The sequence below is a fragment of the Caloenas nicobarica genome, chromosome 5 (assembly GCF_036013445.1).
Source record: "Caloenas nicobarica isolate bCalNic1 chromosome 5, bCalNic1.hap1, whole genome shotgun sequence".
Classification (NCBI taxonomy): Eukaryota; Metazoa; Chordata; class Aves; order Columbiformes; family Columbidae; genus Caloenas; species Caloenas nicobarica.
Window position 1 is genome coordinate 47,851,422 of NC_088249.1, and position 72,089 is coordinate 47,923,510.

A 72,089-nucleotide genomic window follows, 5' to 3' on the forward strand; every position below is an offset into this window, starting at 1 on the left:
GAAACATGCTGACCTACATAAAGTCAGAAAAAATCCTATGTGTACTTTAAAATCACACATCATCTTGGGACCTTTTGCCCAGGCATAAATTGCCCCTGAGGAGATATGCCTGCAAACATCAGCACACTGAACAACTTGATGAAACACATGGGAAACTGCTGGAGGGCTGTGACTGAGAAATATAATCAAAAGTCTTGTGTTTTATGTTCCAATAAAGACCAGTGCTTGCTAATGTTAGTATTCAGCCAGCTGAATACTCATCCCTCAGATTGCTTCAGATGGAGAACATAAAATAACATGCTTTAGCAGAACAGTTTCAAAGACAGGTTCTATGATCCACTTGAATAAACCTGCTGCAGGACATTCCCCATCCCACAACTGACACAGACCACTGGTTGCAATTACCTTAGATTGGTTTTACTTGCAATTTTTTAAGGCAGTCCAGTTAGAAGATGTCATTCTCCTTCAATTCCCATATGCTTTCTTAAAAATTACACAGATCATTAGTAGCAAATAATTTTCTTTCTGACAGTTCATATCAATATAATGCACAGCATCATAGCTTAATAAAACACTTTACATAACAGACACATAAGGACAAAACAAAAGCATAAAACAATGCAGCTGCAGCTACTTTACTATATGACATGGCTGGAAAAGTTTCCTTTAATTTTCTTTGATCTTTTCAGCAGAATTTGAACTTCTGGTACCAATAAGCAAGAAAAGTTTCTTTTGGTATTTTTAAAAAGCAGAGAAAAAAATGTGGATGAAATAGAATTCAGAGGAAGTGAGAGAGATCATAGAAATGTGACTTTTAAAATATCATTGAACTGGTTTAACACAATAGTTATATGGGAAAAGAGATTTACTAGGCTCAGCATCTCCTAAGTAAAATGGAGCAGAAGAAGACAGAGACCTATGCTGCAGAAATAAAATAGTCATCTCCCCTCGTGACCTCCAACTGTTTGATTTGTGCACGTGTGATAGAGCTGGGGTCATTCTGTTTTATTCATTATCCTAACTAACAGACTCATTAAAAACATGAACAAACTGTGACCAATGAAGGAGGGAGGGGGAAGAACAATGAACACGTCAAAATTCAAGAAAGCTATACAGATTTTAGGATAATAAAGTATATAAGTTTATTATGTATAGGCTCGTGTTTTCATCTCTTTATTCCACCTCTCAAGAAGACTTGCTGTATGCCTATAGATATTTAAAAATAAAGATAAATACATTTTGCATTTCTGGGTTTCCCTCATTGGAGACCAAGGCATAAACCATTATAAAATGTGACTTGTTTATACTGGCAGACTCTGAATGCACCTACGGCTCTTCCTGGATGGAAGGCATTTTCTGGAGGATTGTGGTGTTTTAGACGTTGTATAGAAGGCTTTTTTGTTTTAAATTTGATTTTTGCACTTGACATTTGTGCCTTACTTGTGTGCGACAGCAAGCTTAGTACCTTTAATGCCCGTAAGATGGAGTGGCTGGATACTTCTGTAGCTCTGGCTGGTGAAGACCCTCCCTCTGGGAACAATGACATAAGCTTGTATCCCTCCTAACACCAAGGACACAGTGAGAGTCCTCTGTGTAGAAACCGAAAACATGCAACAGTTGGGGGCATATTTCAGAAAGCAAATGCTATTTTTTTAAACTCAGACACCATTTTAAAGTTATTAAAAATGAATAAAACAAGTTTAATTATGTCCAAAAGACATCAGTAGCACAGTGCATTTGTGAATTGCTGTCCAAGTTCCATGAGATTTTGATTTCCCCAGTTCTGATCTACTTGGCAACTTCATACTATTACACTCCACTCTTCATGTCAAGCTCCTGATGATTTTGTGTTTCATCAGTGGTCAGGAATTCATCACATGCTCCTGTTTGGTCATTTGACTGTTCTTTATGAACCAAGTGCACCATTTCTTGTGATTTGCTGGCACCTCCATTTAATCCACTTGTCTTCCTGTCTTCCACTGCCCCTTTGCCGTTGTTAATCACTAGCTTTTTCTTCTGCCCGCATCTAGAAAGAAATAAAAAGGAAATAAATACTATAAATGGAGACTAACAAAAAAAAAAAAAAAAGAAAGTCAATATTTAGGAAAAGATGCTTGGAAATGAAACTTGCATGTGCCAGTGCAGAGGAAATGAAACTAGTGTCTGCCAATGCAGACTTATACAATGCAAAGTGTAAAGTTTCTCCATATTGCATATTTTATTTTTGAAAGCATCCACCGTTATATGCAAAAAAATTTGACAGGAGCTCACTAATTCAGTCTGGATCTATCATTACTACAGATAGAAATAACTTGCATTACTGAAAGCTAGAAAAGATGGATAAAGAACTGGCTGGATGGCTGGGCTCAAAGTGTGGTGAATGGAGCCAAATCCAGTAAGTGGCCGATCACAAGTGGTGTTCCCTAGTGCTCAGTATTGGGGGCAGTTCTTTATCAATGATCTGGATGAGGAGATTGAGTGCACCCTTAGTAAGTTTGCAGATGACACCAAATGGAGTGGGAGTGTTGATCTGCTGGAGGGTAGGAAGGCTATACAGAGAGATCTGGACTGACTGGATTGTTGGGCTGAGGCCAGTTGTATGAGATCTAACAAGGCCAAGTGCTAGGTCCTGCCTTTGGATCACAACAACCCCATGGAATGCTACAGGATTGAGGAAGAGTGGCTGGAAAGCTGCCTAGTGGAAAAGGATCTGGGGGTGTTGATCGACAGCCGGCTGAATATGAGCCAGCAGTGTGCCCACATGGCCAAAAAGGCCAACAGCATCCTGGCTTGTATCAGGAACAATGTGGCCAGCAGGACTAGAAAAGTCATTGTTCCACTGTACTTGGCACTGGTGAGGCCTCACCTTGAATAGTGTGTCCAGTTTCAGGCCCCTCATTTTAAGAAAGACATTGAGGTACTAGAGAGAGTTCAGTAGAAGTTGACGAAGCTGGTGAGGGGCCTGGAGCATAAGTCTTATGAGGAGCGATTGAGGGAGCTGGGACTGTTTAGCCTGGAGAAAAGGAGGCTCAGGGGAGACCTTATTGCTGTCTACAACCTGAAAGGAGGTTGTAACATGGAGGGTGTTGGTCTCTTCTCCCAAGTAGCAAGCAATAGGATGAAAGGAAATGGCCTCAAGTTGTGCCAGGGAAGATTCAGATTGGATATTAGGAAAAAATTCTTCATGAAAAGGGTTGTGAAGCAGTGGCGGAACAGGCTGCCCAGCAAAATGGTGGAGTCACCATCCCTGGAGGTGTTTAAAAGGCTCATAGACGAGGTTCTTAGGGACATGGTTCAGTGCTAGAGTTAGGTTATTGTTGGATTCGATGAAGTTAAGGGTCTCTTCCAACTGAAATGGTTCTATGATTCTAAGATTTTCTAACACTTGGATACATTCACATTTAAGAACATTTTACATGAGAGTTACTTTATCTGAGGTAGCTCAGTTCACTGTGCTAATGTTACACACACCTTTGGGAATGGCCAACAGAGGCCAGCAAGGAGCTGTGGAGCTCCACAGTCTCTTGAAAGAGCAGCCCAGCATGTCTTTCCTGACATGATGGTCAGGCTAGGCAGTATCTTCTGTTGGACCCTGGAAGGAGATCCTAACACTTTTTACAACAGGCACCAGACAGAAACAGCCTTCTTTGCAACAAGAGGAACTGAGACATTGATGAGCTGGAGCAAGTTCAAAGAACGGCAACAAAGCTGGTGCCTGGAGCACAAGTCTTATGAGAAGCAGCTGAGGGAACTGGGCTTGTTTAGCCTGGAGAAAAGGAGGCTGAGGAATATACCTTATTGCTCTCTACAACTATCTGGAAGGAGGTTTTAGCATGGAGGGTGTTGGGCTCTTCTCCCAAGTATTATAGCAAGTAATAGGACATGAGGAAACGGCCTCAAGTTGCGCCAGGGGAGGTTTAGGTGGGATATGAGGAATAATTTCTTCATGGAAAGAGCTGTCAGGCATTGGAACAGGCTGCCCAGGGAAGTGGTTGAGTCACCATCCCAGGAGATGTTTAAAACACGCCTAGATGAGGTTCTTAGGGACATGGTTTAATGACAGTGTCAGGTCAACTGTTGGACCCGACGATCTTAAAGGTCTTTTCCAACAAAAATGATTCTATGAATAACTAATTAACCAGGACCACACTGAGCCTTGGCCATTCTGGTTTTTGCTTAAGACAACTTATGACAATACCTATTTTTTTTTTTTTACAAAAAATACTGTAGCCAAGCAATTTGCTGTTTACTGAGAAGTCTCAAATGCTTGTCTGAAATGCTTGGAATCTCTGCCATACTGACCTCCTAACTAGAAAGGCTAAATCTATTGATTTCTGAATTAAATTAAGTACCTTGAAACTAAGGACTACATTCAATTAGGCTTTTTCAGACAATCTGAATGAGACTGATACTGGAGATGCTGCCGTTAGCATTCATTTTAAAATGGTACAACTGATAACATTACACAAATAAAAACACAGATCATGCTCACTTTTAAAATAATTAAACACTTGAAATGTTCCTAACTTTCTGCCTAGCTACCTCTGAAATGCTCAATTGTCCTTTCTCGGCTATCCAGTTTTCTCATAGCACTGCTGCAGTGTTAGTTTCAGCTAAGCTAGCTTTCATGTGGAGTATGCTGACTGCATGGCAACCACCTCTCTATGAATTTTCAGCCTTAGCACTTATCAGAATAGATGAAGAAAGGATTCTTGACTTATTTGTGTCATCATTTATAATGTGCTAAAGTGAAAGAAAAATTCCTCTGGTTTCAAGCATACCAGAGTATGCCTCTGCTTCAAAAAGTTTTCCTCACAGTGATTAACACACATTACTAGGGTTTAATCCATGCATTTGTACACATATATGCACTCATATGCACCTTCTCTCTTTGCAACTCGCTCCCAGCTGCATGGAAGCTCTAAGTAAAAGATAGGTTTTCCATTAACAGCACCTAGGGCATGGTTTACAGCTCTGAGCTTGTTTTGTTTTATGTCAGATGCAACCTATAATTAGCCATACTGGCCCTGTTTATCTGTTCCTATGGTAACTCTGGGTTAAGAAGAAGGAAACAATGGCAGTCTCTACTTTTAAAGGCATAGCAGAGTAACATATAAATCAATAAGCCATGCTGTTCAGGTTGTATAACTCCACAAGTACTTCACAGAAAGAAAGTTGTAGAGTTTCTGTCATCACATGCTTGATAGCTTTCTTATTTCAGCAGGTCTTTAACAATACTGTCAAAGAAGCACTGGTATCATGGGTACAGTCATATGGCAAACATACCAGGTGGTATCTCACTACTGACTTCAGCGAAACTGTATCAGTTCACTTTGTCTGACAATTCGGCATTTAGTTTGCAGTGGTTTGTCCCATAGAAGCTTTCTGCATTATGGGCAGGGACTGTCTGGGTTGCTCCCTCACCATGGTGGCAGTGATTTATTCTAGCATCCATGCCATGTTTTGGAGGGCCTTGACGCTAGTTCACAGAAGCATTAACATGTGCTTTCCTGCAAGACCAGTGGACTAGGAATAAATTTGCTCACTGCTTCCTGAACAAAAATCTCCACATATTATATGGTTACTCTGATTTTAAAAAGTTCAAATTCAGCTTTCAGGCAGAAAATAGTTACTCTGTTAAAGGGTTCAACTTTAACATTCAAGTAGCAAAAAGCTGTTTAAGATCAGTGAGAAGTAACCTCAGAACAGCCCCCAGAGAAAATAAAGTTAAGAACATTATAGCCTATCTGTCAGGCTAGATTTTTTTTTCAAATTTCCTGGCTAACTTTGCATAGATCACTGCAATTTTCTATTCCTCAGCTTCTTCATCTGTAAAGGGGAGTAAATAAAACAACTGAGTGTTCTGATAGCAATGTTAGAATATATCCCTGTGACTACCAGCTGTGATATTGCTTTTTGTTCAGAAGGAACAAATTAATCCTGTGACAGCAATTGTGTAATACCGCCCTTCACACTATACACAGACAACACTATTAATGGTGAAGGATTATACTCAGTTTATCCTGTGGTTGCTACTATGTCCATCTCACATAGTTTTCACTCTCAGTGGACATTATAACATTCCTATTAATAAGTAATAGGCAGAGAATAACTAATTCTCTGTGATCTATATACAGTTACTTTCCATCTACAAGTAAAGACCAAGTCGTTTATATAGCTACTGACTTCAGATCATTCCATATAAGTGTGAAGGCCTGTGTGTGTGACCTGTGCAGGAGACAGTGACCTGAGCCCTCAAACCCCAAGTCACAGACCTTTGCAGAGGAAGCTCTTTCCTGCGTTATGCTACCTTGCTCTTTCATGAAAATTTGGCACCTCTTGATGAAAAAAATAGGAAGGCAGTGTGTTTTGAAAAAGTAAAGGGGCTAACTTACCTTCTTCGACTGTTAACAGCAATGCACACTGCAAGAATCAATGCAAGTGCCACAAGAGCAGCAACTATGATCAGCCATTCTGTAGGGAGAGTTGAGAGAGGGGAGGAAAGCATGTTAATGTATCTATGTAGTTTTGCCATTTTGCAGAACTGCAAGAACACAAAATCTTTTACATTCTTTAAACTGTCAGACTTTTTTTCCTAGCTTGCATGAATGTTTGTTTTACAAAGGGCTTCTTTGCAAATCAAATACATTTTCATCATTCAGCCATACACAGGCCAACTCAGATGAAATACTCCATCTCTGTTGCCACCTATAAGCACTGTACTTTGGTGGAGTTGAATCACTGATTTACTCCAAGAGCAAAAGAAAAGGCTTAGCAATGATACACCTGCGATCCCAGGCACAAAAGCAGGATGACCTTCAGGTAGAGTGAAGTACTCATTTTTTCATTTAAAATCTTACTTTAAGGGGTATTTTTGTAGAAAAAAAAAAAAAAAAGTAATTACAAGACTGGAAGGGACCCTAAGAGGTCATATCAGCTACCTTTCACTCCAGTGAAACAGGATCAATAGGAAGACAGCTGAGGAATATCCGTTATTGCTCTCTACAACTATCTGGAAGGAGGTTTTAGTATGGAGGGTGTTGGTCTTTTCTCCCAAGCAACAAGTGATAGGACATGAGGAAATGGCCTCAAGTTGTGCCAGGGGAGATTCAGGTTGGATAGCAGGAAAAATTTCTTCACTGAAAGGGTTGTTAAGCATTGGAACAGGCTGCCCAGGGAAGTGGCTGAGTCACCATCCCAGCAGGTGTTTAAAAGACATGTAGATGAAGTTCTTAGGGACATGGTTTAGTGACAGTGTTAGGTTATTGGTTGGACTTGATGATCTTGAGGGTCTCTTCCAATCAAAATGATTCTATGATTTGCTCTTAACATTTTTAGGAAAGGTGATTTCACAACCTTCCCATTACCCTTATGCTCTACTACCATTATAGATAGATCCTCTCCTAAGAGCTAACTACTATATTTTGTTTGTTTGAAACAAGTCTCCTTGTTTAAAAAGTATCATATTTTTCATTTGAAACAAATTACTTCTTCTAATTAGCTAATTATTATTACTCCATTGTGGAAAACTGATAAGCATTCTTTTTGTATCGTACTCTTCTCATATTTCCATTTAGTTTTATCTGAAAATTGTGAGTTCTTCAAAGGGTGATTCAAAGGTTATCTTTCTAAAATTTTCTTTTTGCTCTTTTTTTTTTTTCTTCAATGTGATTAATGTAATGCCTTGCACTGAACACAGAGCTTCAGCTCTGGAGTTGTAGGGCTAAGTAGGGTGGGAGAGTTATTTTCTCTGTTTTAAAAAATACTTTACTACTAATACGTCCCAGCATATGTTCGCATTCTTTCACAATTGTATCATGGTGTTGGCTTTTTTTCTATTCTGTTTTAAACTGCAAGACCTATTCTGCAACACTCATCTATTATTTTCACCGAACATTCTCATGGATATGATACTTTGCATATTTCTTTATTGAATTTTGTCTGATTTCATATCAATTTATAAAGCTTATTTGGATCTTAATCTCATTCTGCAAATGCATGATTTCTCTCATCTTGATATTGCTGGAGAATTACATGAGTTACAATATGCGCAATTTTTCAGATTTTCAGACTAGCGAAAATGCTGAATATTATCTGATTCAGAAAAAAGCCTGAACAACTGTACTTGACCTACATTTTCATCTCTTATTTAAGATCATATTAATACAATTCCATGCTTAATTTGTTAAAACAAATGACTTCAAAAACTTACCTGGTACCTGGGACAACCTTGATTGTGGAACTATTTTTGTTGTGGTGGTGTCTCCAGGAAAAGTAGTGGATTCATAATGTCCCTTGTGTGGTCCTTGATTACCATATATACTGGAGGTAGATCCTAAGGAACAAAATTGACCATTAGGCCAAATATGCTTAGTGAATATGTAAAAGCAAGGTACAAACACTATGATCGTCACAATTTAAAAAAACATATTCTAGAAAGTTCATGCTCAGGTCATTGAAAAGTATTTATACTGAAAACTATTACATAGACTATAAACATCATACTCATCTGAACTATGGGTAGTTTTAGTATTTTGAATAACAAACCTCATGGTTTTCCCCTCTTGTCTCACTCATATGTTTCAGTTTTAATTACACTATACTTTCATGAAACAAAATTCAATTATAATTGCCTAAAAATTTTCTGGAGAAAATGTAAAGACGTGAATGTTAGCAACTTTCTGAAGAGGTTTTTGTCATACAAGTCAAACATCTTGTGTGTTCCATGGGGAAAAGAGAAGGAGGAAATAAGAAAGAAGAAAAAATAAACACTTTACTTTTTATTTAAACCTAAAAGGGCCCTGCAGAGGGATCTAGACAAATTGGAGAAATGGGCAATGACCAACCACAGGAAGTTTAACAAGAGCAAGTGCTGGATTTTGCACCTGGGACATGGCAACCCTGGCTGTACATACAGACTGGGGAACAAGAGGCTGGAACAGCTCTGCGAGAGGGATCTGGGGGTTCTGCTTGACAGCAAGTCAAACATGAGCCAACAGTGTGTTCTGGCAGTGAAGAGGGCCAACTGTGCCCTAGGGCGCATCAGGCACAGCATTGCCAGCCAGTCGAGGGATGTGATTGTCCCGCTCTGCTCTGCACTGGTGCGGCCTCACCTGGAGCACTGTGTGCAGTTCTGAGCACCACAGTATAAAAAGGATACGAAGGTACTGGAGAGCGTCCAGAAGAGGGCTACAAAGTTGGTGAAGGGTTTGCAGGGGAAACTGGATGAGGAGCAGCTAAAGTCACTTGGTTTATTCAGTCTGGAGAAGAGGAGACTGAAGGGAGACCTCATCATGGTCTACAGCTTCCTCACAAGGGTAGGAGGAAGGGTAGGTGCTGATCTCTTCTCTCTGGTGACCAACGACAGAACCTGAGAGAATGGCAGGAAGATACGCCAGACAGATTTAGGCTGGACGTTAGAGAAAGGATCTTCACCTAGAGGGTAGCAGAACACTGGAACAGGCTCCCTGGGGAGGTCATCATGGCCCCAAGCCTGGCGGTATTCAAGAAGAGACTGGAGAATGCCCTCAGATACATGGTGTGAACTATGGAGTTGTCATATGCAGTGACAGGAGTTGGACTTGATGATCCTTGTGGATGCCTTTCAACTCAGGACATTCTATGTAATTCTATGTAATATGTAAAATGACCAATATGAGGAAATTCCAAAACTTTAAATTTTATTCCTACACGGGATATCACTGAATTTCTAAAACTCTAATGCATTAATAAAAGAGAAAGATAGATCCCTGAATGGATTTAAATATGACAGCTATGTATAGAGTGGGACTTCAAAAATTTAAAATATATTTTTATAATAGAAAAAATGCTTTCTGTAAACTTACAGGTAGATCCTCTCATCCTTTTTAATAAGTTGTGTAATTGGTTTTAAGATGGTGTTAAATCTTAAATCAAAATTAATGCTTCCAGTCTCAAGTATTTGCTATGCTGGCCATACCTCTCGAACTTTTATGCAACTATGTTTCTGGCCCATGTTGTTGCCATGTGAGTATGCCAAGTCTAAAATTATCAGCACACCATAGATATAGTGATTTCATCTGGGACTGCTATTTCATTATCACTACAGGAAAGATATTACAAATCTCCACCTCTCTGAATTCTTTCAGAATGTAATAGAGCAAATTAAGCACTTACTCTAAGCAGATGTAAAGTTATTTTTCATTTACTTTAACACGTATTGCAACTAATTTCTAGCCAGCATTTCTGATCTCATTTCCTAACAGCAGCTGGCAAATACAAAACTGAGAGCACATTTTTTCCCTCTGTTAAGTTTAGCCAGCAAGTAGTTCATGAATCTTACAGATGTTTTCATTATTTTTATTAACAAGAAACTTATTGACTGGTGAGTTATATTGTGTGATCTCACCACAAAGGATAGATCCTAAACTAAACTAAAGGCCCCGATCTAGCCTTCAAGAAAGCTGACCAAGAGGAACATACTGAGTTGTCTACACCACGTCAGCAGATTTTTTTAGGGTACTTTATATCATCCTTGAGAAATGACTGAGCTTTTCCATCATAAAGCCCCTTAGAAAGGCATGCAGACATTTATTAAAATTTGTGCGTTTAGAGAACTGCTACATTCACAGTTCCCCTCCCTTGAGCACTGAGAAGCAGCAGCAGGATTCAGTCACATCCCCTGCAGTTTTAGCTCTGGGGAGGTGCTTGCCAGTGTCAGGGAGGGATCCTCAGAAGCTCTCAACATTTCATTTTGATTACATACTAGATTTTTTTCCTTTTGACAGTTATTTTTTGGGGTTCCTTCAGTGGCCTGGTTTGCTATTCCATGGTCAACAGATCAGTCATTAATGTGATGTCAGACCACAACTTAAACATTGCTGTAGAGAAAAAACAAGTGAAAGAAAGTAGTACAGTATATCATACTAAGCCATTCATTTTTTCAGAGAAAGCCTTTAACTATAGTCTGCCAATGCATTAATGTATTTTTTCCATTCCATTACAGCTATATAGGACAATGTTACAAGTGCACGAACCCTTCAATAAATAAACTCTTTTGTGATTATGGTAGTGTAAGTATTGTGTTTTTAAAAAGTACCAAGGGAAGATAAATGTAAAAGGAAGATATTTGTTAATATGGCTTTACGAACCTTTGCCAGTGCACTGACAATGTAGATTCAATGGACACATTCACCTTGAAAAGATCTTCAAATCAGTTCTTACATGTTTTATGTGCTCAAAACAGGAATGCAGGAAGTATTTTTTATAGTGTGGAATGTCTGCACATAGCATTAAGGAGGCAGCTTGGATTAAATAAATGAATAGGGCAGCAAAAGTGAAGAAATGAATTTGTTGTAATAGGAAACCACTATTCAAAATAAATTTATCTGTCCAATAAAATTATACCAAATACATATTTTGAATTTATATTTCTATGTCTGTGTCAAAATACTATAACTCAGGCAATTTTGATAGGGTTGCTTTTACTGATTTTATAAAAAAAATGAAAAAACAAAATAAGTAGGCCAAATTCTACCTGACAATCTATGAATCAACAATAAATAATTAATTAATAGTGGAATTATCTTTAAACTGTTTGCTGTATAATGCCATAAAAATATAGATACATAATCTTGCTTATGTACAAAGAATGTCCACAAAGCATTGGCCAAATTCTACCCTGGGATGGTTCCACTAAATTCTAAGGAAGCACATGAACACAGTATTTGGATTAGTGTGCATGAGAAGTAGCATTTGGAAAAAACCCCTACTGTTAGGATGATTATTTGTATGGAAACTGCATTTGAGATTAAGGAAAAGTCCCTTCATTTCCTCTACTATTAATATTAGCATGTGACCACAAACACACACACAAAAAAGAAAGGCTATATTTAGTGTAATAAGTAAATGCTGCTACTGTTAACTGCACTAACTTTATCGGAAGAATTACCCTTTAAAAAAAAAAAAGTCATTCACAAATGAAATGTCCATTACAGCTCAGTAATATAGTTATAATTAATCACTGTTAAGATACCAGTAGCAAATACACCTAGGAAAAAAAAAGTTTCACAGAGAATTACCTTTCTTTTGATATGTCTTCAACTAATGTAGAGGGAAGACGGGGGAAAGTGACAGACAGTTAAGTGTTACATAGCTATCACTTGTGCCCAGCAAAAAAAGAAAGACAAAACGCTCTCACGTATGTATGGGCATAAGGAGAAAGTTTACACTTGTTCACTCTAATAGTTGTGTTACCACATATAGATAACAGAATATAAGAAAAAGTTGTTTGCAAAACATTGTTTTCAGCCTTTTAGCAAATGTCCTCTGCTCTGTACAGGAAGAGACTGCCTTTAAGAACATCTCGTAAGGAGGTTATAAACAGTAATAAAACCCAAAAAGGAAATAATAATATGAAAATAATTTACAATTATGGTTAGAACACATTTTTAATCAATTGCCATTGTCCAAAATGATAACTGCATGATGGAAAAATGAAAATGCTCGCAAATTGTAGTTCTTACTAGTAGGAAGAGGGGTCTGCAGTTGGTCAAGATGATCTTCAATGTCTGGAAAAACGCCAGGTATCCAGTTGACATGGGCACCATCTGTGGTGTTTGCTTGTTCACTTTCACTTCCAGGTGGAGTGCCAGGTGCCAGTGGCTCCTTAGTTGCTTTCTCTTGGTTAACATCATCCACAGACTCTGTGACTGTCATGACGATGGCATAATCAGCTTTTAAAGTGAGTGCTCACAAAACCACCACCCACGTTACTTCCCTTTTTCTTGTACCTCAGCAAGCCAGAAAGCATGTCCATCTCCCTCATTCAAAACACGAAAGGAGAGAAGACATGAAGGCTTCCTGTCACTGTCACTGGCTTCTGAGAGACCCTTAAGCACCACATCCATGCTCACCATGTTGGAAAGCGATATTGGCTACGTATACAGATACCAGTGAGAGATGGACAGGGAAGACCTTTAGAAGAAGAGACCACAGCAGCAACAACCTGACCCTGTAATTCAGGAAAGAGCGGCCATACTGCAGCCAGATGTGTGTCTCTCTTGCCTGGCAATGCACCCATGAGGAGGAGTAAGGAATTGAAGGCAGAATTTATGGGATGTGATTCTTCTATGATTGCCCTGCCCTCACCACCAGAACAGCACACCCTGGTGATGGTGCTGCTACTGAGTCACAGGAGCAAGCCATCTGATTAACCCACCAGAGTACCTCCACCACACCAATCATGGTTCCAAAGCATATCAAGCCTGATCCTATTGATGCACAAGAAAGGAAGATGTGGTTGGGGATTCAGAATCAGCAAAGTGTGTGTGTCTTGCAGACCAGTCAGAAGGCCACCCTGAAGCATGCTTCAGCAGAGGACAGAAACCACCAAGTCGGTACCAGCAAGTAGTCTCCTACGCCTTGTCAGAAGGTAATTCTATCAACAGCATAGATCCCACCACAGGTTTTGGCACTGCAATTCCACACCAGGAATGTAGAGCCCCAGGACAAGAAAGATAGGGAAAGGAGCCCATTTCAGAAGAAATGTCTCATTTTTCACTAGGCACAAGAAATGAGTATGATCCATTATTCTTACTAGTACCCATCAGAGGAGAGCCATCACCAGCCTTGTTCATACTAGCTGTGGTCCTGTGGAGGACCTCATCCCCAAAGGCATCTGTGGGATGAGTGATGCCTTCAGTGCCCTGTCCTGGTTCGTTATCTAAACGTAGAGGTGGCTGAGTTGGGTCTTTATAGTGGGCACCATCAGGAGAGGCAACAGCTGTTACCACAATGATTTAATTAGCTGTGAATTCCATGTGTATGCTGCTGTGCCTCTCCCATTCCCATCAAATTTAAGACTTCTGTTCACTTTAAACAACTGCTACCCTTTTCTTACCACAAAAGGGGAAGAGAAGGGAGACCTACTGTCCTGTACATCATCACTGCTCTCTCAATGCATTGATCACACATTTTCATCCACTTTTTTACTTAATTCAAAAGATTCCCAAGGACAGTGGACAGAGGGAAAGGACACAGAGGCCGTAGTCAGGAGAATTCCCTGACTTGCATCCCAGGCCGACCACAGATCCTCAGCTTCAGGGACACTGTCAAGTGCTGCTACAGTGTGTGTTACACTACTGATTTCAGTACTTACAGTAAAAACCCATTGGCTCTCCTTTGCTGCTTAAGACTCTGTGAATGTTGACAAGTTACAGAAAATTATAATTCTTTGTTCTGTTCAAGGTAGTCATAAGACCAGGTTTCCTCTCAATCAGCTTTAAGTTTTGGCATTACTGAAGGATTTTATCTATTAGAATGACTTCGTGGTGTGGTGTTTACTGAGCCCGGCACCCACACTGTTCTTCTCTTCCTTATATGCAGACTAGACTTTTGGTGGTGGTGGTGGTTTTTGTTTGGTTCGTTTTCCTAATTGGATCATGAAGAAGAAAACAAACAGCTTTCTAGCTTCGTAACATAAGATGTCCTGCTTTTTCAGAATAGCTGACTCATTTTGTATAATGGCAGAAGCAATGAGACAGAAGAGATACCATCAAAGGAATACATAGCAACCATAAAAGAAATGTAACTCGTTGTCACAAAATCAAAAATAGGTCCTGAGAATTGTCTGTTTAAGAAAGGATTAAAGGTTACCTTCCCTCTTATTTCAGGAATAAGTCATATGCTTTTCATATTATGATTTTAGAACATTATCTTGCTGGTAGAAATGGTATGCATTATACAAGACTACATCATGGTTGCTGTGTGATGCCAGTTTTGTAAATTCCTTTCACCATTCTATGAACTAAAGGGACAAACGCTTTGATAAAACCTATGAAAAAAGCACTCTTTCCCCAGATAAACATTCACAAATTAAAAACATGAACCTGTTGATGTACAAATATACATGAGTTCAACTTTATGGTATAGACCGTTTGGTAAATTTTATAAGTTATGTAATGAACTGGATGCAACGCTATAGTCGTGCTTCACTAAGGAACAGAAAGCACTAAAAGTGGTGTTGGTAAGTAACAAATATTTTATACAGAGCAAAATTTGAAAACTTCTACTACCACCCAGACAGAGCACAGAGAAAAATAATCACTGTATAATTTACGTCATTGTCTTAAAGAGATCAGTAAGTTACTCTTCTCTACAAGTTCATACAATATCTTTCCAAGACAGGCCATCTGAGAGACAGAAGTGATGAAATATACATAATTGACATTATTACTAGTACCTGTATTGAAAGACTCTTTTTCATGATTATTCTCTCTGGAGGGAATAGTAATTCTATCTATTATAGCAGGTTGTGTGGCATAATAATCTTCCCTGTCCCAACCTGGATACACCAATGGGTCTTGTGCTGAGTCATACTTTTTGTCCCCATGGTTGGAGGCCATAGCTATTATGGTGATGGTGAAGCAATTATTAACTCGGTATATAAAGTTCTGTTTCTCATGTTCTTCTCCTCTTCAATTCTTGTCTCTATGACAGGCCTTACATGTCTACTACATTTAATGGCAAAGTAAAGCAGATTTACTTCTAATTCTGCTTTTTGTTTAGAAAAGCTGCCTACTGTCACCAATAGGACTGATTCCTTCCTGAAACTGAGCATACACTTTTCAGAATCAAGATAGCTCATTGTTTTTCAAAAGTATTTCCCCAAATCATGCTGTTGACTTTGTATTGGTTGAATATCAAACCAATATCCACTCATGCAGAATTAAGAACAGCAAAGGCAGAAATAACTGCAAGAATATGGCCCATCAGTAAGATTTTAATCACAGAATTTGAGTGTATTGACTATATCAGGCTTTTCCCATCAGAATTTCACTGTTTCAATAGTTGCAGCATCTCTAGGAGAATAGACAAGGAAGTCTGGCAGAAGGCAGTTGCTTAGTACAGCACATTAGTCATTAACTAGTAAAGTTAGTACACTCAGAGGAACAGAAGCTAATATATGTCAATTTTCAGTTGCTAGCTTTATAGTATAATATGATCTTTTATGTTTCAATTGCTTTGACTGGTGGAATAGACAACCTTCTCTTTTATTGTACACTATGATTTGTTTTCTTCCCTTCCTCACCAGTATCATCTTGCCTTAGTTCAAAAGTGGGATGAGTAGATATTTTAGATAAAAAGTAAAAAGGTCCAATAATGACTTGCAACAGAGGAGTAAACACAGCTCCCAAATATGTGAAAAATACAATGAACATTTTTATTTTTCCATTTTAATGTTCACTGTTTCCTACAGATAGAACCCTGGTAGATAGCCAGTTAAAACCTTGTGACTGCATGACACAGAATACAAAACACTGTGCTTGGACAGACTGTGTGAGACAGTTCACAGAATCACAGAATCACAGAATGTTAGGGATTGGAAGAGACCTTGAAAGATCATCTAGTCCAATCCCCCTGGCGGAGCAGGAACACCTAGATGAGGTTACACAGGAAGGCGTCCAGGCGGGTTACGGTTACGTCATTAACCACTATAGGTATTGACACACAATCCAAACAGGACAGAAGACAAACATCCAGGAACAGTTCTGAAGAATGGAGTAATTAAAAATATATAACATCTGAATCGCTCAGGTTTATTTACAGAATTTCTGTTATGGCCCAAGAATGTAAAATCATTTCTAAAAAAATCCTAAAACTAAACCTTTAGTAAACCCTGATAATTTAATAAAATGCGACTTGTAATATTACCCATATGAGAATATTCCTTTTCAATATCATTTTCAGCTGCAACCGTAAAGCCATGTTGTTCAGTACTCCCAGTGTTACTACCAAGATTTTGTTCTTGACTGGTCCATCCAGAATGAACACTGTGTAATATTGGATGTTGAGTTGGTCCTCGATGTTTTTCATTTTCACTTGTAACTAGTGCTGATAAGATGATTGAATCAATAATTATCAAATACCCAACACCAGTCATATTATTCTCTTCTTCAAGGTCTACACAACAAGGGTGCTTGACTTTTGTGGTTTTGCTTTTCGTTTTCATTGTTGCATTTGTTGTGAAATGAAAGATGAAAGAAAACAAAAGTCCTCTGGAAACCCTTTCACACAAAAGCATCACCAGCATTGGAAGAAGATTTAAGCATGCTTTAAAGTATCCCAATGAACAATGGCAGAGAAAAGCTGTAGGACAAACAGTGGAAGAACACATAGAAACAACAGTTTGCAGCTCTGGTTCATATTTATTAATACTAACTTAACTGTTGAGTCTGTATATTCAGGGTTTTTAAAAGTGAAAAAGATGATGAACTTTCTGGTTTGAGTTATTATCTCAATTACACAAGTATAAGGCTGGCTCCAAGGAAATAGTCATTTCTTCTGGGACTGGATGGATGAAATAAATAGGTTCACATTAATATATTTGAAGTTGAAAAGTATACTAGTTTTGAACTCAATAATAATTAAAGTTCTCACTGATAAAATAAATTTTTTGCTCACTCTTTATTTTGCTGCTGTTCACATAGAAGAAAATGCAGTCAGAAATCACCTGAAGTACCACCACCATAAGAGATTTTCTAATTAACATTAAAAGGCTTAGAAAAGATAGATGAAGAAAAAAAAAGTAACTATAACACTAAGATGAGCATTAGAACTCAGTTTGAAATGTATTTGCCTTAGGTATCAGACATATCCATGAGTGATATATTAAAGGTAAAGCAAAGGTCCTTAATCAGAGCATGCAAAGAATGAGCCGGACCTGTTACATATACCATAAGTCACCAGCTAGAGAAATCTACACTACTTCCCAAAAAGAGCAAAACTGGCAGAATATTTATCTTCACATTCAGGCAATGAAATTTCATAAAGTGGGCACTTAGGCAAATGTAATTCATTATTTTTGTAATTAAAACCAATAAATAAATTTTCTTTTTTTTAAAAAAAAGTTAAAATTAACTAATGTAGGAACACAACTGACCTAACAATACTTCAGAACTGAAAAAAAAAAAAAAAAACACAAAAAAATCACAAAAGTTATTTCTGGGTGATTACAGCACCTGTTCTAATGCCAATTGTATAAACTTTCACTGTTCAAAACAATTTTGGACCTAGAAAGAAATGTATCTAGCTATTGGAGGCAGTTTGGATAAATCTAAAGAACTACTACAGGTTGTAAAAACAAGCATTTTCTGCAGAGAGATAAGAAGGCTTTCCACAAGACCAAATGACATGTATTTCTCTTCAGTACAATTTAATTTTATGTGATTACCAGGCTGGCCCCCAATCCAACTATAAATAACTGTGCCTCCAGCTATTCAGTTTTGTATCTGTCCTTAACAGGTTAAAGCTGTGCATCACAGCCAAAACATCCTAAAAATGAAGCTCATATCCAGCTATATTTAAAACAAACAAACAAAAACCCAAACAACAAACAAAACAACCTGGAAACTACTCAGCTACACAGCAAAATAGCTAGATAATGTAATCTGTAAACCTTTGCTCTAAGAAGTTTTTAGGGTTGAAGAACATGAGCACACTTTCAGTATCTCAGTTGGCTACTGGCACTAACACTGGTAGCAAAAAGTTCACAATCACCTGGAGAGAGTATATTATCCTTTGTAGCACATTTTCATATATTTGAATCACTAGTTCCCTTTTTTTGTCTTTTGTCTTCAGACTTCACAATAGAAATTTTAAATTGTAAAAAAGGTGCGGCTTTTTCTCACCAAGGTGGGTCCCCAAGTGTTACAATCTGCTCAGTTTTATTACACTACTGGCAGTGCAAGTTTTAAAATCCCAGAGACATAAGGAAAAGTGGCAAGTAATGAAGATGCAAAATATAGACTTGGAATGACAGATGAATGCTATAGATGCCACTTTTGAGGGCTCTAGTACAAATAATATAAAGGTATTATACTGAATTGAGGCTAATGGTATGGGAATTACAACCAGCTGGTCCATAACAGTGTTATGTGGATAGATGCAAAGTTTCCCAAGAAAAAATGTGGAAAACAGGCAATAGAAGAATAATGTACAGCGGAAGTAGTGCAAAACCATTACAGCAGTTACAGACAGGTAAACTCAAATTTGAAGAACAATGATGGACCTAAAAAACATGACAGATGTCTGAATATGTGTAAAGAATGCTTGCTAAATACTCAAGAGATACTCAGATTCATGTTAGAATATCCACCACTGCACTCAAAAGCTATGGTCAACAAAGAAAAACAACAGCACCTTAACAGCCACCAGGAAGCCAATATTAGTCAAGAAAGTTATGATACAATTGAACAGATAAAATAAAACTTCCACTAGAGTCTATGATCAGAGATGGTATTAATTTTCACCCATGGAGTGTGCAGACACCACTGTGACATAGAAGGTAGTTGGAATGCAATCTTCCATGTGGAATAACTCACCAATGCAGTTTCAAAAATAAACAAACGCTAGAAAAATCCAAAACTTCGGCAAAAGAATAAAAATTCCTGAAGCAAGATGACTTGCTCATTTTGTATATTCTTCTAAAAATGAAGACCAATGCTGAAAAAAAACAAGTACTCCACTATCTTCAGGAAAAAAAAGCTTATAAACAGCGATTTATAAACACTACTGAGTAAGCACACAGACAAAAGACACATTAAGATTTCACTTAAATTAAATTACAAAAAAGAATCAGATTATTGTTGCACAAATAAGAGAGTTAGAATATAGTCATTAATGGCAACATCTATACAGAAAACCACAAATAAACAAAGAGGTCCGGGGCCATTCCATGGTCATAAGGCCAAGTAGCAGACTGTGTGTTTCAATGACACACAGCATTTGGCTTTGATCCTCATATGTGGTGGTTTTCTGATTTTGAGACAAAATTATTTCAGGTGTGGTTGGGGTGTTTTTTAGTTAAAAAAGAGCTATCCGATGATCAATGTGGGGTTAATTCATATCAGAAAAATAAGGCCATGTATTAAAATATCTGAGTTGTGGTATTGGAGCATGCCTAAACATCTGATATCACAAAACAAATAAGATGATACAAGAAGAGTGCGTGGGAAGAGTGTGGAAGGTAGATAGTATGAGATTGGTTTGCTGACACCTCCCAATGAAAAAGGCACTTGGGGTCTGGCCTCACCAAATTGTGCCTGAACATCTTCCACAGAGAGGAAATCTAGTGTTGTATGGACGTAGATTCTAAACAACATGAGCAGGAATTATTTTTAACACTGTTTTCCCAAAAAAGAAAAAAAATAGCAAAAAAAAAAAAAAAAGCTTTTTTTCTTGGAATATCATGACAAATGTACACATTCAAATAGGCAGGACACTAAGAAGTTAATTTTAAGCAGTGATGGAAGAGATATTCATTCCATCAACATGGACCTCATATGATCTTTCCAATTGTAAAAGGGACTTTTCTGAAGGAACAGTTGGTGGGAATAGCATCCAATTATCACAAAATATATATGTGGCAAAATAGGAGGAACACTGGAACAGGAAAAAGAAGAAGAAACCATCAAGTTCCTGACTAGTACTTAGATCATACTCTTCCTTAGCCACACTCTTGTCCCAGCCTGGAAATACTGTTGGGTAAATCATTTCCTCTTCAGAGTCTTCATCATCTGAACCATTGCCACTTGAGGTCACATCTTCTGTGATGATGTCAAGTCTGCCATGAAGCCCTTAACCCAAGAAGTCTACTGCTCACAGCAGTTATGCTTTCCTGTCTCCCCTACATGCAGCCTTACAATCACACAGGACAGCGTACAGCACCATGCTTTCCACGGTCCATATCTACTCCTGGTTCTTCCACCCACAAGGGACTCATTACGCTGCCATAGTCCTGCTGAAACTGCCCCAATGTGGCTCTCAGCTACATTTCAGTGTCCTGTGCGTGCCTGCAGCCGTAACCATACCCTGTCCTTTTCTGGCAGAAAAAGTATAGTGTACTGTCTTGAAAATATTTTCTGCCTTTCTAACACAAGTCTCTCTCATTGGAATAGTCTACTTCTAAATTGCCTCCAAACAGGAAAAAAGAAAAACCCACATACATCCGTTATAAAATGACTCACATACTCATCCCTTTTGGACAGGCAAAATACATCTGCAGTACATGAACAATGTGAAAAACTGTTCTATTGCTATCAAATGTACAGCCAGTGAGAGTTAGGGGGCATGTAACAGAGAGCATCTGCCATGGTTTATTGTCACCCTTCGGTAAACGGTGACATTATTATTTCTTGACAAGCACTTTTCCTCCAGCAAAGTCAAGTCCACTAGCACTGGTACCCTGAGCATGCTTATGCCACTGAGATGGATGCGAGTGCAAGGCAAATGTATGAACCCATGGTATCATTACATTCCTCCAAGAGCAAAAATAACCAATGCTTTTAGTGTAAGTGAAGTTTGAAACATTCTACTGAAGTATGAGATTGTGTTACCACCTCTGAAAGTCCAGTGAAGTAAATGAATTTTACATAGCACTTTTAGGGGTGACAAATCAAAATTTGTACTGCATGTGAAATACACCCCAATATTTTGGCAAAAAGCATTCAAAGCTAGTAGAAGCATGTACGCCTTTCCCTCTGCTAAGAAAGTTGTTAATCAATAAACTGAGAAGCAGAGTTTGCAATAAGAGCTGTGCTTCAAGTCATACAGATATTCACCAAAAGAAAGCAAAATCTACTTCAAATGTTTACTCTGGAAATATATTTATTTTCATTATTCCTCACAAGCAATATTTTTATCATCATTTAGACCATCTTACTTCTATATCTTGAAGATGAAAAAAGATACGTGCTCTTTTTCATTCAGAAAAAAACCTTTACATAATTAATTTAGAAAAATATATTGAAGGCTAGCATCAAAGACACTAGTTTTGATTTATTTCTGTGCAATATATGACAGTATTGGAAAATGCGAGACCTAGGGATCAAAGTTCTAGTGATCAAATGGGATAAGCTGATGTTCTTCAGTTCATGGACTTAAAATCAGAACTGCATTTTTTGAAGATGTAGCTATTTTGGTAGCAAAACCTAACAGATTTTGCCTTTCTGAAAAGCTGTACTTGACTGCATAAATCTTGTCTCTTCTCACAGTCACTAACAGTTCCCTAAACTTAGTACTACTACTCTGACACTGGTGTCAGAACATAGGAAACCTGGACATTCAAAATCTGATCTGAGTGACAGACCAACAAAACCCAGGTGGTCTCAGATTTGGAGCTTTGGGATGGAACTGTAAACAAAATGATAATGTAAAAAAATTTGTTAATAAGAAAATAACTGAATAATTGTCACCTGACTTGCTGTAACCATGGCAAAATTCTCACTTCAACTTTCTTTCCACAACAAGCCTTAGAAGCTCATTTTCTTAACTGATTAATATGTATTCATGACTTCCTTCCACATAAAAAATACCAATGCAGATACTTTCCTGTCAGATCAGCAGAAGTAGGGATATAAGATTTTTAATTGCTAAGATTTTTTTTCAGGGAATGCTCTAAACCAGATAAAAGGAAAATCCACCAGAGCATAAAAATACCTATTATATAACCAGTCACAGTTAATGTTTGAGCAAATATGTCTGATAACTTAGGGAAGAATCTCATCAATCAGCAACAGAATTTTATGGCATCTGATCCATGGTACATCTACAGATGAATCATAACTTGTTGATAACAATGAGAAAACCTTGTTTCAGCCAGGAGAGAAAGTCAATGGCAAAGTGCTGGCAGTATATCGATTTGGAAAATGAAAGGGAATGATCTGAAGAACAAGGAGCTGTGGCAAATGCTTACTTTAGACTCATAGCAAAGAAGTGTTCTGATCAAGCTGAACACCTTTTCACCAAACTTTAAGTTTACAAATAGTGTGTAGTATAAATGGAGAGACACCAATTTTGTTTTTCACTTTCACACACTATAGAATTAGGCAGATGTACTTTTAGCCATCTATCTGAAGATATATGTTAAATAGTTTTCTTTACTTATTTCTTAGTTTTCTGCTATCCCGTTTGTGGGATTTTTCTCTGGGAAATTAAATTGTGGCTGGAATATTCCAATGAGACTGTACTGTTGCACAGTGTAAACAGCAGACATTGGGGCATGGCTTTATATTCTTTTTTGTTTGTTCTCCACGTAACTTTCTCCCACTACTGAATATTTCATTACTTCTCATGGAGATGCATAGCTTATACTTAACTTCTGAAAGGAGTGCTAAATTACTCATTCATTTGTAATGCATTAAAATTAAATGAAACGGGTATGTTTGGCGTTAAAGTGAAGCTGCTGAAGAGTAGCTAAAGCTATTAGAAAAGCCCAGATGCAGTACGTTCATAATATTTTTTTCCAGAGAATCAATCTCTCAACTCTAAACCTATAAGCAATCATGCCAATGCTGTCACTTCTGTGATACACATATATCAGTATTGACATCACAGAATTACAGAATCACAGAATGTTAGGGATTGGAAGGGACCTCAAAAGATCATCTAGTCCAATCCCCCTGCCAGAGCAGGAACACCTAGATGAGATTACACAGGAAGGCAGCCAGGCGGGTTTTGAATGTCTCCAGAGGAGACTCCACAACCTCCCTGGGCAGCCTGTTCCAGTGTTCCGTCACCCTCACTGAGAAGTTTCTTCTCAAATTTAAATGGAACCTCCTGTGTTCAAGTTTGTACCCATTTCCCCTTGTCCTATCATTGGTTGTCACCGAGAAGAGCCTGGCTCCATCCTCGTGACACTCACTCTTTATATATTTATAAACATTAACGAGGTCGCCCTTCAGTCTCCTCTTCTCCAAGATAAAGAGACCCGGCTCCTCTAGCCTTTCCTCATAAGGGAGATGCTCCACTCCCTTCATCATCTTTGTGGCCCTGCGCTGGACTCTCTCCAGCAGTTCCCTGTCCTTCTTGAACTGAGGGGCCCAGAACTGGATACAATATTCCAGATGCAGTCTCACCAGGGCAGAGCAGAGAGGGAGGAGAACCTCTCTCAACCTACTAACCACACTCCTCCTAACACACCCCAGGATGCCATTGGCCTTCTTGGCCACAAGGGCACGGTGCTGGCTCATGGTCATCCTGCTGTCCACCAGGACTCCCAGGTCCCTTTCCCCTACACTGCTCTCTTAACAGGTCATTCCCCAACTGGAATCTGGTGTTGCTCCTGCTCAGATGTAAGACTCTATGCTTGCTCTTGTTATATTTCATTAAATTTTTCCCTGCCCAACTCTCCAGCCTGTCCAGGTCTTGCTGGATGGCAGCACAACCTTCTCATGTGTCAGCCACTCCTCCCAGTTTTGTGTCATCAGTAAACTTGCTGCCCGTGCCCTCTATTCCCTCATCCAAGTCATTGATGAATATATTGATTAGTACTGGTCCCATTACTGATCCTTGAGGGACTCCACTAGATACAGGCTTCCAACTAGACTCTGCCCCATTGACCACGACTCTCTGGCTTCTTTCCTTCAGCCAGTTCACAGTCCACCTCACTACCCGATCATCCAGACCAGACTTCCTCAGTTTAGCAGCAAGGAAGCTGTGGGAGACTGTGTCAAATGCTTTACTGAAATCAAGATAGACCACATCCACTGCTTTGCCATCATCTAGCCACCTTGGTTATGTCCTCATAAAAGTCTATGAGGTTGGTCAAGCATGACTTCCCCTTGGTGAAGCCATGTTGACTGCCCTTAACGACCCTCTTATCCTTGATATGCCTTGAGATGGCACCAAGGATAAGGTGTTCCATCACCTTCCCAGGGATGGAGATGAGGCTCATTGGTCTATAGTTACCTGGGTTCTCCTTCTTGCCCTTTTTGAAGACTGGAGTGTCATTTGTTTTCCTCCAGTCCTCGGGCACCTCTCTGGTTTCCCACGACTTAGCAATGATGATGGAGAGTGGCCTAGCAATGACTTCAGCCAGCTCCCTCAGTACCCACAGGTGCATCCCATCTGGACCCATGGATTTATGGATGTCCAGATTGCTTAATTGCTCCCTAACCCAGTCCTCATCAACTAAGGCAAACTCCTCCATTGTCCTGCCTTCCTCTGGGGCCTCAGGGGTACGGGGCTCCTCAGGACAGCCTCCAGCAGAGTAGGCAAAGAAGGCATTCAGTAACTCTGCCTTCTCTGTATCTTCTGTCACCAGGGCACCCACCCCATTCATCAGTGGGCCTACATTGCCTCTAGTGTTAGTTTTATCTGCCATGGATTTGAAGAAGCTCTTTCTGTTGTCCTTGACCCCTCTTGCAAGGTTTAATTCTAAGGAGGCCTTAGCTTTCCTAGTTGCCTCCCTACATCCTTTAACAACAGCCTTATATTCTTCCCAAGTGGCCAGCCCCTCCTTCCATAATCTGCAAACTCTCCTCTTCCACTTGAGTTTGCCCAGCAGTTCCCTGTTTAACCAAGCAGGTCTCCTGGCTCCCTTCCTTGACTTCCTACACATCAAGATGCACTGATCTTGAGCTTGGTAGAAGCAGTCCCTGAATGCTAACCAACTATCTTGGGCCTCTTTACCTTCAAGCACTCTTGCCCACAGGATTTCCCCTAGCAGTTGCTTGAAAAGGCCAAAGTTGGCCCTATTGAAGTGCAGGGTTGGGATTCTGCTTGGTATTCTGTTCCTGCCACATGAGATCCTGAACTCCACCATCTCATGGTCGCTGCAGCCAAGGCAGCCCTCAACCTTTACCACTTTAACCAGACCCTCCGTGTTAGTGAGGATGAGATCCAACAGCACTCCTCTTCTAGTTAGCTGATCCACCATTTGCATCAGGAAATTATGATCGATGCACTGGAGGAACCTCCTCGATTGTGGCTGGCTGGCTGAGTAGTCCTACCAGCAAAGATCAGGGTAGTTAAAATCCCCCACGACAACCAGGGCCTATAATTGTGAGGCTGCTCTCAGCTGCCTGTAGAAGGCCTCATCAGCTTCCTCACCCTGATCTGGTGGCCTGTAATAGACACCAACAACAGTATCTCCCCTGCCAGCCTGCCCCTTAATTCTCACTCAGAGACTCTCAACTTGCTCCTCATCCACCCCTGGACAGTACTCAATACATTGTAGTTGCTCTCTCACATAAAGAGCAACTCTACCACCTTGCCTAGCTGGCCTGTCTTTCCTGAAAAGGACATAGCCATCCATGACCACATTCCAGTCATGTGAGCTGTCCCACCATGTCTCCGTAACTGCCACGAGAACTTAATCACTTGACCGAACACAAGTTTCTAACTTGTCCTGCTTATTCCCCATGCTGTGTGCATTGGTGTACAGGCATTTCAGGGAGCGAGCTGAGCAAAAATCTCTGTAAAATAGTCATGCCCATGAGAGAGAACTGTTTGCAACAGGAAGGGACATACATACTGATGATCAATTCATTTGACAATCAAGTAGTAAAAAGAAAACCAAAATATTTCCTGCCTAGAAACAGTGCATTGGTTTTTTGCAATGGGTACCAAAACATTTGTAGAAGAAAGCAGTAACTTTCATTTCGATCAGTTCAGTCTTTACTACAACACGCCTCTGCAGATCTCCTCTGTATTTTTGATTTTTTGGGGCAGAGATAATCATTCTGAACTTGAGAACTTGAGTGAACATATGTACAGTTCCACTTTAAAATATGTAAGATGACTTAAAAGTTTATTTGTTGTAGCCACTGTGTACTACATGTTTGATAAAAACATCCAGGCAGTTTTTCCCACTGGTATTTAAGGACAAAGCAGAGAAAACAGCTACTGTTCTTTTGAGCCCTTAAAGTCACCAGAGGCCACAATTTTTTCTCATGCATATTGCCAACAACAAGGACAAAACCAGTTTTTGCAGTGCACAAATGGCTTGGCAATTGGAAATGTCACTTGAGGCACTGCTTTGGTGAATGACATCATGGTTCTGATGTGGATTACCAGCGCTCATAACCATAAATATATTAGAATCACAGATATTTTCATCACAAATTGACAAAAATATCCTTTTCTACATCAGAAATAAATTGACTTCAAGTGAAAATTGGTTGCACTGATTTGTAGTGTCTCTTAGAGTAAACAGGTGTGATTAAAAAGTAGAGGGAAACACAAACCAACAATCTTTCTGAACTCATGTGTAAACATCGAAGTAAACAGACAGTAAATGTTTTTGCTCCCCTTGTCCCAGAGCGTGAAGTTTATTTCTGACTTAAACAGTCTGTAAAGTACTGTCTTTCAATGGCTTTCCAAGAGCGGAGATGATGTATACTTCACTTACCAGAATGACCTGCTGGAAGAAGAAAGTAGTTTTAATGCAATCTATGTTTGATGTGGTTATTTTAATACATAGATCTTACTAGTACTTGCAGGATACTGTCCACTGTCTTTTTCAGGGGAATCATCAGCTGCCGTCACCAAAGAGATGTCAAGTGATACAGAGGAAACTTCATCATCTGTATGGTGATGGATGAATCATTACTATTTCATTAGGTGAGTTGCAACTCAATACTGACAACTACTTCAATTATTCTATACTGCAAGCTTCATTCCTTCATGTATTGTTCCAAGAAAGAAAAAAGACACAGGCTAGGTTGTTCATATAATTCAACCCCAAATAGCCTTACTTTACTAACACAGTAAGGATATCACCAAAACAGATTATTTCAAGAGGAGTACGTATTACAGTGATAATGAACATTCTGGCAATGATCTGTTCATGTGATTCAAGCTCTAATTGTACCTCTATACCATCTGAACAGGGATTCTAGAGTAATGATGGTTATTTGTAAGTAATGGTTATTTGTATTCCCCTCTTTACCAAGATATATTCTGAGATTTAGCCCAAAAGTCTGAACTCTGCATGTAAGCAGAGTTGATAAGGGTTGTCATGACAAGTAGTTGAAATACATGGTATACACCTTGGGGAATGGCTCTGATCATAGTTCCTTAGAAAGAGAATGTGAAGATTTACCTTTTGTGATGCTAACTACATGGACAAACAAGCACAAGAGTGAAAAATCATTTTATAATCCTAATGCTTCTGCTCATTATTTTTTTAAATTTCAATATTTATTGAGGATAATAATGTAAACTAATGGCATCCTTCACTGGTAAGTTATTGGTGATTTGATAAAAAGTAAACTTGACTGTACCTAGAGGAAGAAATATATTTGTATCCCTTTGGTTAAATGGGAGCGAGTATTTCAGACCTCTGATAATTTCAGCCACACAACGTAAAAGATGAAATAAAATATGTGCCACTTTTGCAAGAAAGCAATATACAGGTCAGGCACTCTATTTCACTAATTTGCAGAATGTCCTAGAAGAGACTATGGCATTTACATTTCGTACAGCTTCATGAAAATAGAATTTGGCTTTACAGCTTAAACAAAAAAGAAAAGTTACATTTTAAGTTGACATTTTTCTCTCTCTCTGCATTCTGTAATGTGCTGTAGCAAGAACATGTCCTAAAAAACTACTCGTATTTGTACAAAGAGAAAACACTTCTACTGTAAACTCCTCCTTGTTCTTATGTCAATGTCTAATGTCAATTCATCCTTTCAAAGAACAGCCAAGAATGTTATTGTACCCTCTATGCACTCATAGCCCCAGTCTAACTAACCTCTATGTGTTAAATGCTAGATATGTCTTTGAGCTTTTAATGAAATCAACATTTTAATATGAACAAGATCAAATTCTTAGAACCATCTTCTCAACATCCTAGGAAGGTTTATGTGGGAAACTATGCTGATGCATGGCTGCTTTGTGTTCCCATGCAATCAAAAAAAATCTTCAGAAATTCAGAATTGCTTCTGTTTTCTTTTAGAGACACACATTCCCCTTTTACTTCTCCAAGATACAAATTAGAGATTGTACTTCTTATTCTCTCATGATATCCTTTAGCTAGCTATGTAATCCTTCACTCAGTTATTTTAAAGGGGGAACCTACTGTACTTACCAGAATCTTTTCGAGGAATTTCTTTTTCGTCCCCTCCAGAAGAATGACCTGGCAGCTCTGAGACTGGAGTAGCACTTGCATAATATGAGGGGCTGGATCTCCTGATAGAGGTATCCATGGGAGTTGTGTCATGTATTGACCCACTACCTACGTTTTCATCATCCGCTCCTGAGGTTGAGGACTCTCCGGTATGACGTGTACCATCTGCATCATAACGTGAGCCATCTGCATTGTCAATGACTATTGGAAAGAAGAAATTAAACCACTGATAATAACAAGGAGCTACATAGGTGTATTTCAGTAATGTTAAACAGTTTAAGTCCTATAACAAAAAAATAAAGAGAAACAGTTGTGGATAAATATCAGTTCATCCATTTTTGCCATCTTATCTAATCTGTCTAGATCATACACCACTAAACTATGTCTAATGTATATATGCTAGTGTATAAATTTGTCAAACTCTGCACCAAATATTTTGAAATTTTGTTCAGGCAGTTTAACTTTGAGCATAAAATCTTGGCCTCTGTAAAGTCAATCAAAATTTTAGTATTAGGACAAATAATTTATTATGAGAGTTTTCTTCCATTTCCAGCTGCTTTTCTAACCAGCACCTCAAATAAGATGTAGAAAGGGTGCTGTCTTATGTGAAGTCCTATATGTAAAAGAAACATTAGCAGCTCTGAGGTGTTAAAAAATGTCAATTACTTATATAAAAAAATATTTAGTAGCACCTCGAGACAAACTGAGCTCCATAGGATTTAGGCGAAGACAAGTGACTAATTGCTTTAATTACTGTTGAATATCTCTTGACTTCTTTTTCTTATGTTTGGCTTGATTTTTAATATTAGCAATTGTTTATATAAAAAAAGATAACCAAATCGTAAAAAAATGAAACAAGTGGTAAATGTTTCTCATCAATACAGTACCTATTTCACCCTGATGATTGAGGAAAGAAATATCTAGTCTTTCAATTGGCTCACATGCTTTGTCCCTTGTTTCTGTAAAAGAAGGAAAATAGGAAATAATAATTTGAGAAAATTGATTAAAAATTCGCATGTATACCCATATTAATTGTACATAACCACAAAACATCAGTTTCAGATGTGGGAAATAGAAAACAAATTTCCAAATCAAATGTTATTCACTATTCTACCTAAGTTCCCTTTTTGCTCCATGCCAGGTGGGACACTTCAAGATTGTTCTGTCAGCTAATGACAAGATTCTCCATTTCCGTAATCGTTCCAGAAAAGGGTTGTAATCGATGTCAGTTAAAATAGCCTTACGACCCAGTTTCAATGCAGGCAGCCCCACTGTTGTGGCAGCAGTGGCAACGCTAATCCTTTCTAGCCAGACGGACCCCATCCACTCCATGGAAGGCTCAGCATAGGCAGAGTATGGCCTGGTCTAGTGAGTGCTGCTTGCTCCAGTGGGCTGCAGGGGTATGCTCAGATCCAGGGTGTGAGTCACCTGCTCATAGTGCCAGAAGGAAATAAGACTCAGAAGGAGTTACAAAGCTCTGGTGGGGTTGGACATCACTGTAGCACGAGAAGAGTCTGTGGGTGACAGAGGATGGCAGCTCACTTGATACTATGACAACACAAAGATGATTTTTAGTTACATGACTACCAAGAACAAAATCAAAAACTGTCACTGTCATTCATATGAATGAGTTTTGCATACAGCTTTCTGTAAGATCTGTCTGTTTCCACTGTGAATACAATAATTTACTGAAATTCAAAACACTTGAAGTTAGTCCAGACTTCATCTTCAAATTCTGTGTTCAGCATCTTTCACAAGATTATCTACATTTTCCTAATAATTTAGTAAAATATTTCCAACTATTAAAAACTTCAAAACTTTAGAAGAAAGCAGTCTGTTTCTGACCAGCATTGCCATTTAACTGCCTAATGTCTGAATGGAGACTTGCCCAAAAGCAAATACAGGATGAACCTGCAAACAGGAGTGCAGCAGGCATACCCTTGAGCCTTGGAGCTGCTGTAAGTGTCAGCCACTCCCAGCATCCCTTAACACAAATAACTATTGTTCGCTATATAAGCTCATGTGTGCATTAACGGAAGAACTGAGCATCATCACCTACAACAGTTATGTCTTTTAGATTCACTGCTGGGGTGGTTCACTTATAAATTAACAGTTCTAAAGCTACTAAATTAGTTCCAAGGGCAGAAAACTGTTTATTTCAAAACACACTATTGACAAAATGGGTCAAATTCATTGCTGGCATTAGAGGTACGCTTCCAGAGGCTGATGATGTATTTCTTCTCAGCTGAAAACCAGATGCTATATAATATAGAAGCTCTCATTCCAGCACCTGAAACAGATTACATACGCTATTGTTAGTTAAGCTAGATCTAAAATATATCATAAAAGCACATACATACCTGTAGCATTGTAACAGTATGCATCATACCGACCAGTTGTGTTTGCTGAAAGTTTATAAATGCCAGTATGATTTGCTGCACAAAGATGATAGGGATTGATTCGTGGAATAACAATATTCCCCACTACAAAACCATACCTGTGAAGAACAGAGGAAAATACACCATATTACATATTATAGCAGATGGCATAAATGTTCTAGGTATCTCAAACATGAAGAAGCTATAAAGAAGTCATTCTTTTCATCTTACATGATTTTTAAAATAATACACTTTTTGTATATGAAGGGTGTTCCTTTCTCACATGTAGCTACACGTGCGAGTCCCCAGACACCCAACACCATTTTGCATGTAACTTCTAGAGCTAAACTCATTTTAATTAAGTAAACATCTTACTAGGTAGGATGACCAGTTCCAGAGCAAGGCTGTGAAAGCGGAGGGACTGGGATGCAAGTGCACCTTTCATTCAGTGTGAGGTTGTACTACCTGACACTAAAGACTGGCTTCTTTTATCCTCAGAGTGACATATTCATTGCTTTGAGCATAACGTTCTACTCAGTGACATTTCACACAGGAATGTTTGGGGTTCAGTTTCGTACCTGAGCAAATTTAGAGAATGATTGTAAGACACATCACTTTCTGCAAAAGCTGATGGCTTAGTAAAATATTCAGATACAACACTCATCTATCCAGAAATTCTTACTGTATCTTTCAGTCAAACAGTGTGACTACTTTGTACTGAGCTCACATATTTCAGTGAAGACTGTTGTCAACAGTGCTAAATAATGCATAATGCGTTATTACTATTCTGCAATCCTGTAACACCTGATTAATTCCAGTGTATTTAGCTGGGATCCGTGATAGAATGGTAATGAGAACTGGGGTTTGGTTTGGGTTTTGTTTTACTTCTTGAGAGGTACAATCAGGGAGGAGTAAATTTCATAGCTTTACAGTTTTATATCTATGAGCCCCATTCCAGTTACCTGTCTAACGGGCAGATACTTGCAATTCTGAAACTCTTTTGTAGGTGGAATTATAAACCGCTTTACTCACACTTCAAAATGGGACTACGATGTTGACACTTCATAATCAATTAATCATCTACTTGCGTTATGGTCTGTTGATTCATCTTGTTCGTCCACCATTACACGTGTATTTTGGTGATTGTATGCAGTATAATTTTCTCTCCTACTCAAGTTTGATAAGAGCCTAGCCTTACTGATGTTTAGAAAATATTTTCTATTTTGCAGAATACTGATAATTGCTAGCACTAGAAATCTCCACCCCTAGGAGTTTAGTTAGGATTTGATCCTTATTCTCTACATATTGTGTAGTGCTGGACAATTCAGAATGCTAAGGATGTTCATATGTTAATGTCAGAAAAAGAACATGCCTACTGTGTTATGCAGGACTTTTCTCTCACAGTAAAGAATTGTCTCTAGTCTTTATGTGGCACTATTTTAAAAGGACGTTCCCACTTCTCATGGAAAAATCTTCTAAGATTTTTCTGTCCATTGGTCCTGGCACTATTGCCCGCCTTTTTCACCAGCAGGTAGGGCATAATAGTTGTGAAAATGAACGTTCTGTATGCTGTCATCAATGGCAGTGCATGACATTTATATGTGTAAGAATGTTTTAAAGGCCCTGCAAGTGCATCTTTCCACGATTACAAACTACTTCGTACAGATACTATCAGTTTGAAAGGAGCTTTATTCAATTCTCTTGGGCTTGCAAACCAGTGGGAAAGAACATTCATGCATTAGATGTTAAAAAAGTAAAGCACCACTGACTAGACTGAAATTAATCACCTGACAGGAAATAGTTGCAATAAGTATTGATGCTAGTATTATCTGTCTATTATGAAAGTCTTAAAATTTTGGACAAATGTCCACTGAACTTTTCTACTCCATGTCAGAATATAAATTACATTTCTCCATATTTGCTGTTTATTTTAGATTGTAATAAAGACGAAAATATACTGAAATTTTTTTCAACTCTAATGGTTTACCAGTATGAATCTATGTTATCTGATTTAAAAAAAAAAAAACACACAACACACCAAAAACACAACCAAACCAAAACAACAACCCAACAAACAACAAACCACACACACACACAAAACAACCACAAAACACCCAAATTTACAGCTTCTGAGTTTGATCTCTTTTCTGCATAGGGATGTTTAGGATTACTTACATAATAAGTGTATTATGTATTTTGTAATGCAAGATCACATGATCATTTAGTCTGATATATTTACACACCATATGATGGTCCCGACTTGATTACTGTTTGAACAGAGGGCATCCTTGGGGAAAATATTTCATCTTGATGAAATTTTGGTGTGACAAAGAATCTACTATAACCCTTCATAGGTTGTTTCAGCCAATAATTATTATCTTTTCATTTTTTGTTGTATAGTACTCAGTTTTTTGAATCCGAAATTTTCTGTGAGAAATTTCCAATCTCTTGGTGTAGTTAGTTATTTTTTTGTTAACTGAAGAGTCTGTATTATCCGTATTTGTTGTCCTATGCATCATTAATTACAGAGGGCAATTAAGTCACTTGGCAATGTGGTTTGGGGTTTTTTTAATAATTTTTATAGCTGTCTTCTGAAACTTCTCAATTCATGGATTGTAAGAATGCGCTAATACTATGGTCATTTTTTCACTAAGATGTCAGGAGTTCACCCCTCACAGTACCACTTACTGCTTTTTATTGTTGCTTGGCAAGACAGAGTTCCCTATACTCTATCCACCATCTTCAGTCTTTGACCTTACATCAGGTCACATACTTATCTTACCAATTAGTCAGTGATACCATATGAACATCTTCCTAATTAGTTTATTATACTGTAAATCCTTTGTTATCTTCATATTTTATCTGTAAGTTATGACTTTTTAAAGATAGTTGGTAAAAAGTATATGCCATCAAGGACTTATTTGTTACTGGACCCAGAGCAAGCATACACATGCACAAAGATGTTTTGTTCATCACAAAATATAACTTATCTGAGGACTGATATTAACAGCTATATGAAGTCAACTGTAATTATTACACTGTAGCATAGATTGATGGACTTGTCAAGATATATTATTTTTTCAATAATTTCTTTACCTGCAAGTTTCAAATCCAAGTTCATGAGCTTTCTTCAACTGCTCTAGTGTTGACAAAGTACTATTGAGAGCTCTGCAGAGTTCAACTGCTTCAGATCGTGTGAGACTATAGCGACCATTTTTCTCAACATGAAAAACTCCTCCATATCTGCAACTTACATTGAATTCTGTTATTGAAAGAAAAGAAAAAAAAAGGAATTACAAATTCTAAACTTAACGCTTCACTGAAGACCTGGAAATTATTTATTTTTGAGTATAGTGCTTTCAATGCAAACAAGTAGCAGCTACAGATTTGTTCAGAATGAGAGCTAGCACTTTCAGTCACCTTCTTCATACTTCCCTTCTGTGAGCTGAGACACAAGCTAAATCTTCAGCCTTTCCAGAAATAGCAATAAACATGTTTTTGTGAGGTATCTAGCACTTTTGAAATACCATTAACAGTAACATGCAAAAGATGCAAATACATTGTGTAAGTCTTGCAAGCTACATTACTGCAAAACTAACTGAATGTATTTGAAAACAAAGTATTTCATTAATGACAGAATTTTTTAAAGATGATCATAAGGTTCCCTAATTGTCTCACTGTAATGCCTTCACAGTGAATCCTTTTAAATAAATGTATACATCAATATCCAGTTTCAGAACTAGTTCAGGCAACATGCTCCTATTATTAGCTAGACAAAAGCCAAAAGCTTGCATTGGTTTGATGTTGCATGATCTACATGAGACAAAACCTAAATTATCTTCACAGATATTCTGAATAAGGACAACATTTTGCTGTTATATACTCCCTGAAAGATAGTCTTTAAGCTCTTCTTTTTCAGCCTCCTGGGGAAGAAAGAGAAGCATCAACTACATGTTATGTAAGAGTTCAGCTGAATTAACTTCTTCCTCCCTGTTCATCCATCTTGACAGTATTTCCCTCCATTTTGAAAGGCTTCATCTTGCTGAGCTCACTCTCAGACACAAAAGTTTTACTGCCAACCTATGTCAGAGTTTCAATATGTACTGCAGTAAGCTTATTTAATATTAAAGGGTGTCTTAGATGGATTTTAATTTAAAAATACTGTAAAGGTTTGCACATGGAAGTAACTTTCAATGGCAAGCAGTGTGAGGGTAAAAATAATGAATAAAATAAAAAAAAGTAGACGCTACAGTTATGTTGTGCAATTTGTTTCCTGGCCTACAGGAAGGGAGCACCTCATACAATTCACTACAGACACTGAACAAAAGACATAAGGGCTGGAGACTCCAAGGACATCACACTCCATTCATCTTTATGTTGGAATGATACTGCTTACACAATGAAAAATGGGAAAACAGTATGATCCAAGAAAAGTCTGTGACTGAGTAAACTGAGATAAAATAAACATTATTTGAACATCTTTTTTCAACAAGAACAGCTAAGAAAGATGGAAGGGGAGGACAGGGAATAATCATGTGCATATAGAAAATGAGGAAAGATCAGGATGCTTCAAAGCAATATGAATTAACTTTTCTCCTGCCCCACCTTTCCCCTAAGAGAAAAAAGTGGTTGCAATTCCAGACTGGAATGACAACTGCAAAGAACACTTAATTGGAGTAGCCTGTCATTACTGGTGAAGAGAGGAGTATGACTCATTTTTATTTCAATTTTAATGGGAGTTCCACATGCAAGAAAGAGAAAATAGACCAGTCTTCTCCAAATAATAAAAAGGGGTGTCTGTATCATCTATTTGAAATAAAAGATGCAATATAATTATTTTCCTAAAAGACTCAAAATGCAATTCACATACATTTGCATTGATACTTTCTATGTGAATAACAAGCAACTTTACTAATGTCATTTTTGCCTGGGAGTCTATTTTCTCCTACAGCATAGATGTGAAAGCAAATGATATCGATCAAAGTGTGCACTCTTCCTTCAATTGCTTTCACTCACAGTGTATCTACTCAGTGTAAATTGCAAGGAATGTTCCTCTTCACAGGGTACAGGAAACAACTAAGGAGAAAAAATACCAGATTAGATCCAGACTGTATGGTGTATGAGAAGACAACCATTATTTGCAGCAAAGGTAGGAGTCCAAGAGTACTAATGACTGCTTGTCCAAAGGATACTTTTACATAAGCAACAGAATTAATCACTATGGTTGCTTGCATTGCCTTCCCACAAAAAGAATGTAAAAAATATCTCTCCTCCTACCTGTCCCCACTTATTTGGCTACACTGAATTTTTTTGTCAGCCTAAATTGAAATACATTGCATAGCTCTTTAACAGTCTTGGTGATTACAGTTCTTATTATCTTTATTTTCTTATGTTATAAAAAAATACCAAGAGGACATAATTTTTCAGTTTTGCAAAATTTATGCAAGACTAACATGTTTTCTCAAACTGCCTTTATTTTGACACAGCTGTTTTCTTCCAGGAAAAACTAGTTCTATTAAAATTTCTCTGATGACAGCCATGTCATTAGAGGTTTTGAAGGCAAGAATGAGGAACCTGTGTGGAAGAGAACACAGGTTCCTGGAGGACTTAATGTCTCGCCACAGGGCTGAGTTTCACAGTCTGAGGAGAAGCTACAGGATTAATATAGGATGACGGTCCCAGCAAGTTCCCACACGTGATTCTGAACTAGTCACAGTGTTTCCGCAAGTGCCAGATACAGACATGCCCAGCACTGGTCTTGGGGACAGCTGATGGACTAGAGACGTGCAGCCACACCCCTTGCTGAACAGCACCACATGCTCAAAAGCCATTGCCATGGGTGCCTGGAAGTCACAAATGTATTCATCAGATGTTCAGCTTGCAGATCCCAATAGTTGTTGTCTTATGACAACACAATTAATAGATACTCTGCACAGAAGGATGTGGCCCGAGACTACTGCTATGGGATGGAGCTGCTCTAACAGCTGCCATGTGAGCGACTTCTACTTTGGCTTGGAATGCTCCATATTCAAAGCCTGACATTATTTTGGAAGTTGTCCAGTCCGTAACTGTATTAAACATAAATGACCTAGGCAGGAAAAGGGCTTCTCTTTAGTTTTCCCTTCTTGATTCTCCTTTCCCTCTAGAAAACGCGGGCCTAAATTTGTTAAGAATTAAACATACTCTGTGAAGCCCAAGCCTTAATATTAAATTTGGGGATCAGATCACAAATTTCTGTTTGATTACTTACAAGTAACAAGCTCAGTGATTTTGGAACTAGATTTGTTTGGAACATCAACATATCTTCCAGTAACTTGAGGCTAATTTCTTAAGAACCTTTCCTGCTTATTTTGGATTCCATTTGAATCTTGCAGCTCATCCCAGATTCACCGAAATATTAAGTGAAGTTCACTTCTGTTTAGAGTGAATTTGATTCAGCTGTCATCAAACCTCAGTCCATTCATGGTTTTAAAAAAAAAACCTATAATATATGCTCCATTACCACCCAGAGATCCCATTATAGTCAGTTTATTAAACAGTCAATTCCTTAAACTCCAAGTGTTGAAAATAAATGGGCTTATTGGAATAGGCTTAATGGAACTACTTGTAGGCTACAGTTACACACATGTACTTTTTTCCATGGAGATGCTCGGCCTGGCTCTACAGCGTAATACTGTATAACAGGACACCTCTGGGAAGTATCAGGCTTATTGCATATGTGCTAACCAACTGCACTGCACACACACACAGAAGAGCCAAAGCTCTCAGGAAGCCTCGCTCCAGCAGCGTGGGAGATCATGTGGGTGTCCAGGAGGCCCCAGGCAAAAAATGTGGCAGTTCAACTATCAAAACTGGTTTTGAGGCCATCCAATTAGTTGACACTTTGCCCTAAAGTCATGTTGAGACAGCATACTTTGTTTTTATTTTGATGATATCTTCTACAACTACTATTGATAATGTTTGTAACATTGCTGTAGTATAGACACTCTGTTCGTGAAGCAGTGAATGTGGAAAAAAAGACTGCAGCAGCACCTATAACTTACTTTCAGTCTAAGCAAATTGCATAAACCCAGCATATCCGCTGTGAAGACAGTAATTACCACATTTTTAAAATGGCAAAATACAGATACAGAGAATTCTGCCCAGAGCTGTCAGGGAATGCAGTTTTTTCTTTATGGTCCCATATTTTAAGATCCAGACAATGGGTACCCTTAATTGAATTAATGAAAATATTTCTAGCCATATCAATAGAAAACTTATCAAAAATAAAAGATGGGTTAAATTAACATCTTAAATTCTTTTTTCCATGCTGAGCCTTATAGACTAATTTTGAGTTAAGGAAGAACCATGCTTACCCAATCCACATTTTCCCATAGTACAGGAAGGTCAAATCCAATAATTTGACGTTGATGTCACTTAGCTGGCTTTAACATATTTTTTCTCTGTTTCAAGACACAAGGCAGTGCAAAACTCATACTGTGTGCCAAACTATTACCGATCCCTTCAACCCTTTTGAAGTTTCAGAAGAGCTTATTCAGGGTGAACTTACAGTGGAATCACAAACAGCACCCAAACCTTCCCTTCTGCCCGCTCCTGATAGTTGGCAGGCTTTGGGGCCTGACAGGCCATGATCTTTCCCTGACATTCATATGATGTGTTACAGCCAAAAGAAAAAGTTGTTTAATGATAGCTCTTAAAAAAAGGCAAAAACTACTAGACATGTCTGAATTGTCATCCTCATTAGCCTCATCCAGACCATGAGACTTGTGTGACTCAACCCAGAGCCATGGAATACCCCTAAACATGCAATGAATTTTATGAGCATGGAGAACATAAACTTCCACACAGGCCATTTCTCCGTGTCTTCCCTGGCACTTCTGCTGTTCTGTCTCAAGCAGCTGTATGCAAGCCATTCTCTGCTATTGCCATTCATGTATCTAAACCAGGCTCAATTAATAATTTTCAGCCAAAATCACTAACTCCAGTTCCACAATTTGCCAGCTAGAGCCCACTTGTCTGATAGAATTTACTGAGACAGACTAAAGAGCATTGTCCTTTCATGAAAGTGTGAGTTACACCCAGATTATTAATACTAGAAGCTCATTAGAATTTGTCACAGTAAGAAGCCAGGTGCAATCTCCATTTCCACCCTGGTTCTGCAACCTTTACACACAATGAGTAATACTGACTCATGCAAATTCTCCCGACTGGAGTCAATTTTCCATAAAGATTTTTGATCCACTGTATGGATGCTTCATGTACTGCTCCATGCTTTTCATTGTTTTCAAGACAATATACCTAGAGGTTTCATCTTCAAGGTGGATGCAGAGATACATCAAAGCAAATGAACTGGAAGATTTGAAAAAACCCTGCCCCCCTTAAACAAAAACCTGTAGAAGAATATTTAGACACAATGTTGTTAACAGACTTCTTGGTAAAACCGCAGTCTGCATTGCATGGCAACCAGGAAATGTTAGTGTGCTGTTCTCATGGGGATTTTCCTTTTTGGTTTGTAGTTCAAGATGATTGATAGGTCACCAGGATGTGATAATTTGGGGCTGAAAACAGGGAAAGAACTTGGGGGTTGACAATGCAGATAGCTTTCATTCTCTGTTTGCTTTAATATAGCATAGTTTTTACATTTAGTTTAAGAACTTTGTTCTAAATTTATTAAACAGATTTCAAGCTCTAGGCAGATATACATGGGTAAACATTTCCTTATAATCACAGATCATTTAATCTTGTACCAGCACTTCTGAACAGGAACAACCATTAGCTTAGCAGTGATATCTACATTTTGAATATTAGCACCTGCTTTAATGCATGCTAGTAATGAAGTAGAGAAAAGTGGCATATTTGAAATGGAAGAGCCTCGTAGTAACTACGGTTCATCTCCAGATAAATCTAGAAATTGGGCCGTATGAGTCCTGAGATCTAAGGAGGTCTCTCTCAGTTCAGACCTATCTCTAGTTGATGTTTGGGGTTTTTTAATGCTTCTCAGGAAAACTACCTCATGGCTAAATAAGAATGCATATTTGACTCTTGACTAGAGAAAGTGCTCTCTGAATACAAAATTTAATATGGTATGGATTCATGAAACATCTCAGGATACATGACATTTTGTCAACAGATACACTAAGACAGCCCAGTTACCATCATTCTCACATCTGAGAAAACTCAAATGTACAAAAGTATCATTCAGTAATTACCTAATACACTACAATATACATGGGCCTGGGAGGCAATATTATTTGCTGAGTATTCCACCATTTATTTAGAGGCTATTAGTAAAACCATTCACTAAAGCAATTCGCAGCCTAGACAATTTTAATAGGATACAGAGGATTCTACCTTTATGTCAGAAGTTGGACTAAAGTCCAGGTCAGCAGTGATGAAAACCACTGGATAGCTGTTCGCTAGGTTATGTAAAATGATTCCTTAATTTCAGGCCCAGTCACTAATAGACACGTGTCAGCATCATTAAAACACACCTACACCGGAATCCCTCAGGGCCTGATAGAGAAAGGAAAATTGTGCTGGGAAAATCAGTCTCTAAACTGGGATGACTACACACTGATCAAAATTTGGAAGTCAAATTCTGCAGGATCCATGTGAATTAAACAAGCTTGTGTCTATGAGGCTTCAGTCCTTTACCACTACAACAAAACAGCACCAAAGATAAGCAACATGTATAGTAATTTAGTCTGGCTGGTTTATGTTTTTCTGTTCTCCCAGTTATTATATTCTTGCTCCACTAGCCACTATTCTCTACAGAAAGCAAAGAAGGAAACCTGGAAATAAGCCACCTCCACCACAAGTGAGGTTCCTCCAAACAGTGACAGTGAAAGTAAGTCTTTATAGATTCTAGGGAGTTGTCAGATGAAATACTTGCCTTGGGGTTTTGCCAAGTTGTGAAACCTAAAAAAATGTATAGGAAGATTTAGTGGGAATAAACCTTCTTTTCAGTTTTGGAAGTATCCCTTGTGTATTCTTAAATAAAGCAAAACAAGTGTTTTCTTGTTCAGGTTGAAATGGCCTTTCATTTTGAAACTTAATTAGTTTGCACAAAATAAAATAAAATTATTTAAGAAAGTTAAGTTTAACTGTACATATGGTTGCAATACAAGTAGAGGGTTTAAGGAACCCAGTCCAATGTTTCCCTGTAGCATTTTTTAAAATTTCATATTTTCATTTCGGTTTGGCATAGGAGAATGTTCTAAATCTTGAAAATTTTCATGTGAGAGGGAAAAAATAGTTGTACCCCTAATAGATTCTCTGCACTCCTATTTTTTTTAAAATCAGTAAAGTCCAGGGAAGCACTTGTTGCAAGGAGCTCCTGCAAGAGACAACATATTCTTAGCAGTTGGGTGTGGTGACAAGAAAGTGACAATGCCTCTCCACAGATTTTAAAAAACAAAAACAAAACAACGCAGACCTTTCCTTGAAATCATGCCAAAGCTGTTCCTACTACCAAGTTATATTTTTGTACCTACTAATTTGGGCTGAAAGGCCAAATAGATAGTAGCTTCGTCGGTCTCCTGTATGCTGTTAACTACATAAAAAGTCACGACATAGCCTTGCTGACCCTGTGATCCAAGTGGGTTCAAGTGGATCTCTGAAAAGGAGAGATGTAGCTGGGCATACAGAGAGTAGCCAAAGAGGGATACGCTGCAGGAGGAGGATTTCCTTTCTTCAACATATGTTAATGAATATTCCTTACTTTTCTGTTACTTTAGTAAGTGCACACTGGAAATGGGACGTGAGACAAAATACAAGCTGTTGACTTCCTTCAAAATTATCCTTTGTAATGAATCTGCCTACTGGTCACCAAGTCATTGTCTCTTTATCTGTTTGCCAATGGGCAAAAATCTTCAATCCCTTAATCTGATAGCTTTCCTGGCTACTAAATTTAGAAGTGGGGGTGGGAGTTGCACTATTAATGTATCAAGCATTCATAGCATCACTCAAAATGCAAGTAACTACAAGAAATATGTTTCATTCCTTAGCAGTTGCTGCAGGAAGAAAAGTCTGTTAATGCATCTTCCAAACATACTTTATCTCCTTGGCAACTATAGCTCTGGTAAACATCCTGAGTGAGCGTATACAGTGTCATCTCTTACGATAAACTTCCTTCCTGCTGACACTAGTATTATTCTTTTTGTAGTAGTTTCAACCAATAATGAGTTGAAAGTTTTCAGACTCCACTAGAACATGGTACAGCTGTGCAGCACCTCAGTGGAAAAATTGCAGGCAGTGAAATCATAGTCCTGGAATTAGATAGTTATCAGGTATGTCCCCCTCAAGATGATGAAAACATAATCACTGTCGATACTAGGAAAGCTTCAAGCTGTACAATGAGTAGTCTAACCCCTACCGCTAAGTAACAGGGACTTTGGAGCAATCAGTTCGGATCAGTTCCATGCAATCCAGGTGAAGAAACATATATGGAACAAAGCTGGTGAATAAAATAGTTGAAGTCTGATTTTCATTGTTTGACTGAAAGCAAATCGCTCAGTCATTTTGGGTACAAGCAGGTGAGAGACAGTGTTGCTCAGCAGACAGATATCCAGTCTGGAGCTCAAAGGGCCTCCTGCTTATTCCCTCCTCTGTCACATACCAGCTGATAAGCCAATTCTTCTCTTTACCTCAGTTTGCAACTAACCTTAATAATGAAATTTTAGATTTACTGAAAAAGAACGCTGTACTAGCAAAGAACTATTACCTTATTATTTTATTGTGTTCTTACAGTTTTTACATTCAGCCTCCATCTAAGCTTTGACAAGTCGCAGGAAGTATGATTCAAGTTCTGTGGTTATTTGGGTAAGAAATTAATACGAAACTCAGACCTATGATTAACGAGTCCAATTAAATGACAGACTTTGAATTCTAATTATTTGCAGTATGCTACTTAATACCAGGTATGATTTGAAACTATTTTTCACATAATTTTTCTTTTTTTGTTGGGGGTGGTTTTTTTCCTAAACTATTTCCAAACTAAAAACTATGCATTTTATATTTCCTCTGCTCCTCTGAGTTATAAAGGAAAACCTTCAATAGGTATTCTCAACATTTTAAACTCATTTGTACAATACATTCATTATGGGAAAGTAAGCAATGATTAAAACTGAAAAAGAGAAAAAAAAGTCACTGAGTAAGAAGTAGAACATCTATTGACTTTAATGAGGCCATTTCACAAGAAAACAGAGAAAGGAACCCCAAGAATCTTTTTAAAAGCTATGAAAGCCAGCCAGTTAAAATAAAGATAACATTAGTCTGGCAGGCAGGCTAAAAAGAAGGCAGCTGCTTAGAATATGCCTCACAATATAAAACATGTCAAAGGACAAATGACCCATGCAGACTTCCTAGTAACAAGTAACAGCAGAAAAGGACTGCTCAAACAGTACTTATTCCAAACTCAGTTCATCTGCATTGTGGGGAAGCTAACTCCCAGTTTCTTTCACAAACATATTCTCTTTTTTTTTTTTTCAAACGCATGGGAAAATTAAAATGAAATCCAGCCTTTTTGTAGAAGTTGTACAAATTTATAAGGAGATACCTTACATAACAGTACAAAGTAGGACAATAGTAAACACTTAATTCAGGGATCATAGTTGTTAATTGCATATTGATTAAAGTATTGTCCAATAATCAATTGAATTTGGCCTGCTAGAAATCAAACCGGAGAACAGAAACCTCCAATGTAATGCTTGATCCAATGAGTCATACTAAATTCAGATTTCTCAGATTAAGAATACAGCTGTAACCCTTGTATGTAACTTTGCAGTTTTAAACACGAATAAAACACTACTTTTGAATATCTGTGATTTTCACCAAAAAGGTGTCCTGAATATGGAAGATTTCTGAGTCCTAAAAAATTTCTGGATGAATAATAATCAAATCAAAACCAAAAACTGAAGAAAGTTACTTATTAGAATCAACTGTTAGCAAAAAGCAGCTGACTTACTCTGTAAAGTTAGACTGAAAAACTTCTTTCTTTCCACAGTGGGAATTCGAATATCTTCTGCTAGCAGTGCTATCTGGTCATTATTATCCACAAGACTTTACAAATGGTGTGATTTGAAGAGATCAGAAATGCTGGATATGAAAAAGAAAGTAAAGAAACAATCTTGGAAGAATGTGTTCTCTTAAGAACAGGTCATGGAAGAAGTCTGAAGAGCTTAATTCAGAGGCAATAATGAAAGGTGAAAATTGCATATCCAGGTGTGTGTACAAGCCACTGCAGTTTCAGAGATGGAGAGTGGGTTGATCTCAGTGTGTTCCTGTCCACAAAAACCCAAAAAGTACACCACCATAGGTAGATTTTCAATAGAGGGATGGCAACCGTTGTGCTCTTAAGAGCATTGGGAAGCATACTACACACTACTGAAAAAAATAAAAATACACATTTCATTTTCACTTGCTGAAGACCTTGAAATTTTACTGTGGAAATATTAGGGCAGACTAATAGTGAAAAAACCACTAAACTTAAGATTTTCATTGGCAGAAAGACTTGGCTTGGGATCTGGAGTAAGCGTGGTTCAAACAGAAAGGAAATGGAAATGATCCCTTTGTAAAAAGCATGCAACCGATTAACACAATCCACTTAATCAAATCTCACCTAGAATCTATAGAAATCAGTGGGAAAGGCCTTATGCTACCTTAAATCACTGCAACCTTCTGACAATGGAAGAGAACACGGTCATATCCACTACTCCGTTTTTTCCCTAATACCAGAACGGCAGGGATCCCATAGCCTATAACTAGAACACCCAGGTCAGCAAGCAACTTCTACTGGAAATTTTGGTGGCAAAATGTTTACATTTTCTGGACTCTATATCACTCTATCCACCCATATACTACAGTTTCAAGAATCTTGAGATTCATACTGAAAATACTGATGAGCAAGAAACTTTCCTAAGATGCATTCAGGTTATTCATAACCCAAGCCAAATGTTCAGCTAAATATCTTTGATAATTCTCAGTCTTAGTTTTGACTCTTTTACAATTGGCTTAACAAAAAAGTATGTTTAATAACTATAGTTTACAATTAACATTAGTATGCATGCAATGCTGTTGCTATCAGAAATGAGGTGAGAATAATGATATGCCTTGAGTTTAACATATTTTTTCCTAGTAAAAAAAAAAAGTTTATTTAAGCTTAACAATTCATGAGAGGCAGTGAAGATTCACTTATGTGAGGGAAGAATGGGAAAGAGGCATTGGCAGCATGGCCTTGTTATTCTGTTAATTCAAATACTTAATTAAATCCCACATCTATTTAGGCAGTGGAGATATGTAAGGGCAATGCATGTAACCATCCTCAAATAGTGAAGCATCATTACCTCCCAAAGGTGCTAGAATCATCGTGAAGCCAGTGATTTTGCTGTGATGCTCGCTGATTCTAGTAATCTTCTATTTTAATGAGATATAGCTGGATTTTATGAAAATATCCAGAATTAAGTCAATCTTTGAATGGCAAATGGTATGCTGACAGGCCTCAATTCAGGTACTGTGAGTTTCATGACATTGGAAAGCATCATGATGTCAGATTCACTCTGGGCAAGAGTCAATTCAAGTAGAAAATCAGGAATAAGCCATCTTAATAAATATATAATCCTAGATAGGTAGTAGGAGTCATTAGGAAATATGAAAGAAGAATAAAAAAAATCTCCATCTCCAGAAAGAAAAACAAACTACTTGTTATATGAATTACCTGTATAAAAATATACTCTTTGCAAACCATTAACAGAAAACAAATTTGGATTCAGTCATTTGTCTTAATAATCTCCAAGCCACAGGATATGCCTCCTCCTGGAAAACCAGATGATTGGGCATTTCTCTAATACACAGAGACAGAAAATGCTGTCTAGCATTTGTGCCTAGGGATGTTATGAAAAAAAGTAATATCTGTACTTGTCTTACCCCATGATGCTCTAAGATTGCCCCTGCTTCAGTCTTTTAAAAGCCAGTTAATCGTGTGCTCTTTTCAGAATGAACACAAACTGTATCACTACTGGAAAATGTGTGAGAGTCGGAAGGTCAAGGAGATGTTGAGAAAATAAAGCAAAACTACTGTGATCTTTTCCCACCCAGTGAGCAGCCATGAAATACAGCCATTAGAAAAAGAATGAATAGGACTGATCTAACAAAAATGTCAGGAGACACAAAAACAATCATAAACACTCTGAGAACAGCTCTGCAACATTTTACAGCACAATAGTGAGAAAATGGATTCAGGGCTTTCTAAAGCAAACCACAAAAGCAGGAAAGAAACTTCTCTCTAGGCAGTCACCATGGGAAGGTGTCTCATGCTCACAATGCCTGCCTGTTACTGATTCTAATACAAGAATTGTGAATTGGATAGCTGCCTGTCTAAAACCTTAACTGTGCCCATTCAGTGATGAACTGGAACTACCAAATATCTATTCGCAGTATGCTATAAAATTATTTTGTTACATTCTAGGAAAGTTTTTAGGAGTTTAGAGCTTAATATGAGATACTAATAAATGTATTTTTCTTTTCTCTGCTAGAAGAGTTTTTGCCTGATGTTGAACACAATGACAGCAAGTCACACTTACCAGCACAGTAGGCTGAAATCAAAAGAAAATCAGAAAAAATACAAATAAGAGAATTTTCCTGCCATTTAAGTCTTCTCTGAGGCCTGTCTCTTGGAAGAAGAACTTGGTCTATGCATTTCATTTTGCCTGTGAATGACTAAGCTGCTAAGCAGAAGTTTTACTTGATCAAAGGATATAACCTTCTATCACAGACACAGGTTGACAAGAGTCTATCAGATTTATTGGACTGCTTCAGCTATATGTCCCAGAGAAATGAAGGTGGATTAGATAATAGGCGCAAGAAACAAAAAAGTTTTTCAAAAGAAGACATGGACATTTAAAAGACATGCACGTGTACCACCTGGATACACATAGTTGCTATACAGTGACACTCAAACTTCTCCGGAGTAGTAATGTTCTGGCCGCATGGCCCTCTGGCATTGTGGCCAGGTGGGCCACGTTTGGGTTAGAGACAGTGGGTCTATTCTTGGCTGCTTCTTTGGTTTGCTGGGTCATTTAATGTCTCCTGGCACTGAGTTTTCCTGGAGTATCAAGCATTTATGTACAAATACCTCCAAGATCTCAAAAAGATAGCTGGTATTTATCACTAGGAAGTACTGCTTCAAACAGGAGAGAAACTTGACTAAGTTTAAGATATCATTCTTCAGTCAATTATAAAATCAATTCTAAAGTTCTTTAACCCATTAAAGTGTTAAATTTGACAGTAAGACAAAAGATTTAAGTTGGTTCTCATTTGCCAAACAACTTAAAACATCCCTAATTATAAAAATATATGTCTTTAATAGAACTTTTTAAGAAAAGTACATTTTGTATTTGCTGTTGTCTAACAGGAACCAAGTGCTATTGAACTGGAAATATCTGCCAGTCTTGTATATAATAGCAAACACACAAGTAAACAGGAGAAAACCGTCAGAGTGAAAAAGGAAAGTTTTATCTGATTTTTATAGCACTGCTACTGGATAAACTGATGTGAACAGAATGCATATTATTTCACTTCCATGTTCCAAATGTTTATATATGTTGAATTTATGCATAAGCAATATGTAGGAGCTGAGAACAAAAACATTATAAATATGAAAACTCATTAGCAAAAGAGACTTTTTTTTCTCTACACTTACATGTCTGAGTGAATGATGGAAAAGGGAAATGGCACATAAATTTATGGAGGACACCTAATCAAATAGGAGGAGGAAGAACAGGGAAGTGACTGAAAGCAAAACATTAAAAATAGTTCAGGCCTCACCCTCAGTATCTTCATTATTAATGAATCATGTTTCTTCGTAACTGGCAAATACTACTTTTCCTTGAACCTCCCCAGCTAACTATTCCATATTCCTTGTGCAGAAGCTTCACTCAAGAGCACCATAAAGGAGTTGGGAAGACCTGGCTGCCCTAGAAGCGGTGTACTGTATCACTGCCTTAGCCTTCTTATTCCATGATAGGGATACTCCATCTTTTCTACAAGATGTACATTGGCCAATGGCAAAGAGTAGGTAAACAACTAATCACCAACATCACAAATCACCCCTATGGCACTGTTGAACTACGGCGTTTACATGCTGCAGAAAGAGCAGCTTCCAGTCTGTTAGTCTGTTTTGAGTGGGAATGTGGGCTTTGCGTTCTCTCTGAAAACAGCTGCAGTCATACTGCTCTGGCAAGTATGATACCAACTCCTTGCTGATAAGCCTCCCTGGTGGCAAGATATGTTTTCTCAGAGAGGTTGCCAACTTAAGTTTGGTGCTTGAATTTTAGACCCTGATTTGGATAGCAGCTTGCCTGCTGCTTGGACAGAGCTCCCTCACCTCTGCCCACAGGGTCCTGGGTGGGCACACACACACCATGTGCTGAGCTCCAGTTAACCTTTCACTTCTGTATGGGAATGCTGCAAGAAACCATTCGCTACACCTACACATACAACACCCTTCTTCTCTACAGACACTTACTCATTAACAAAAATAACAATTAAAAAGCCCCCTAGGGAAAAACACTTCTGAGAACCTGTTTTGCTAACATACCACTACTGTGAGACATATATAATCAACAAAAGCTATGTCACAGCAGATATTTTTAAAATTATACATTCTGTAAAGGGAAGTTTCTTATTTAAAAAAAGCAGGTATTTAGTAAAACAGACTTAAACTGTGTAGTTGATGTTTGCTGGCTAATGCCCTTTACCTAGGCAGCTGTGAGTCTGTACCCTGGCGAATGGTTTTATAACCATCTCACATTGCTTCTGGAACAGTATCATTAGCAGAAACAGAAGCAGAAGTTTTACCACAGCTGCTGCATGTCTGACTTTTTTTTTCTTTTTGCAAAGACACAACACAGTCTCTTAGAGTTTCCAGCTACTGAGCCTAGCTCAGGAATCAACAGAAAGAAAGCAAAACAACGTATTTTTCAAACTGCAAATGCAAGTAAAATTCAGTTCTCTGTGATTTTTACTTTGAATTGGCATGGTTGCTTGAGCTTCCATGTTAGTAATTGCTAAAATTGTAGATTATTCAACACCTTATTTTTTCTGTTTCACAATGTGAGAGTTGAAGGTTATTGTACTGAAATAAGATTACTGTGTCATACAATGCAACCGGAGTTGTCATGTAAAGGAACTGGAGAGTCCCAAAACCAGTGCATAGAAAAGGGAGTTCACTTATGTTCTTAATTGTAGGCACAGACTCAAAGAATGACTGCAGGTTCTATTAGGCAGGAAACAGTTACAGAGGTTTGAACTTTAAATCACAATTAACTGAACTTTCAGTCTGACTGAAAAGATTCTCCAAGGAAAACGCATCTTTCTCTCAGTTGCTATTTCATATTACTGTCTGCAAATTCATTCATATGACAAGCTGCTCTGCAGTCCCTTGGGTGGGGTCAGCTCTGGCAGCAGCAGCAAGGGAGGAGAATCACAGCCAGCTGCTACTGATATTACTGTTGATGTCACTGTAGGGAGGCCTGTGATTTGACAGGGAGGAAACTGATCAACATTCAGGCCTGACACAATCTTCTCTGCCACCACTATTAGCAGCAGCCATAAAGGTCACTGATAATTACAGCATCTGATGGCTTTGAAATGATTATTATCTCCCTGAGAGCTAGAGACAACTGTGTCTTAACAGCTGATGAACTTCTGGTCTAGTCTAGAAAATGTCAAGCAGCTATGCCAAACTGGCTTCACACCTACAGTTGTCAATAACTCATGGACAATGGTCCAAACCACTAGGTATATAACAAAGAAAACCTGACAGGTAAAGGCAAAGAAAATAGACTGTGGATATGGGTTTTACTAGGTAGCAACCATGATGTATGTATCTGAGACATGTTGGTGACAAACTCAACCTGTCTTGCTTCTCTCACTTTGCTGGCCTTCAACTGGAAGTTCAAACTTCTCTAGTCTAAGAATTCAATTTAGTGCTGAAAAATGAAATTTAATAAAGCATGCTCTCAGTTACCAGTTCATGCTAAAATATCACATGTTTTGAACACAGTGAAATGTTCCAGTACAGTGTTGTATTGTTTTCAAAGTAGGCAAGATTACAGTGGTGGGTCATGTTTGTTTTATGACTATCCTCTCTGTGAAGTTATGGTTCATGGTAACGATGTACATTTAGCATTGATCCTGGACAAAGAGATTTTTTTCCCTCACTCTTTCACATCAGGTCCTCTTTAAAAAAAAAAAAAAAGTTTTGTAAAAAACTGAATATATGCCATATGAAGTTGAGAATTATCATCTTCTATCTTGACTGCATTTTCAGACACCTATCCATTAGTGCAGGAACAGAAATGCAAGGCAAGACCAGAAAGTAAATGGAGAAGCCTTCATACAGCATCTCTGGAATTCCAAAAAAACTTCTAAGTTCTTGAGTTGACTTATCCTCTCTTTATATAAGAAGCTTTACATAATTTTTTCCTTGCTTCTCTGTAGTGTATTCCACTACCAGTTAACTAAGTTCACAACTAAAATTATCCTTTTATCGAAGAAGAAACAGAGTTACCAGAGGTCTTCTACTCCATCTTCTTACTCAGTAGCACAATCACCAATACCCAAATTGTCCTTTAAAGCTGTTTATCTAGTCTGTCCTTATCTAATATGTCCTTAAAAACAATGTCTCCTAGCAGCCTGTTTTCAGACCTAATTACTGCTGCTGTCCAGCCACTCCCTCTGAATGCCACCTCTTCTCTGGCAAGAACATTGCCATATTGCATTGTTTGCCCTTTGATTTTTAATTATCCCATATCCCACAGAGCTCACCAGAACTTTTTCCTCTGCCATGTCAGCAATGCAGTTTTTACTTTTTCTAACTTTTCACATATCTATAGGCTCCACTCCTATTATACATTAACTTGATTGTTCCTGCTATAATTTTTTATTCCTAATTTATTTTCCCCTGTTCCTCACAGTTGCTACCCAAATCGGCAGAAATATCTGCAGAGGTTTACACTAGGTTCTTGGATATGTTTCAGATTCCTTCTCTAACTTAAATTCTCCAAGACTTCATGCTTTCTATATAATTAATTTTAGTTGCTTACTGCAATCTACCTTCCTCCCTGTCATACAACCAAACATCTCTTTGAGATCTACATTTTTCCTCAGAACAATTTCCTGCTCTCTTCTATAAGTTCTTTCATTTGAAATGGCAGTTGTCCTTCAATTAAAGCATTTTTTTTTACCCCTTCAGGAAATTCTTGAGAACCTATCATTTCTCCAAAGATTGAAAGATGATCATCTGTCATGGTTTGTTGGCTCTGTGTGCAAGTATTTCAATGGGAGATATATAAAGTTTTCATTAAAGGATGATGGAACTTCAAGTGAACTTCAATAAAGTCTAGTTACTTTGGACCTAGGAGAATAGCCAAGATACACACTGTAAGGACTAAGTGAAAATAAATTAGTACAAAGAGCTTCTTCAAAGTGTTTTATTTACCAATTTACATGAAGGATATATAAGCCAAGAGACAGGCAGGTCCCTTCCTTTGTGACTGACTGATAGTTATAGTAGTCCTGTCTCAGACCCTTGCCTCATACGGACTAGCAACCTGTCCAATGCTAACAGCTAAGCTTCTCTCTCCCACTGGTGAACTCATTCTCCCTCTTTTCATTTAATTTTTACTACTACTTCTATTCCAGCTTCTTCCGGTTTGGGGGTCAAAACTCTAGGATTTGCTTAGTGTTAAATAAGAAAACTTTGCAATAAATATTTTTACAAATACATGATGCTCATAGGGGAAAATCTCCCCCAGAATCATCATTAACCAAGATGTCAGCATTTATATCCTCCTGGGTCCAGACTCTTTATACAACAAAATTGACATCAATATCCTGAATACATGTTGCTCATATGTCAGTGACAGTATGGTCATAACAGCATAGAACCCAGGATGAGTAACTTTTTCAGCTGCTCTCTATATCTCATCTTTCCTTTAGTAGTCATGTTAACAGAAATCCCAAGACTTTTCTAATTTTGCCAAATTCTGTACTAAAAGAATCAAAACTCCAACTAAGGAGCACATCTGAATTCTGTCTTCAAGCCAGGTGTTTCCCAACAGCAATGGCCAGTACTCTGTGATACGCCGCAAAGTCAGTGGTTTAAAAAAGAAAATAAAACCACCATTAACTGCTGTTTTGAAGTCCTTACTGACTACAAAGTCATGCTGGAATGTACCACATACCAGCTAAAAGATATTGTAGCTATAGTCTAATACCTTGCTAAGCCATTAAAGAAACTTCCCTGTCAGGCACATGTGAAGTTTGACATACTTTTTGTGACTATGCTGAAGTCTAGATGATGGGGTTTTCTGCTATGTTTCACTGTAAGAATGCATTCCTCCCAGAGTCACTGCAGACCCTGCTTCTTTAGGATTCTCCTGGCAGTCATAGAAGGAGAAATCAGTTGAGTAGATGATAACCAAGTAATTACAATACTTAATACAGCATACAGACTTGGACCAAGCCAAGTTTTAAACACATCGCAGGCATACTTTATTTATTATACCTACAGTACCCCTGCTCTTTGTTTAAGGGCTTTATCCATATACTTGCTTTTAGCAAGACCATTTTGGTACAATGGACATAAAATTTTATAAAGAAAAGCAATGAGGGTGCTGCAGCTGTCACAGATATGCTGGGACCTGTTCCCTCTGCACACCCGTTCACAGCCCAGCAGGGCTGCAACCAACAGAAGTATCCACTGCTGCTCAAATGGATGAGATATATATTCACTATACATATGCACAGAGTCCTTGGGTGACAATGGCCATATATTTTGTTAGACTCATGGAACCGAAGATTAGAAAAATAATGTAGAAAAGTAATTGTTATCCCTTACCACAAAATGCCTCAAAGCAGCTGTTGTCACAGTGAGAGTCTATTAAAAGCATGGCCATTTCCCTCAAACATGCACCATGTGAAATTTCAAAAGCATTTTGTCATTTTGGACACACAATTTTTATTTATTTTCTCTGTATTAATGTTTCACTTTTAAAGACAAATATTTGAAGTGGGTAACGAAGGTACAGAAAGTTAATTGATGAACAACTGAATTTTGTGATCACTTCTAACCTGCTTTGTTCCAAAATCTCATCAGTCAACTCCAAAGAAAGTTGAGGAAGTCAGAAACAAGTATGCTTGGTATAAAAGCTCTTCAAATTTCAATCACACATCACTGCAGTTTTGCTTCTGTTCAGCAAGGCTGTGTCCGAATGCAGTATGTATTAGCTGTTAGTTCAGCCCATGTAAACTCAAGAATACAGTTGTTGTACACTGGGGGGATCCATCCCCATCTGCCCAGCCCTCCTCTTTATTCTCTGAAATGGAGCTGAGAGAGCACTAACTATTTAACAGCAGTAACTGTCAAACCAAGCTTTACCAGAGCTATTTTAAATTCCCTGATGTACTACTCTTAGTTTAAACTTAACTTTAATGATCAACAATTCACTTTTCCTAGATCTGGAATTGCCCTTTACAAGTAATACACAGCTTTCCATGACTGTACAGACCAGCACAGCTGAGGTTACAGTTCTAAAGCATCTCTGATAGTTCTTACAAATAATAAAACTTTATATAATAAAGATAGATGCAAGAAAGCTGTTAGCTATCTAGCAGAAGAGCTCTTGCTTTCTGAAGCATAAATTTATTAGCAACCATACGTGTTTTCATTCATAAAAAAAACTTACGTGTTTCTGTTAGACAAAGCTTCAGCAAACATAATCCAAAAGTTGCCCATAAGAAGAAATTGGCCATTGTTTTCTCAGAACTGTTTTGCAAAAACAGATATCCTTGCAAGCTGTAGAAAGAAGAAAAGCCTCGACGCTTGTTAAGCCTGCAGTCAATGAGTCTGAAGTTGGCTGCACTTTTTATTCTGATTCAAAGGAACAGGAGTAATGACATAACCGGGAGGGGGAGTTCCACCAAACCATCAGAAGTCACACCCGTATTGCAACAAAAGTTACCCAGCAGTGGAAGGGCCGGAGGGAGGGGAAGGCGGGAGGGAGGCGGGCGGGGGGGAAGAAGCGGGTGGAGAGCGTGGGCGGACAAGCGGGCGGGAGAGGGGTACTGACTAAGCAGCGACACTCAAGTTTTAAAGAGGCACTAAACCTCTTCTTACACAAGTACAGTCAAAAGTTACACTTGCCGGAAAATTTGTGTAATCTCTCTTGAGTTAGCTCTGTTTGTTATAAGCTTCCTCTACTGCATTTTAAAATCTCCTCATTATTGCAACCCAGGTGAACATAAAGCACTAGAGTTTCTGAATCCCAGCAAAGCATCCACAACTGCCTTGACAATTCCCCAAAAAATTTTGCTTATTTTATCCCACCTCACAATTTTCTCTTTTTGCCATTCAATTTAGAGCAAGCAAAATGCCTACACTGCAATGAACCTTTCTAAAATGTTTCTATTCTTCCCTGGAGGATAACCTCATGCAGAAGATAGGTTGAGGCAATTCAGTCTCTCACAGCCCACTCTACCCTTGGCTTCTCTGCACAGGTTGCTCCAACAAAAGTGGTAACTAACAGCAGTGCCAGCAGTCATACTAAGGACTAAGGTGGATATGTCATTGTATAGATGGTATGAAGTAGAACGAATTATTCCTGCTCTTCCCAATTCACAAAGCAGAGAAACGGATGAGAATGTATGACAGTCTTTGACATTCAGTCAAGGTTTCAGTTCCCTAGGGATATAAGTTCATTGCAGTGTGGTGTTTTGTGTGACTCTAGATGCAACATGAAATCCTCGTTGAAAACCTCAAAAGCCTGTGTATATAAGCAAAAGGCACATCCGTTGTGTGCCTTAGTGATGGTTTCTCCATACATTGATTTCTCAGAGCTGCAGAATCGCACAGTGATCTGTGTGCAGTGGAATGAGGGGTTAGTCAGGAATCACCAAAGCCAGTGCATCTCACCTTTAACAACAAACCTGTGGCAATGACTGACATCCAGTAATGACCTGATTTCAGTTTCATTTGGCAAATTTGAAATTAACAGTTCTATATTAGATTACCATTTTGTCTATCCTCCCACTTGAAACAATTTTCGTATTAATTTTTAATCTCTGTTAACACAAACAATGAAAAAATACAGACAAGCCTTTCCAGCCACAAGCACACAAGAACATCACACAAAGAGGTTTTCATTGCCTTGTCTTCGACTTTTGACTTAGAGATGGTTGGCTATCCTTTCCTCAGTCAGCCAAACTTTTAGCAACAGGTTCCAGTAAGCTTTTCCTATGGGTCTAGAATATCTGATAGAACAATGTTAAAGTGAAAATCTTTCTTTAAAACACAGGGGAGCTTTCTATTAAGAAGCTAGCAACTTCGAAGTTACAGATAAAACACATTTAATTTAGTGAATATGCTACTTTTTATATTTAAACAAATGGCTTTAAAAGCAAGGAAAAAACAATCTCATATACACCTTACTGTTTATAGTAGCAGAAAAGAAATAGTTCTGTGAACTCCTGTTCATTTATAGGTATGGATACTTTGGCACCAAGATATATGAATGAAGTGTGGAGGGATTTAAAATGCTGGTGCACAGGAAATGCATGTTGTAAGTTTACTAAGCAAATATTTTTCTTCAATTGCTATAAGACTTTTAAAATGCACTCCTATGGATGAAACCAAATAATGGATTATTTAATTAAAATTTAGGTATCTTTTTTGATGAATGTAAAACACCACTCTGTTAATGTCTTGTATTCACAATTATATGGAATGAAAAAATGAGAATAAGTATTCTTTGGCACAGAGAAATGAAGAAAAATGTCCATTTCAGGTATGTGGACAAGTGTTACAGAGGCAAAGTCTTATTTTACCAGGAGTGGAAACTCCTAGTCTGAATTCCTATATCTGAATTTTCTGATTCTAGCCCTTCTGACGTCAGATTATGAAGAGGTTGTTTTCTCAATCATTTGATATGCATCTTAGACTTCTTAGTACTTCTTTGTGTGTTTGGCAGGGGTGGGTGGTATTCTACTTTGGAAAGTCTCTCTCTTGCTCATTGTCCTATAAAATTGGGCTAAGATTATGCACGTTTACACCAGGTACATGGATGTGTTAGTACCTAACGCAAAAGGAAAAGGCAGATGTATACAAGAAAAATAATTCATCATAGTATGTCATTTCACGTGATAAACCACAGAAATAATTAATGAACTGTATGCATATAACATGAAAGTTTGCCCATTTCACATGCCATCTGTTTGCTTACACACCAGCCTAGGGCACACACTTGCATTCCTTCAAAGAGCTGGTATTAACAAATAAATAAAAAAGCTGACAGAAAAAGATTTCCTTCTTTCCCACCCAAACATGGAATTCCTCCCCTAAAATATGTTGGTCTGAGATAGACATCAGTCCAAAGTTAGCCTGGGTGCAGGGCTTGATGCTACCCAGAAAATTAGTCAAAGGACACATACAGCTCTTAAGGAAATTATTTTTTTGTTTTGGGGGTTTCTTTGCGGGAAATGCATAGCTTTTCTTTTAGCTTGGGATAATCCTAGTATATAGGAACAGAAAAATCCTAAAGCAAATATTCAGCAACACAGCATCACTTTAAGTTGAGCCTATCAGTTTATTCCCATAGTGGATTTGTTTTCATGACCTTATTGTTAACAACACAAATCACATAGTTAAATGTTTGAGCTTTTGGAATTTGGTTACTCCCTTGGCAACAAGCAGGTAAATTACTGGCACTAAAAAATTGTAGAATAACAAGTTGTACCAAATGAATTAATTTTTCAAAAGAGAATGAAACAATACAACCAAAAAGGATTAAAATCCACCATTTTAAAAAGTGTTTTTCTGTGAAGCGTTTGACACAGCAGATACTGAATCTATGATGGTGCAATATAGCAGAGGAACACCAAAAGAACGCATCTGTCATTTTATTACATACATGAACTGTAGCAAGCACCAATTAATTTTGACTAAAAGTCCTATTAGCGAGTACATGTGTTGGAGCCCTACAACATGGGTTACAGTAATATAAAGAGATGTTTTTGTGGGAATCCCCATAGAGAATGAAATTCTGGACTAGCTAAAGTCAAAGGCCAAAATTCCACTGAATTCAGTGGTGCAGCCTCTCCCCATAGTGTGTATTTATTTGGATTTTATTACATGGACAGATCAGAAAGTAGATGTAACTGAACTTATGATGAAAAAAATTACACAATGCAGGTCAGTTTCACTATCAAATGGGAACAATTGAAAGAGGGGAAAAATGGAATTCTCTTTATGTCAAAATAGCTGACATTTCTATTTTAAAAATCAGAAACTTTGGAAAAGAAACCTCCTAATAAAAAAAAAAATATGTATTATCAGCAGAAAAAAGATCACTTAAAAATCCTTTTCTGAACATATTTTGGTGGAAATTTCAACCTTGTTTTGGGGAGTTGAAGAACATAGTCTTGGTGAATATATAAAAACAATTCTGGTCATGGCAGTGCACATTCTGGATAGACTACAGCTGGTCTGTGAGACTGGCTGTAAATCAGTTTCGGGGGAGGAGCGAGGATTTTATACCCATTTAACTGTAATCTCAACAAGATACGGTATTTTAAATAAGATTTCCTCCCATGACCCTAGACTACAATCATTTCCTGCATTTCAGACTGGATTTAATTTCCATGATCAACCCTGAAATCAGGTTTTGCAATGGAAATGGTTGTAAATGCTTCAACGTAGCAAAACCTGTACTGCACACTTTTCTTGGGCTCTGAGTGCTGATGGAACGGCATAAGAAGAGCCCATGCTTGTTTAAGCCAGAAAAGCTACTCTTTTGGCTGGAGGGCAAAGTACTCCCTTGGGAAGCTGGGCATCCAGTTCTACTCCCATCAACCTTTTGTTCCTATGTAATTTACAGCCTGTGTCCTGCAGAAAGTTAGGAAGATAAACAATGGCTCCTAGCCAAAGGCAGCAACCCAGATTTGACGCCTACCCTGTGGATTCATCAGCCCGTTTTACTGGTTTGCCCCAGATCCCTAAACAACTCACTAATCCAATACAGGTAAAAATCTTAACAACAAGATTCACTCAAGGAGGCCAGAAGAAACTATTTGCAACAAGTTTTCTCCTGCAGCAGACCATGTGGCCCCATCAGTTTTCTTTTTCCTAGCACCATCCCAAAGCATTCAGTCCCTGGCTGACTTACATGGCTCCCAGTAGAGCACAGGAAATGACAGTGCCAGTCTCCATTCACAACTTTGCATAATACTGTACCCAGTTACTATGTCACTGTTGGAGATTGGGCAGGAAACCTGCACACAGCAACTGCCACCAGATGTCCAAGCATGCAGCCCAGACATGCTGAACTAATTAGTGACTAATTGAACCACAAGCAGCTGTGTAGAGGGCTGGAGGGTGGGAGGAGTACAGGAGGAACTGAGGTGACAAGGGGAGATACATTTTCTCTGTATGTAGTTTCAGTCTGTCTCTGCCCCTCTCTCCCCCTTGACTGCTGTCCCAGCACACACCACGCAACAAGAACCTGGAAAACCATATATCGGAGCATGAACTGCCATCTCTGTGCTAAGCATTCTGTATTCTCCTTTTCTTCCCTTCCCTCCCCTCCCCTTCCCTTCCTCTTTTCTTTTCCTTTTTAACAATAAGTAAATCAAGGTTTTACTGGGCCATCTCCAGGATATGCTCTTTCTCATCTCCCTCACTCTCTTCTCCATTGTCTTTCCATTCTCTTCCTTTTGATTTTACTGCTTCTACCTTGACTCCTCTCTCTCATCTCCACTTATTTCTCCTTTTTCTTAGCCCCCATCCTTTCTCATCCACTCTCCTTTCTATGCAGCATGTTGGAATAATTAAATCAAACATTTAAAGGTCCAGAAGAGCAGGTGAGCTTTAGAAAATGCAATCATTCACACGACTTGGGAAATACTCAATATTTGCATAAGCAAGCTGTTAACTGTACCTTCAGATAAATTCTTAGAGGTTCTTATGCCTAATATGGACCTGACCAGAACTCTTCAAAGTCAAGAGAAGTTTTCTACTGATTTTGAGGAATTTTGAGTCAAGCTAGCTGTGAAGAGTGTTTGGTTTAGTCCCATATCTATACTAAGATAACTCTGCGTACCATGTTAGTTTTCTCACTGTGTATATATAATCCAAGAGGACAGAGGGATTACATCAGATTCATAGCCACTGATAAAATAAAGAAAGCAAAAACCAAACTTTTTGTTGAATTCATTCATGGAACAATTTCTGTCCACACCAGGTCTGTTTATGCCAGTCCTGCCATAGCCACATATAACATAGCGACATTTAGGCTGTGCCCTAAACATAGCAGTGTGGGAATGAATAATTAAGCCTGTCTTTTCTAGTTATGAAGAACACTAAAACCAGACCTGGTCTGTATATAAACAGAAACTTACTGAATTTCAGCAGTCTACCTGTTAGTCAGCTATGACCCCGTGAAAGGTGAAAGGGAAGGAAAAATATCCTAATTTTAGACCATAATATTCATGTTTGTTTTCAGAGAGAGAGATAATAGCTGGTTCCAGTCTGGCTTTAGAAGGGAAGGTGCAGGTGTGTGCACAGCCTATGAGGAATGGGGTGAGGACTCTGATAGGCATAGCAGTGCTAGCTTTCGGAGTGCTGAACTTGCTGGATAAAATACACACCAAGCAGTCCACTCCTCTTATATGGCTTTAGATTAATGCATTGCTACAGCAGTAGTATCTTCTCCAACAAACAGGCAGTCCTTTTACCTTGTTGGATGTGCAAACATTTCCCCCTTTCATTTCCCACCCAAAAAATATTTTCAAACCCTGTTAGTTCTGCCAACTAAACATAACCAGGAATCAATGAACTTGGCTCCTCCTGATGCAAAAACAGCAGCTTGTTTATTAAGATAGGCATACCCAAAGCCAGGACAGCTCTCTCCCTGGTCCCAACCGGAAAACAGGGAGCCTGAGGAGGTGCCTCAGGTCCAAATGGCACTAAGTGCCTCTTCATCCCCAGTTTAGGAAGGATCAGGAATTACTGGAGGAAGTCCAGTGGAGAGTTACAAAGATGGTTAGGGGCCGAGAGCACCTTCCTTATGAAGAGAAACTGAGAGAGCTGGGTCTGTTCAGCCTGGAGAAGAGAAGGCTGAGAGGAGATCTCATCAATGTTTAGAAATATCTCAAGGGTGGGTGTCAAGAGGATGGGACCAGACTCCTTTCAGTGATAGGATGAGGGGCAACAGGCAGAGACTGAAACATAGGAGGTTCCATCTGAAAATGAGGAAAAACTTCTTTACTTTGGGGGTGACAGAGCACTGGAACAGGCTGCCCAGAGAGGTTGTGGAGTCTCCTTCTCTGGAGACATTCAATATGCACCTGGACACATTCCTGTGCAGTCTATTCTAGGTGTACCAGGTGGGCTTTAGCAGGTGGGTTGGACTAGATGATCTCTAGAGGTCCCTTCCAACCCTAACCAATCTGTGATTCTGTGATTCAGGATGGAGAATATACAAGGCAAGACTCCTCCCAACTCCCAGTTTGCCCCTTGGAGCTCACTCAGATTGTGTAGAGGTGGCAGTAAGGAAAGCATTTTTCATTTCTGGGCTGTATATAATTTATGTGGGAATTGTCAATGAAAACAAACAACTTCTGAAGGAAATTGCTTTTTCTATATAAATAAGCAAAAGAAGGTAATTATGGGTGACTCTGCAGGAAGTCTTGTGTGAGGCTGGGACAGAGACACAGAAAATAGATATCACAGAATCACAAAATGTTAGGGATTGGAAGGGACCTCAAAAGATCATCTAGTCCAATCCCCCTGCCAGAGCAGGAACACCTAGGTGAGGCTACACAGGAAGGCATCCAGGTGGGTTTTGAATGTCTCCAGAGAGGGAGAATCCACAACCTCTCTGGGCAGCCTGTTCCAGTGTTCTGTCACCCTCACTGAGAAGAAGTTTCTTCTCAAATTTAAGTGGAACCTCTTGTGTTCCAGCTTGAATCCACTACCCTTTGTCTTACTGTTGGTTGTCACTGAGAAGAGCCTGGCTCCATCCTCGTAACACCCACCCTTTACATATTTATAAACATTAATGAGGTCACCCCTCAGTCTCCTCTTCTCCAAGCTAAAGAGACCCAGCTCCCTCAGTCTTTCCTCATAAGGGAGATGCTGCACTCCCTTCATCATCTTCGTAGCCCTGCGCTGGACTCTCTCCAGCAGTTCCCTGTCCTTCTTGAACTGAGGGGCCCAGAACTGGACACAATATTCCAGATGATGTCTCACCAGGGTACAGTAGAGGGGAAGGAGAACCTCTCTCGACCTACTAACAACCCCCCTTCTAATACACCCCAGGATGCCATTGGCCTTCTTGGCCACAAGGGCACGGTGCTGGCTCATGGTCATCCTGCTGTCCACCAGGACTCCCAGGTCCCTTTCCCCTACACTGCTCTCTAACAGGTCATTCCCCAACCTATACTGGAACCTGGGGTTGTTCCTGCCCAGATGTAGGACTCTACATTTTCCCTTGTTATATTTCATTAAATTTTTCCCTGCCCAACTCTCCAGCCTGTCCAGGTCTTGCTGGATGGCAGCACAGCCTTCTGGCGTGTCAGTCACTCCTCCCAGTTTGGTGTCATCAGCAAACTTGCTGATAGTACACTCAATTCACTCATCCAAGTCGTTGATGAATATATTGAATAATACTGGTCCCAGTACTGACCCTTGAGGGACTCCACTAGATACAGGCCTCCAACCAGACTCCACCCCATTGACCACGACTCTTTGGCTTCTTTCCTTCAGCCAGTTTGCGGTCCACCTCACTACCCGATCATCCAGTCCACACTTCTTCAGTTTAGCCGTGAGGATGCTGTGGGAGACTGTGTCAAATGCTTTACTGAAGTCAAGGTAGACCACATCCACGGCTCTGCCATCATCAGTCCACCTTGTTATGTCTTCATAAAAGGCTATGAGGTTGGTCAAGCACGACTTCCCCTTGGTGAAGCCATGTTGACTGCCCCTAATGACCCTCTTATCCTTGCTATGTCTTAAGATGGCACCAAGGATAAGGTGTTCCATCACTTTCCCAGGGATGGAGGTGAGGCTGACCGGTCTATAGCTGCCCGGGTCCTCCTTCTTGCCCTTTTTCAAGACTGGAGTGACATTTGCTTTCCTCCAGTCCTCAGGTACCTCTCCTGTTTCCCAAGACTTGGCAAAGATGATGGAGGGTGGTCCAGCAATGACTTCAGCCAGCTCCCTCAGCACCTGCGGGTGCATCCCATCTGGACCCATGGATTTATGGATGTCCAGATTGCTTAATTGCTCCCTAACCCAGTCCTCATCAACTAAGGCAAACTCCTCCATTGTCCTGCCTTCCTCTGGGGCCTCAGGGGTACGGGGCTCCTCAGGACAGCCTCCAGCAGAGTAGACAGAGACAAAGGCGGCATTCAGTAACTCTGCCTTCTCTGTATCTTCTGTCACCAGGGCACCCACCCCATTCATCAGTGGGCCTACATTGCCTCTAGTGTTAGTTTTATCTGCCATGGATTTGAAGAAGCTCTTTCTGTTGTCCTTGACTCCTCTTGCAAGGTTTAATTCTAAGGAGGCCTTAGCTTTCCTAGTTGCCTCCCTACATCCTTTAACAACAGCCTTATATTCTTCCCAAGTGGCCAGCCCCTCCTTCCATGATTTGTAAACTCTCCTCTTCCACTTGAGTTTGCCCAGCAGTTCCCTGTTTAACCACGCAGGTCTCCTGGCTCCCCTTCTTGACTTCCTACGTGTCGGGATGCACTGATCTTGAGCTTGGTAGAAGCAGTCCCTGAATGTTAACCAACTATCTTGGGCCCCTTTACCTTCAAGCAGCCAACATTTCCATGTTCCTGCATTTCTAGTAAAGAAATAGACAAGGGAGGAGCTGAATGCTATTACAACACAGTGTGTTTGTCTTAGAACTGGGAATTGTCACACTAGACCACACATCCGTTGCCTACTTAACAGCTTGGCTTAAGTAAGAGTGAAAGCCAATACTTCAGAAATAAAAAATAAACACTCATTTGGGATATTATTACATAGTTGGTAAGAGTTCAATTATGTATTGAAGTTTATTTCTTTCATTACATACCTGGAATAACACAGCTGTGTTTGAGAATCTATGTTTCTTATTGACCAAAAGCTGATATTACTTGTGGTTTATTTGCTTTGTCTTTTGTAATAGTGAGTGACAATATCTTACTGAATTTAAGAAAAAAATATTACCTTGAATATGATTTTGAAAATGTGCTTGCATTCAATTGCCGTCCTTTTGGGTTGTCTTTTGAGGGATGTTTGAGGTGACAGGATCTACCTGCAAGAGATATTAGACAGAAATTCTATATAGAAGGAAAAAAAAAAAAAAAGAAGAAATTCAATGTTTTATGTGATTCTAAATTTAAAACAAAAAAATGCCTTGTGCTGGTGATTTATATAAATACACTAGTCATCAAATGACACAGTATCACATGATCATCATTGCTAAACATTTTACTGAAGGGTTGGGAGGATTAAGAAGGTCATGTCTGAACAGTATTTTGAACAAGTCAGATCTAGAAAGCAATTGTATTAAGACTTCTTAAAATGTTGAAGTTTCAGCCATCTTGCACTGAATTTACAAGAAATGATCTCTGAATCATCTGAGATTTCAAAGATATGATTGAGAGCACATTCAGTGATATATAAATGGATATGAGAACTAGCAAGAGAGTCTGCAATTTATCTGCTGCCCATTATCCCTGAAAGTCGTAAAGCCCTTCTTCCTATCTTTTGCAAGATACATCAAGATAAATATGTTTATAAACATAAAGATTCATACTGCACCCAGTTTGCTTTTTATAACCAACCCTCTTCAATTGTTACAAGAATTTAATGAAAATTTTCTGTAGGGGAATGGGTAGGAGAGGCAGAGGTAATAGAAGGCAGAAAAAAAATGTCCTGTCAGTCTGATAGGTCTGGTACTATAATAAACTCTGCACACCACTACCTAGCAAGCAGGAACTGCTAGCCAATACCATAAAAAGAGTATCACTGGACAGTTTTTTGAGAGTCTTGGGACAAAATGGAGTGTGTTGAGTGCACTCCTGCAAAGCTCCTTTCCCTTATACAGGAGGAAAGTAACTATATGTTATTAGTTAGTCCAGGAAGGATAGATCTACATCAGCATTAACTCTTACAAATGTATTATCCTCTAAGTGATGAAGTATATGAGGCATATCTCAAGGGGCATAGATGTGAGATAGACATGCTATGAATGTTCAACAGTCTAGTTCAAATAAAGATATAAGGATACTAAAGCTTACCTCAACTATTTAAGGATTCCTTTTAATTTCTCCCTCCCATATTCAAATTCAGTTCCTCAATCCTAGCCTAGCTAGTTTCTCCTCTCTTCTTAATGACACATTTTTCTACAGACAGATATCTGAAACCCAGTCTACATGGCCCAGTCTTTGCTGAACTTAGCAATTCCAGAATGCTTGCATTTTTTCTAGCTTAGGTCATTACGGAACTAATTGAAGATAAATAAAAAGTAAAAATACACCATATGCTGTTCGTCACAGGCAGCCAGAAACTCTTATTGAATGTCTGAGGTTGTTCAGAGTGCATCTCTTAAGAGTTTACTCATTTCCTTCCAAAATATGGGTGCATCATGTAGAGGGCACAGCAGATCCTTTGCACAAGCATGAGAATTTCAGAGAATAGAAATATAGTTTTCCTCTAACTGCAAATATAGGTTACAGTCTTGATTATTAAGATTGTGATTATCTGAATTAGAAGGCAGCCAAGACTCTAAGACTAAACACACACATATGAGTGAGTAAGAGCAGAGTATTTGATTGTACTGTTTTTTTGCCTGGGATGCGGAAGTCACAGATTTAAGTCCTTTACTGGCTGTTTCAACCAAAAGGTGCTCTCCCAAGACTGTGCACTAGCCTAGAGGACAGTTTGGTCCCCTTGGCCTGGCTGTCTCTCAAGCATTTGTGTTGAAGTTGCTCCATTTTGCTTAGGCCAGAGAGTGAAACTGAACCTATGGCTGCATGGCTCTGTCTGTGTCCTCTTATTTCCTCAAGGATCAGGCAGTTTAGCATATATATGCACATCTGCATAGCAAAGAAAGCTCCAGTCTGCTGTCAGTTGAGCCTGCTTTGGAGCTGGAAACATTGTAGACACAGTTGTAAGGCATTGCTTGTGATCTAATTAGCCTTGCAGATTAACCTAACTAGATAGGACCAGCTGCATTCCCGTAGTGATCTACATCTTTCAGGAACACATGCCTCTACATAGCTTGGCATTACATCATATTGAAGTACTAGCTGGGGACATCTCTTCATCCTCTTCTACTGTATGCTGAAGTCATGTCCTTAGTCTCTTGAGGTGAGCTTATCTAAAGAACACAGCACATTGCAAGATTTAGTAATAAGTCACCAGTAACACTGCTTGTGACCTTTCAGATAAGAAAAGGGATATGTCCCACTAAAGTCTGGGGCAGTCTGCCCTTTCCCCACCTTAGCACTTTTTTTTTTTTTTCTCTTTTTCAAGGCTCTGCAAGATTTCAGACTTTGCTGGTATGGATATAGGCTGAAGCAACAGCCTATTCAGTAGCAAATTTTGGCCTTGCCAAGTAAGAAATTCTTTAGCAATAAAGAAGCCTGGCCAAGTAAGACTAGGAAAAATTCCTCCTGAGATTCAACTGGAGTAAGTGATAAAATTCAGACAGGAAAAAAAATAAGCTGAATATTAGGAAGGTCCTGCTATGATATCAGCTATATAGTGGAATAGCTTCTGAGAACACGCTCATCCATGAAGTCAGTTAAAGGTTTAGAGGGGAAACCATATAAGAAGCAGCTAAAGTCACTTGGTTTGTTCAGCCTGGAGAAGAGGAGACTGAGGGGAGACCTCATCGTGGTCTACAGCTTCCTTACAAGGGGAGGAGGAGGGCCAGGCACTGATCTCTTGTCTCTAGCGACCAATGATAGGACCCAAGGGAATGGCAGGAAGATGTGCCAGGGCAGATTTAGGTTGGACATCAGGGAAAGATTCTTCACCCAGAGGGTGGTGGAGCACTGGAATGGGCTCCCCAGGGAGGTAGTCATGGTGCCAAGCCTTACAATATTCAAGAAGTATTTGGACAATGCCCTCAGACACATGGTGTGAATTTTGGGCTTGTCCTACGCAGGGACAGGAGTTGGACTCAATGATCCTTGTGGGTCCTTTCCAATGCAGGACATTCTGTGATTCTATGATTCTATGATCTTTGCTGAATGACTAGGTCATTTTAACTATGAGTCTGTGATTCACTTCAGAGGATCCCACATCTCAAGTAATATACTTGAAACATCTGAACAGTCACTGAAACCTGTACTAGGAATTAATCACATCATGGTTGGATTTGCCACTCCTCAGAGACTTTACTGCAGACAAGGGGTGCTTTCAGTCACACTACTTGCAGGCCGAAGCTCAGCTAGTAGCTTCTTCTGGTTCCTGGGACACAGTTTAACCACTTTATGTGAAAGAACTTTTGTATTTTAAAGTCTTGTCTCTATTCACGTTACTGATCATATCACAGACATCCTGGATTTTACATTCCTCAAGAATCCATTTTATCATCCCTGACAGATGAGAGATTATCAGCAGACAGATGATTACCAGACAAAAGATGAGGAACAGTCGGAGTATGAATTTATGGCGTTCATTCTTTCTAGTCTCTTACTTTGTGCTGCAAAAGAAACACCAACTTACCTACATTTTCCTCCACTCAGTGCTTTTGTCATGACACTATGTTCTGGGCTGTGCAGTGCAATTAGAGCCTCACAGGATCAAGATCTTAAAACAATTTCTACTGCCTCACAGATTCAGTAATTGCTTTTGACATAAACAAGAGAAAACATAAGGTTTGATGCCTAACTGAACTGAGAATTCAAGTCACAGGTATTGTAAAGAAAAAATCTATAAAAAAAGAGTTATCCCAAAGTGACATGTAGTGATCTTCTAGGTCAAGTATACTCTCATTGCCATGCTATTACACATTTTACAGTGCTTTCCACACTGAGCTATTACTTTGAAAATAATGATTGCTTTTTAGAATGGTAGGTGGTGCTAGGGAATATTGGAAATAATAACCGTGCAGCTCTGACTTGTTTCCTAAATTCTTACGAGTGGAGTGGTACAGAGGGAAATAAATCGTAGAAAAAATGGACACACTATTTGAAACATGGGTACCAGGACTGGGCTAAACCTTTTCTTTTCTGGTTTGCATTATTTCAATGTGGTCTATGAATCGTTTCTGATCTGCAGCTCAGAAACATGAAATATACAATGCCCTCTGCTTATAAATATAGTAGTAGAGTAAGAAACAAGCATATGATCTGTCAGGAGATAATTTCTTTGTCACTGAAAACATCAACTCTAGAGAGACAGAGATGTCAATCAAAAGGTACTTATATATTATCCTTCAGATGACACAATGCTCATTCTTGTAAATGGTTTTAGCCATGCAACACTGATAATACAAGCAAGACTAAAGTATCATCCTTAATCTGACAGCCACAAGACAAGTTGTCTTGTGAGGGAGAAGAGGGGAGTTCCAGGAAAGGTTCATGTGATGATGTCTCCTTTTCCGTATTGGGGCAGAAATTAGATGAACATACAGGGACACTCAGTAACACTGGCCTCAGCCATTCTTTCCTACAGGCAGAGACTCAAATTCACCAGAAGTTTTAGTCCCAGCTGAGCTTTCCCCATTGCTAAGTATTCCCAGAATGAAGCTAGGCAAGGATCACAAGCCACGGTTTGATCCTCTGTATATTTAGATTTTGGCCTCTTCTCCTGAATGTAAAAACTGTAAAATGGAGTTATCCTCCTAGAGGTAGAAAAGTAATTTCTTGACCTAAGTGGAGATTCTTTTTACGTATCAGTGTAAAAATACCTTTTCCCAAGAAAAAAAGAATTTTTTGACAGTTAGAACTCTTTCAGCATTTCGAGATCTGAGTACTATCTATCAGCCAGTCTGCAAGTTTGTGTGGAAAGCAATCTGACTTCAGATGTTCAGCCTGTCTTCAGAAGAAGTATGATCAATGTACAACCCAAAAGGCACTCAGATGTGTCTTTCAATGACCTCAAACTTAACAGTATGACAAAAAGGGAATAACGTCTTAGAAATTGGGTCTGTTCCATACTTGAAGTATTAAAATCAAGGAGCTTGATTTCCCCATTTCAGTTGTAAAGTTAAGCTTTGGTTAGCAAGCAAAACCTGTCCCTAAGGCTGAACACTTACAAATGTAGGACCAATATGCCTCACTAGGCCAAATACTATGTTGACTTTTCTCCCTCCGTATACCATAAAACCCAACAGATTAGAGGGGAAAGGAAACTGGTCCAAAGTCTCAAGAATTTCTATTACATAGAAATCTCTCTGTTACATCAAAGGCACACCAGAATTTGCTTCTCTGATGATTGCTGTGAGGTGGAAAGAGATGCAAACAGCAGAGAAAACGTGAGCCTGGGGAGAATTCAGAAACCTGCTTTAAACCATAGTCTCAAATCAGATACAAGCTCGCAGAACGACACATGAACCATGATGATACAGATAGAGAACTCACACTCAGCAATTAAGACTGCTTTTTCTCAATCAGTAATGATTTACATGCAATCACCACCTACTCGTATTCATTCTGGATAAACAGAAATTAACTTCTTAAATTTATTTTTTAATTCAGCATCAAACACATATGTCTAATTATTTTCAAAAGCTTTTTGAAATTGGATCAGAAGCTATCTGTGGGGTTTATAAATGAACTCCAATTTCCAAATGCACAAAGACATTTTTCTCAACATCCACCATAGTCCAATCATTTATTTCCTTTGCATGTGGCTACATGATGAGCGAAGGAAAGGCAGAAATAGCCATGACAAGTATTTGGCAATGAAGTCTCTCTATTATAGCCAAGAAATTGCACATCAGTTGAGAAGCTCCACACAGTTACACAGTTTGTTACATTGTTGTGGGGTTTTTGTTGTTGTTGTTTGTGGGTTTTTTTGGTGTTTTTTTTTTCCCTTTTGGTTTGTTTGTTGGGGGGGGGTGTTTGGGGGTATAGTTACAATTTATTCTAAATAAATTGCAGAAATCCTCAGCATCCTCTTAACGGAAATAAAGGTCTCAGCTATGCAAGAAAATTACAGAAAGTACCAAACTGGCATTCAAGGATTAATTGGTTTAATTATTCCTCTGTATTTCTGCAGAGCTGCTCTGCTATTTGGATTTCTATGCAAATATTAACAGTATTAGCTTTTGTGGAGATGATTTTTTTTTTAAATGAGAGGAACTGTAGTGGAAATATCATTTCTGGTCTGGTTGTAAATGTCCATCACATTAGGTTCTCTTCAGAATACTTTTAAAAAGAAGGAAAAAAATATATAGTTGTGATATCAGGCTTCTTTGTATCTATTTTCCTTTCATCATGCAAATGAAGGCTGAAAGCTCCACAATAGCATGTAGTCATCCAAAGACACTTGTGTATATACATATATATAATATTATATATATGTGGGTGTGTGTGAAATGATACACTTTGTGAATCACCCATCACGTATTTAACGAACAAAACTACAAGAATACAGGAAAAAGGGATTCCTGAAGGACCTCAGTAGAATTCAGCCATGACATTAACACAAATCAAAGAACCACTTCTCAGTATTTCTTCATGATAACTTGGTTCTGACTTTTGTGATTTCCTTGAGATTCTTAACCCTGATCAGCTTTAAATAAGGTTGGTACTAAAACAGATCAGTTCTTTAAACATAAGGGAAAATCCAGTGGAAAGTCACTACTGCTACTGCTGATCATATTTTAAAAGAGAAGCCTAGTTTTCTCTGCAGAGAAGTAGGACTTTATTCTTTCAGATACTGCTTCATATAGGTAGCTACCTATATACTTTTGATGCTAGATACCAACATTCAAGGAGTTGTTTAGAGCTGTAATACTGTTTGAATGGAAATATTTCCTTAGAAAACTGACAAATCTACCTAAACCTCAGAGGAATGTGAGATTTTAGAAATAGCCCTCTTCCTCTAAACATTTCCTGCCATAGCTATAGGAAATCTCCCTTATAGATTCCATTTAGAGATATTTGACTTGGCTTGTCCACTCTATGGGGAACTCTGGGTGAGATTCTGGGTGCTATTTGGGGAGCAATAGGGCTGACACACATAATTATTAGGTATTCAAGTTCTCTTGGGCCCCCTCTACCTTCTAGACCCCTAACCCAGGAGATTCCTCCAAGCAGGACCTTGAAGAGGCTAAAGTTAGCCCTCCTTGTCCATGGTTTTAATCCTACTTATTGCCCTGCTTCCTTCATGCAGGATCCTGAACTCTACCATCTCATGGTCACTGCGGCTGAGGCTGCCCCTAACCTTCACATCTCCAACCAGTCCTTCTTGGTTTGTTAGGACAAGGTCCAGCAACACACTTCTCCCCATTGGCTCCTTCACCACCTGTGTCAAAAAGTTATCATCAATGATCTGCAGGAATCTCCTGGATTCTGTGTGCTGAGCTGTGTCGTCTTTCCAGCAGATGTCAGGGTGGTTGAAGGCCCCCATGAGAACCAGGAGCTGTGATAGTGAGGCTACTTTCAGCTGTCTATAGAAGGCCTCATCAACTTCCTCTTCCTGATCAGGTGGTCTGTAGAAACACCCACAATTGTGTCACCCATATTAGACTGCCCCTTAATTCTTACCCATGAGAGAGTTCGTGTTACTAGCTGATCCCTGATACCACTGGGATATTATTATACACCAACTTTTTTCTCTTTCTCTTACTTATAACTGGGCAAAATTAATTCAAACTACTGTGATTGTGTGTGCTTACCACTGTACACTGCTTTAAATCCCTCAAGTTGGCTACTTTGGATGTGAGCCAATGGCAAAACAAGTGTTCTGTGTTTTTTCCTGAACTGTGTAAGCTAAATTCTGCCCAGGCACATCACACTGTTAACTAATCAAATATGGAAAACTGATATGTAATATAGGAAATTATTAATTAAAACAAGATTTCTTTGATGTTTTGGTACTTTTTCTAGGAAAGGCATGAATGTTTATTACAGAGAACACCAAGCAAAGAAACATCAATCCTACATGTTTAAGGCATGAAAAATTGAAAGCTTTTATCATATTTAATGTGTTTTGCTTTATATAATCCCAAATTACCCTTAGGTGACCTGAAGTATGTTTTGAAATGTAGAGTTATTTGACCAAATCATATCAAATATTGTTTGATTTCTAACATCTCATAAATTGAATGTGAAGTTCATGCTTTCAGCTCATTTCAGATCTGAATAGCTTAAAAGTGTAGTCAAGTGATTATTACAATAAAGTCTTTATTTTTGCCAATGACTCAGAAAACAGTAAAATAAGTTTTCCTCTATAATGCCACATTATTGCATTTTCCTGAAGTCAGAAACTGAGTGCTTAGCACTGTGGAAGGCATGGAAAACACTCTGTTTTGCTTAGGAAACATCAGATAGAGCATGGCAACAAAGAGATTGGAAGCTGAGCTAGGAGAGAGTAAAGTAAACTAACAATTAAAGGAAATAGGGAAAAAAATGTAAATAATGAAAGCCAACTTAAAATGTGATTTCAGATGAATATTTCAAAACATAGATTTACCTGCCAGCCTACCAGGAGGTAATAGAGTTGAATTTGTGAAAGGCATTCAGGTATCTCAGTGTCTTGTTCTGTCTCACTAGAATCTATAATGTCACAGTACTGATATTAACTATGACAGAAG

General features: G+C 38.7%; 1 protein-coding gene across 3 annotated transcripts; it reads right to left on the minus strand.

The window, feature by feature from the left end:
- Positions 1 to 441: 441 nt before the first annotated feature.
- On the minus strand, positions 442 to 54,191 carry CD44 (CD44 molecule (IN blood group)). 3 transcript variants are annotated; one of them, XM_065635484.1, is made up of 10 exons: positions 54,012 to 54,191; positions 34,363 to 34,528; positions 31,249 to 31,385; positions 29,776 to 29,847; positions 28,850 to 29,089; positions 27,249 to 27,344; positions 12,504 to 12,689; positions 8,213 to 8,335; positions 6,396 to 6,474; positions 442 to 2,026 (listed from the first exon to the last, which is right to left on the minus strand). In XM_065635484.1, the coding sequence occupies exons 1-10, from the start codon at positions 54,076 to 54,078 to the stop codon at positions 1,810 to 1,812; spliced, it is 1,383 nt and encodes a 460-aa protein (XP_065491556.1). In that variant the 5' UTR covers positions 54,079 to 54,191; the 3' UTR covers positions 442 to 1,809. The 3 variants fall into 3 exon arrangements, with proteins under 3 accessions (XP_065491556.1, XP_065491557.1, XP_065491558.1); XM_065635485.1 differs by lacking the exon at positions 27,249 to 27,344; XM_065635486.1 differs by lacking the exon at positions 12,504 to 12,689.
- Positions 54,192 to 72,089: the final 17,898 nt, after the last annotated feature.

Bases quoted from the DNA above. Each gene is read 5' to 3' on its own strand.
- CD44 (XM_065635484.1), bottom strand. From the start codon at position 54,078: ATGGCCAATTTCTTCTTATGGGCAACTTTTGGATTATGTTTGCTGAAG. The intron at 27,345-28,849 runs GTAAGTACAGTA...ATCACCATACAG, and splicing joins AATTCCTCGAAAAGATTCTG to ATGATGAAGTTTCCTCTGTA. The intron at 2,027-6,395 runs GTAAGTTAGCCC...ATTTCTTTCTAG, and splicing joins GCTGTTAACAGTCGAAGAAG to ATGCGGGCAGAAGAAAAAGC.